This window comes from Hyaena hyaena, unplaced genomic scaffold (assembly GCF_003009895.1).
Source record: "Hyaena hyaena isolate Hyena2069 unplaced genomic scaffold, ASM300989v1 scaffold_358, whole genome shotgun sequence".
Classification (NCBI taxonomy): domain Eukaryota; kingdom Metazoa; phylum Chordata; class Mammalia; order Carnivora; family Hyaenidae; genus Hyaena; species Hyaena hyaena.
This window is the reverse complement of record NW_024080992.1, coordinates 660,283-732,371: the sequence shown is the minus strand read 5'-3', so window position 1 is coordinate 732,371 and position 72,089 is coordinate 660,283. Positions and strand designations below refer to the sequence as shown.

At 41.9% G+C, this 72,089-nt stretch overlaps 2 long non-coding RNA genes across 5 annotated transcripts; one reads left to right on the top strand and one right to left on the bottom strand.

The window, feature by feature from the left end:
• Window positions 1-23,113: 23,113 nt before the first annotated feature.
• On the bottom strand, window positions 23,114-42,429 carry LOC120243858. 2 transcript variants are annotated; one of them, XR_005531407.1, is made up of 3 exons: window positions 42,211-42,429; window positions 34,924-34,978; window positions 23,114-23,539 (listed from the first exon to the last, which is right to left on the bottom strand). It is a non-coding gene; the product is annotated as an uncharacterized LOC120243858 (long non-coding RNA). The 2 variants fall into 2 exon arrangements; XR_005531408.1 differs by having other exon boundaries at window positions 23,114-23,416.
• Window positions 42,430-43,291: 862 nt separating this feature from the next.
• On the top strand, window positions 43,292-61,103 carry LOC120243861. Of its 3 annotated transcripts, XR_005531412.1 has the most exons (4): window positions 43,292-43,352; window positions 43,436-43,525; window positions 44,497-44,597; window positions 56,783-56,929. It is a non-coding gene; the product is annotated as an uncharacterized LOC120243861 (long non-coding RNA). The 3 variants fall into 3 exon arrangements; XR_005531411.1 differs by lacking the exons at window positions 43,292-43,352; window positions 56,783-56,929 and adding an exon at window positions 60,331-61,103 and having other exon boundaries at window positions 43,359-43,525; XR_005531410.1 differs by lacking the exon at window positions 43,292-43,352 and having other exon boundaries at window positions 43,359-43,525.
• The last annotated feature ends 10,986 nt before the right edge of the window (window positions 61,104-72,089 follow it).

Genomic DNA, 72,089 nt, shown 5'->3' with positions numbered 1-72,089 from the left:
CACTAGAAATAGACTTCTTTGGACATGTCTGACATCAGGGATAGAGCATCAAAGCAATTGCTATATCCGTGGGAATCTGTGGCCAGGGAAGGTTTGAAAGTGTTTAATATTGATTCATAAAAGCTGCAGAGGGCAAGAATCAAGTCCCAGAGAGAACAGAAGAGCCGAGAGCACAAAGCTCTGATAAAGACTTGGATGATTCAAACCAGGTAGAAAGCCCAAGGAGAAGGGGAAGACTGTCATCATAGAGGCTTGGGGATAGGAAGTTGACAGTAATCTAGTCAAACCACTCTAGTTTCCCTGTGAGGTTCAAGGTGAGGAGACAGCAGGTAGTCAAGGAGGAGAAGAGAGTGGAGAAGGTTTGGACTATGTTTCGAAGAGCTTTTTATTAAAGTAAGCATGGTTTGGGTCTGAGAAGCTTGTAATCTTGATTTTTCCTACACTTCACAACTAAGAACTAAGTACCTATTCAGGAGCCTTGACATGGTTTACATTATACTCTGGAGACCAATTAAGAGAATTATGTTAGTCTCAGAAAATTAATGATTGCAATGGAATATATAAGCCATTCATTACTGTTAACATATCTTTTGATTTGTTACATGTAATTACATTTTAATGCTTGAAGTTCTGTTTTTAAAACTTCACATAAACTTGCCACAATTTTATGTTGTGCCTGTACTTAGTTTTCATCAAAGTGAATTTGAGTGGATTTTGCCTCTGTCTTTTTGCAGTATTTTATTCATTTTCTGCCATTTTCTAACCCATGTAATAGTGAACTATTGTATATCCATTCTTTGAATGCTTTCTACCCTCTCCTGTCCTTCTAAATAAACTGCCCACTATTAAAACAATACCATTTTCTTCTCCCAATATCCTAATCTCCCCTTTATTTAATAGCAATAACTAATATATGTTGGGTGATACATTTCCAAACTGTTATCATATATATTACCTTAGTTATCACCATTACAACACTGTGAATTATGTATTCTGATGAATTATATACTTTGATTATCATTCTCTAGATAAAGAAACAGATAACTTGCTCAAAATTACATGACTAGTAAAGAGCAAAGCTAAGATTTGAATTCAAATCTTTTGATCCTTCAGCTCAATGCCCTTCATTATACCAGTGTTTCCCTACGTGGTGTATGAATAGACTTAAATTAAAATTTGGTAGCTTTGAATAAAAACACTAAGTAAATAATAGTAACAGAGGTGGTATGCAGATTTGGCAAAATTCATAAAGATATGTGTGCCTGAGTGAAATTTTCCTAATCCTCATTATCACCGAAAGATGAGCAAAAACCAGGGTAATTCTCCCATTTTAGGATAAAGGATAGGTCAGTGAGGGGATGTGACCTCAGCTAGGGTAATATAGAGGTATGCCTGCCTTCAGCGAAACCTGATATTTAAACCCAACTCCCTCTTCTCTAAAAAAAATTAACAGAAGGGGAAATTATTTTACAAAATGACCTTTCATTATGAGGATCTTTGATAATTATAGATAACATTTGGTCTTGGCTCTTACAGGCATTACCTCATGAGATCCTTCTACCATCTTGTAAGGTAAGTACCTTTATTAATCTAATTTTTCAGATGAAGAAGTGCAGTAAGAGTCAAACTTGTTGTCAAATCAATAACTTAAAGATACATAGTTTTGTGGAACATCAAATTCCACATTAAGCAGCAGTAATTAATGACAGCATCTAATGAACACTCTGTAAAGGTTCTGTTTCCTTTACTCTGTAAAGGCTTTGAGACAGGAGGCCCAGATTCTAACCCTGCTTCAGCCTACCACCAGCTCAGGCACAATCCTTAGACAAATCACATAAATCATAGGCCTTGTTTTTCCACATCTATAAAATAAAAAGGTTGAATGTTGTCTTTCCTAATGTTCTCTTTATTTCTAAAACTCTATACTTTTACCGTTCAAATTACTAATGATATTTCTATACGTCATGTCAGGAATGCGTAGATTGCATTGTTAGATGTATCGTCGAGGACCTAAGGCTAAAATCAAGAATTGTTCCCAACTGTTCTGATAGAGGACCAACATTGTAATTCCTATCACTTGTCCTAAAAGAAAGAAACTGGGTTAACTGACCTATTTCAAGCAGTAGGATTGGAGCACTTATTAATGCATCGCACTTGAAGCAATAACCCAGAAAACCAACAGACATTTTTGGAGCAACCATTCTAGCAGGACATTCTAGGGGAGACAAACAAATGGTCCTTAACAAGCTCAGGGACAATTGAGGAAATGAGATCAAACCCATAAAAATTTAAATTGCTGATCAAAGTGTAAAGTTGGAAAGGCCCTTTGACCTCGTCTAGTCACAGATTCACAGAATGTGAGAGCTGGAAAAGATCTTAGTAATAGACCCACCTCTTTCCTTCCCTGTACCAACCCTCATTCATGGATGAGAAGACCAAGGGCCAGAAGGGTGAGATCACCTGTCTGTAGGCGGCCAGTGAGTTAACGGAAGAGCAGGGATTAGAACACCATTCAAGAGCCACAGTAGGGGAGTTTGATTCAAGTGGAGAACTCAGGCTAAAGAATGGTTGTCGATTGGGATGTATTGTAACATACCTGAACACTGAGAAGCCACAGAAGGTCTTTATGGTAGAGAAGGGTTCAGTGGACAGTCAAGAAATGATTGCGTGAAACACAGTTGTTAACAATTAAATTAAGCATTTCTCTGTGCGCCGATGTGAAGCAATCAGCACATACTATTTTTTTTAAAAAAAAAAGGAAAAAAAGCAAAGTGTACAATTGTGTGTGTATACACACGTGTGTGCAAATGCATAAAAATTCTCTGCACAGGTCAAGTAAAAACATGCTTATTCTGTTTGCCTGCAGGGAAGGGAATTGGATAGCTGAAGTACAGGTGTGGGAGCTGGATAGATTTTTCATTGTATGTTCTTTTGAACATTTTTATTTTGGGAACTTTTACATATATTACTTACAATAAAATCATCATTTTTTAAGAAGACATTTTTTTGTCTGGTCTGGAAAACTCTTGTTTTTTAATTTTAAATACAACATTTTTGTGGTAGATAATACCTTTCGCTTTGTAAAGGAGTTGTCTGACTACAGAGTGATAAGATCAAGGTTAATTATACAGTTAACTGCCTCATTCATATTCAAAAAATCTTAGATAGGGTGTGATATCCTGACATTAAAAGTTGATTTATTTCCCCCTGTGCTTACTCTCCAAGTAATGACTGCAGTTGTTGAAAGAGTGCCAAATACTGTCACACACAACTCAGATGGGAATCTAAACGTAGCCATATCCTCCCACAGCTGGCTGAGGACTTAGTGTGTGCTATAAATAGCAAGGACAAATAAAATCAATCTTCCTTTCAAAATGCAATTCATGAGATATCTACAGAAAAGTGAACTTGATAACACATTGGAATCTTTCTGTAATGGGATTGGAAGAGAGGAGCAATACCCGGGTTGATCAGCCTTTGCCTTTCGTGGTTGTCTATTTTCTAGAACTTGATTGGACCCATAAGTCATCCAAATCCACTTAGCAAGCCCTGTTTTAGCAGGAGTAAACAGAATCTACAAACATGCAGTTCTGTTCCTCCAGAGAAAGACCTTCCCAGCTGAGCTTTGGTTACGTATAAACATCTGCTCCATCTCAGATAATGTTTCAGAGCTTTTGTAGAATGTGTGCTCAGCCTCATAATTTCATATTTTAGCTAGGTGTAGATTTTCTAGAAAGTAAAAAAGCATTTACCCAGTGGATTTATTTTTTTTAGTTTATTTATTTTGAGAGAGAGAACGTGTGTGTGTGTATATATGTGTGTGTATGTGTACAGAGAGACAGACAGACAGACAGAATTCCAAGTAGGCTCTGCCCTGTCAGTGCAGAGCCCAATTCGGGGCTCAAACCCATGAACCATGAAATCATGTCCTAATTCAAGATCAAGAGTCGATGCTTAACTGACTGAGCCATGCAGGCACCACCTACCCAATGGATTTAAATCCTTTTTGAGTAGCATGAGTATCAATAGTAACCTGCTTTCCTAGAAATTCTGCCCAGTGACTTGCCACTTAGGGAATTTTCTTGGCTTTTGTAAACCAGAGTCAGACCCTGATGCTCACAAATTTAAACTGATCTTAAGGAGTAAGTTTCAGATTGGCTCTACCTTCATTCTAGTTGCTTTCAACCATAGTGGTGGTTCAGAACCACTGAAGGAATTTTAGGGAAAATTCAGGTACCTGGGTCTTCCCTGTCTCTAAATCTCCTGAGTTGTAGGGAGCCCTAACTAGAGCAGGACAGCGGAGACAATGGAGGAATAGAGGTGTGAGTAATAGGAATGCCCTAGAGAGTTGAACAGGGGCCAGCTCATTCATGGCCTCTAGTCCATGGTGTGGATTTTGACCTTCAGTCTGAGAGCAGAAGGGAAAATCGTTGAAGTTTGAAGGAGAATTGCTCGGTATATACTTGGTTTTTTAATCCACCTGGCCATAGTACAGGGACCCAGTGGAGGAGACAAAAGTGGATGGATGTAGCCCATTTGGAAAACCAGCCATTTCCATCAACAGTGTACCAGTGTTCCTTTTTCTCCACATCTTCACTCATACTCTTGTTTCTTGTGTTGTTGATTTCAGCCATTCTGATGGGTGTGAGCTGATACCTCTTTGTAGTTTAGATTTGCATCTTCCTGATGGTAAGTGATGATGAACATCTCTTCACTTGCCTGTTGTCCATCTGGATGTCTTTGAAGAAATGTCTGTTAATGACTTCTGCCCATTTTTAATTGGATTGTTTGGTTTTGGGGTGTTGAGTTTTATAAGTTCTTTACAGATTTTGGATACTAGCCCTTTAACGGATGTGTCATTTACAAGTGTGTTCTCTCATTCCATAGGTTGCCTTTTAGTTTTGTTGATTGTTTCCTTCACTGTGCAGAAGCTTTTTATTTTGATGTAGTCCCAATAGTTTATTTTTGCTTTTGTTTCCCTTACCTCAGGAGACATCCAGAAAAAGGTTGCTATAGTCAACATCGAAGAAATTACTGCCTATGTTCTCTTCTAGCATTTTTATGGTTTTAGGTCTTAAATCCATTGTGAATTTATTTTTGTGTATGGTGTAAGAAAGTTGTCTAGTTTCTTTCTTTCACAAGTTGCTGTCTAGTTTTCCCAACACCATTTGTTGAGAGACATTTTTCCCCCCATTGGATATTCATTTCTGTTTTATTGAAGATTACTTAACCATATAGCTGTGGGTGTATTCTGGGTTTTCTATTCCGTTCCATTGATATCTATGTGTCTGTTTTTGTTCCAGTACCATACTGTTTTGATTACTACAAAAGGAGGGTGGTGGGGGTTGGGTTAAATAGGTGATGGATATTAAGGAGTGCACTTGCTGTGATGAGCACCAGATGATGTACGGAATTGCTAAATCACTATATTGTACACCTTAAATTAATATCACATTGCTAACTAACTGGAATTAAAATAATAATTTTAAAAAAATCCAGCTAGTGTGGCCTAGGAAAGAAGAAATAGAGCTAAAGAGGAGTGGATTGTTGGAGAGGTATTTAGGAGTTACCACAAGTTGAGAGAGATGGGTAATTGATTGGATATAAAGAGGAGGAAAGGAGGAACTGAGAATAATTCCTAGATTCCTAGGTTTCTAACAAACACAGGAAGTTATACATTTGACTATTCCTTCCTGGCCTGGGTGTTGCGCTGGTACTGGCTGCACTTGCCCCGGGGTCTGGCCAAAGGCCACTCCTGGCAGTGTTTCATGAATCAATGGTTCACCAGCCCGTTGTGTCCTAACTGGCTGGTTGCCCACATAACCACAACCCTGGCTCCAAAGAATAATGCAATCACTGAATCTTTTGTGCCTCGTCTTAGCTAGAGAATGCAGTTAATAAGTATTAACTTATTATTAAATAAGTTATTTAATTATATTTAATATAATTTATATTAAATATAATATAATTAAATATTATATTATTAAATCTAATATTTAGAGACTCAATCACCAAGTGATATTTGGAGAAGTTTGTACTCTGTAGAAATAAAATTGAAAGGGCAAATACTCATAGAATTTTTTTCTAATTGTTAAAAAAATAAAAGCTATTTAGGATTATATCTTAATTCAGCTATTTTACCTGTATATGTGCGTAGGTATGCCTGTGGGTGTGTATGTCAGGCGGTTTTGAAAATGTGTTTAATTGTTCATATTTTTTTCTGAATTTCTGAAAAGCAAGCAACATACTATCACCATGATGTATATGGTTTAGAAAATGATTCTATCTTGACAGGGTAAGTTTGATTTTTAATGTGCAAATCAACATTCAACATTTAGTTGAGTCTAGACAGATTGGTACTGGACCTCTACTCTCTTGATTCCGTGGCTGATAAGAAGATTCTAAGAGGTTGAGCAGCTCAGTGGTGATCTTTCGTAGCAGGAGTGAGGAGACCAAATTCCAGAGACTCCCCCTTTGAACTGCTACCTACTCTCACCCAGTGTTGGATAAAGGCACATGTGACCTCTCAGCTAAGCCATGACTACTTACTGAAAAGAGCATTGCCTTTGCAGAGGAGACTATTTTAAAGAACTTGACAGTAGGCACTATGGGTCCTCCATCTTACCTCTTTGTTGAAATGGATTATACCAGTAAGCTGCAGCTAATGAGGTGGTTTATCTGGTTTTATTGGCCTTAATTTTATTACCTGCCCAATATAATCTTGGCCCAAGCTTCCCCTGCTTAGAGGCATGGTAAAACCTTTATGTCTAGGGAAGCCCCACCCAAGAGGAGATTCTGCTTTCTTGAGTGTGGGCTCTGAGCCAGGCCTGTAGGCTGAGGTGCTGGTTTCTGTAACAGACTAATTTAGAAGCTCTAAACCATTCTGTAATCTTATTTTCTGGCCCAGGTGGATGCAGAAACAATCAGAGAACTGAGATTAAGTGAATAAGCCAAAAGAAAAAAGCTAAGACCTATTTCTTCCTCCCCTAAGATGATCAGAATCTCTGTTTTAGATTTTACTTGCTTTTAGCATCCAACCACTGAGAAGGGTTTGCGGTCAGAAATAGACATCAGTTATCTAGAGTCATGGCTGGGGGCTGAGCTCCAGCAAAGCTCTTCACAGAAGTCAAAGCAACTGGGCTAAGAGCAGCGAGGTGGGAAAAGACCCAAACAGGTAGAAAATAGAGGAAGTGAAGTCTAATTTTCAGTGAGGAAGGGCAGAGTGTTCCCTCCCCTTCATCTGGCAGTAGGCCCATCCTTGATGGCCTGCTCTTTCCCTTCTCTGAGGGCGTCTCTCTTCTCACCCCCACCACCCACCCCCTGGCACTTCAGGGGGCAGGTTTGTCCACAGGGACCCCAAGTCCCTTCTCACTGCCCACCTCCACAGGCTGTGCATTTATATACAGGGTGACTGTAGCTGCCGCTTTAAAGAGACTGGTATTCCTATATCCATTGCCTTTTAAATGCTTATAGAACATTCTTCCTGATACCTTTTATTTAAATACATGTAATAAAACACTTTCAAGTGCTAGTGTCTTATGTCAATTTGATTTTACTCTTGTTGCTCTTTCCCAACGACTCATAGAAAACTTGTTTTCTCTTCCTTCTTTGCTACCCCCAGCCACACCCCTATGCTCTGCTGCTGGTTTGACCACAGCCGGCCACAGGCCACGAAAATGTAGGTGGGCAGGTGCCAGTCTCTGATGCTAGAAGCTGTTGGGGCTGAGACTGGGGACTTCCGGGGATGGAGAGGGAAGGAGGGTCAGCTCACAAGCTTTCTCAAAAAGCTTAAGAGAGGTGTTTTTTTTTTTTAAACTGCATTGAGAATATTACAAAATACTCATTCTGAATAAGAACAATATATGCTGCTCTTAGAAAACTCTCCAGGATATATACTATTAAGTGAAAATGCTAATGATAACCAATTAGTAATATCTAATTCCATTGCTGTTGGTTTTCTTAGGGATGTACATATATATACTTTTACAAGCACAAGATTTTCGAGGGGAGGGGAAAAATTGTTTACAGTGATTACTTCTGAGGAAAGGATTGGGATGCAACTTTTTATTGTATAGCCTCTGTACTCTTTGAATCTGTTTTTGACACTAGTGCATATATGCCATTATAATAAAAAGTTTAAATACTTTTAAAAGAAATGTTAATTTTCTGTCTCTTAGTGATTTGCTAAAAACCATTAATAAGATAGTAAACAGAAGTTGAAGCTGAATAGGCTGCAAAATGTAGAATACCATTTTGAGCACTAACTATATGGCATAGCTGTTATCATTACTTTATGTAAGTATTTAATACTTATCAAAATCAAGTGAAGGAGTACATTATAATCCTCAGTTTAGGAACGAGGAAAACAGGCTTAAAGAGGTTATATAATATTCACAAGGTCCCACAGCTAGTTAGTAAGTTCTTGGACCTGACCACTTCATACGGGCAGGCTAAACATCTGCCTTGTCTACCAGAATGCCCACATCCTAGCAAACTTCCTAGTACCTGGCAAGAGACATAAATAGATTTATTAAGTAAATGAATATCTAATGTAAAGCTTATGCCATTAACTAATACACTAAATTCCCCTCCAAAGCTATACTTGAGGTAGGCGAAAGGTTCTTTCTCAGCATATTCACAGCTGCAGGTCCAGGTCTTGAATCAGAGTGGCATGAGTGAAGACCCAAAACCTAAGGTAAGCCCTTACCGCCTAGCACTATACTCAAGTCTGTTCTCAAGGACTGTTGCTCTATATCCCACCACCCTTTCAGGCAATAAAAGACATTTTAGTTTATCCAGACTGATTTACTACCCTAGTCTTTCATTCATTCATTCCCTCATCAAAATATTGAGTACCTACCACCTGCAATGTATTGAGAGTATAGCAGTGAAAAACACATATAAGGCCACTTTTTACCTCTAGTATTTTGTCCCAAAGGAGGATATAAAAAGGAACAAAAAACTAACAAATGAGAAAATATCATGTAGTTTAAGTACTTTAAGAAACACGGTGTCCTAAATCTCCAATTATTATTACTAAAAAATTTAATATTTTTCTAAATTTTTTAAAGTTACTAGATGCAAAAAGATGAATTTAGGTCCTCATCTCATACCATAACCAGAAAATCAACACAAAATGGATCAGAGCCCTAAAAGTAAGCATAAAAATTACAAAATTTTGAGAGGAAAACAAAGAAAAATATCTTTGTGAACTTGGCTTAGGCAAAGACTTCTTAGATAAAATACAAAAAACACAATACATTAAAGAAAAAGTGATACATTGCATTTTATCAAAATTAAAAGCTTTTGTTCTTTAAAAGACACCGTAATAAAATGAAAAGACAAAAAAAGAAAATGAAAAGATGCAGATTGTGAGAAAATATTGCAAATCATGTATCTGATAGCTTGTGTTAGATATAAACAACTCTTACAGTTCAACAATAAGAAGACAAGCAATCCAATTTAAAAATGGGCATAAGATTTGAATATATATTTTACTAAAGAAGGTAGAAGAATTGCTAATAAGCTTATAAAAAGGTGCTTAACATTATTAGTCATTAGGGAAACTCAGATTAAAGCCACACAAAATACCACTTCACATCCACAGGAAGGGCTATAAGTTAAAAGACAGGGATGCCTTGGTGGCTCAGACAATTAAGCATCCAACTCTTGATTTTGGCTCAGGTCATGATCTCATAGTCATGAGATCAGGCCCCACATTGGTTTCCATGTGAGCGTGGAAACTGCTTGGGATTCTCTCTCCCTGTCTCTTAGCCCATTTCCCCCACTCACATTCTTTCTGTCTCAAAAGAAACTAATTAACATTAAAAAAATAAAAATAAAAGATACATACACTGAGACACATTATAATTAAACTGTCAAAGTTTAAGACAAGGAGAGAATCATAAAAGCAACAAGAGAAAAGTAACATGTTACATAGAAAGGATCCCCATAAGATTATCAGCAGATTTTCAGCAGACCATACAGAAGTGGCACGATATAGTCAAAGTGCTGAAAGAAAAATACTACCAACCAAGAATACTCTATCCAGCAAAGTTGTTTTTCAGAACTGAAGGAGAGAGAACATTTTCCAGAACGTTTTCCAGACAAGCAAAAGCTGAAGGAGTTCAGTACCAGTAGGTTGGCCTTACAAGAAATGTTAAAGGGATTTCTCCCAGCTAAAATGAAAGGATGCTAAGTAGTAAAAGGAAAATGTATAAAAATATAAATCTCACTGGTAAAAGGAAAATATGGTAAAATCCAGAATGCTCTAGTGTTGCAGTGGTGGATAAATAACTTATAAATCTAATATGAAGATTAAATAACAAAACGTTAAAAAAAGCTACAATTGTATAGCTATAATTATAATAATTTGTTAATGGACACAAAAGGTAAAAAGAGATGAATTGTGATGTCAAAAACATAAAGGGGGGAGTAGATAATTAATGCTTTAGTATGTGTTCAAAGTTAAGTTGTTATTAGCTTAAAACAGTCTATTATACATGTGTTTCATGTAAGCCTGATGGTATCCACAAAGCAAAAATCTAAAGTAGATATACAAAAGATAAAAGGAAAGGAATTTAAGCAGACCACAACAGAAATTATCAAATCACAAAGAGAGCAAGAGAGGAAGACAGGAACAAAGGAATTACAAAACAGGAAACAATGAAAAAAATGGCAATAATAAGTCCATACCTATCAATTATTACTTTAAGTGAAATGGACTAAATTCTCCAATCAAAAGACATAGAGTGGGGGCACCTGGGTGGCTCAGTCGGTTAAGCTTCCGACTTCAGCTCAGGTCATGATCTCACTGTTTGTGAGTTCGAGCCCCGTGTTGGGCTCTGTGCTCACAGCTAGCTCAGAGCCTGGAGCCTGCTTCAGATTCTGTGTCTCCCTCTCCCTCTAACCCTCCCCTGCTCACGCTGTCTCTCTCTTTCTCTCCTAGAAATAAATAAAACATTAAAAAATTAAAAAAAAAAAGACATAGAGTGGCTGAATGGATTAAAAAGCAAACCAAACCAAAACAAACAAACAAACAAACCAAACAAACAAACAAAAAAACCAAGATCCAACTATCTGCTGCTTACAAGAGACTCACTTCAGCTTTAAGGACACACACAGACTGAAAGTAAGAGGATGGAAAAAACAGTCCATGCAAATGGAAGCCTAAAGAAAGCAGAAATAACTGACTTATATCAGACAAAATAGATTTTTTAAAAAAATAGTTTATTGTCAAGTTGGTTTCCATATAACACCCAGTGCTCATCCTCACAAGTGCCCTCCTTCATGCCCATCACCTCCTTTCTCCTCCCCACCCCCCCATCTGCCCTCAGTTTGTTCTCGGCATTCAAGAGTCTCTCATGGTTTGCCTCCCTCCCTCTCCCCCACTGTATTTCCCCTTCTTCTCCCCCATTGTCCTCTGTTAAGTTCCTTCTAATCTTCCTATACTTGCAAACATATGTTATTTGTCCTTCTCTGCCTGACTTATTTCGCTCAGCATAACACCCTCAAGGTCCATCCATGTTGCTACACATGGCCAGATTTCATTCTTTCTCATTGCCAGGTAGTATTCCATTGTACAGATGAACCACATCTTCTTGATCCATTCATCAGTTGATGGGCACTTAGGCTCTTTCCATGACTTGGCTATTGTTGGGAGTGCTGCTATGAACATTGGGGTACATGTGCCCCTATGCATCAGCACTCCTATATCCCTTGGGTAAATTCCTAGCAGTGCTATTGCTGGGTCATAGGGGAGTTCTATTGTTAGTTTCCTTAGGAACCTCCACACTGTTTTCCAGAGGGGCTGCACCAGTTTACATTCCCACCAACTGTGTAGGAGGGTGCCCGTTTCTCCACATCCTCGCCAGCATCTAGAGTTCTCTGATTTGCTCATTTTAGCCACTCTGACTGGTGTGAGGTGGTATCTCAGTGTGGTTTTGATTTGTATTTCCCTGATGAGCAGGGATGCTGAGCATCGTTTCATGTGTCTGTTGGCCATCTGGATGTCCTCTTTGGAGAAGTGTCTGTTCATATCTTCTGCCCAAGACAAAATAGACTGTAAGCCAAAGATTGTAATAAGACACCAAAAAGGTCATTACATAATAATAAAGGGGTCCGTCTGACAAGAGGACAGACCCAAAGGGAGGGAGAGACAACAAAATAATAGCAGGGGACTTCAGTGCCCCAGTTTCAACAAATGATAGATCATCCAGACAGAAAATTAATAAGAAAAATATTGGACTTAAGCTACATCTTAGACTATTTGGACTTGACAGATATTTACAGAACATTCTATCCAATAGCAGCAGAATACATATTCTTAAGCACACATGGAACATTCTGCAGGAGAGATCAAATGTTCTGCAACAAAACAAGTGTTGATACATTTAGGAGGACTGAAATCACATCAAGCATCTTTTCTGACCACAATGGTATGAAACTAGAACTCAGTTCCAAGAAGAAAACTGGGAAATTTACAAATATGTGGAAATTAAACAGTATGCTACTGAACAACCAATCGGTCAACAAAAAAATCAAAAGAGAAAGCAAGGGGCACCTGGCTAGCTCAGTCAGAAGAGCATGTGACTCTTGATCTCGGGGTCATGAGTTTGACAGTGGGGGTAGAGATTACTTAACCAAATAAATATTTTTTAAAAAGAGAAATAAAAAAACTACTTTTGAGGGAAAAAATGGAAATACAACGTACAAAAATTATGGGATCTAACAAAAGCAGTTCTAAGAGGAATGTTCATAGCAACAAAAGCATAGATTAATAAAAAATGATCTCAGGGCATCTAGATGGCTCAGTCGGATCACAGCACACAACTTGTGATCTTGGGATTGTAAGTTTGAGCCCTGTGTTGGATGTAGAGATTACTTTAAAAACAAAAAGATCCCAAATCAGCAACCTAACTTTTTTCTTCGAGGAACTAGAAAAAGAATAAACTAAGCCCCAAATTAGTAGAAGGAAAGAAATGAAAATACTCCGGGTTCTCTTTAGATCATATAAACCTTGAAAGATTTTACTAAAGAAAAAAGGAAAGAAAGAATAAAAAAGACAATAGATGGGCACGTGGATGGTTCAGTTGTGTGAGCATCTGACTCTTGATTTTGGCTCAGGTCATGATCCCCAGAGTCCTGGGATCCAGCCCCATATCAGTGTCCATCTTGAGCATCAAGCCTGTTTAGGATCTCTTCCGCCCCCTCCCCCACTCCTTCTGCCCCTCCCCACTTGTGCTCTCTCTTTCTTTCTAAAATGAAAAAAGGGCAATAGAGAAGATCAGTAAAACTAAGAGCTGTTTTTTTTTTTTGTTTTTTTTTTAACAGATAAAATAGACAAACCTTTGGCTAGACTTACTAAGAAAAAAAGAGTACTCAAAATCAGAAATGGAAAAGACATTACAACTCATAGCACACAGCAATGCATCATAAAGAGACTACTATGAACAGTAGACACCAACAAATTAGACAGCCTAGAAGAAATGGATAAATCCCTAGAAACACACGGCCTACCAAGGCAATAATGAAGAAATAGAAAATCTGAACAGACAATTACTAGTAAGGACATTGAATCAGTAATCAAAAATTTCCCAACAAACAAAAATCCAGGAACAGATGACTTCAATGGTGAATTGAATACTTAAAGAAACACTCTACGTGTTTCTAAACACTTACAGAAAAACTAATACTAATTCTTCTCTATAAAAAATTTAAGAGGGAGGGTGCCTGGCTGGCTCAGTTGGTGGAGAATACAACTCTTGATCTTGGGGTTGTGAGTTCGAGCCCCATGTTGGGTGTAGAGATTACTTAAGAAAAATAAAAATTTTTTTTTTGAGAGAGAGAGAGAGGGTTTGCAAGTGAGCAAATACGTGGAAATTAAATGATATGCTACTCTCTCTAGGAGGGAGAGAGAGGACAGAGAGATAAGTGGGTCTCACCCTAAGTAGGGTTCAGGCTCACCCAATGCAGGATTTAAACCCATGAACTGTGAGATCATCACCTGAGCCAAAATCAGATGCTTAACCAGGTACCCAAGAAAAATAAAATCTTAAAACAAAAAGTGAAAGAGGAAGAGGGAATGCTTCCAAACTAATTTTAAGAGGCCAACATTATCCAGATATGAAAACCAAATAAGGACATTCCAAGAAAAGAAAATTATAGGCCAATATCCTTGACGAATATAGATGCAAAAATCTTCAACAAATTATTAGCAAACTGAAATAAACAATACATTCAAAGGATCAGACACCATAATCAAGAGGGATTTATTCCAGGGATGCAAGCATGGTTCAACATCCACAAATTAATCAATGTGATTCATCACATTAACAAAATGAAGGATAAAAATCTATAATCATCTCAGTAGATGCAGAAAAAGCACGTGGTAAAATTCAATATCCATTAATGATGTAAAAAAAAAACTTTCAAACTAGGTAAGAGGGAATATACTTCAACATAATAATGCCTACATATGACCAGTTCACAGCCAACATCATACTCAGTGAGAAAAGCTAAAAGCCTTTCCTCTAAGATCAGTAACAAGATTCTTGCCACTTTTACTTAACATAATACTGGAAATTCTAGCCAGAGCAATCAGGCAAGAAAAAGAAATAAAATACATCCAAACCAAAAAGGAAGATGTAAAACTCTATTTACAGATGATGTAGTATATTGAGAAAATTCTAAAGACTCCACCTGTTAGAGTACTAATCAGCTAATTCAGTAAAATTATAGGATAAAAATCAGCTGTGTTTCTAGTCATTAGTAATGACTATCAGAAAGAGAAATTAAGAAAACAGTCCTATTTATAACTGCATCAAAAATAATAAAATACTAGGAATAAATTTAACCAAGGACATAAAGGGCCTGTACACTGAAAGCCATAAGACATTAATGAAAGAAATTGAAGAAGACACAAATGGAGAGGTTCCATGCTCATGGATTGGAAGAGATATCTGCACTCCCATGTTCATGACATCATTATTTACAATAGCCAAGATACAGAAACGACATAGATATCTGTCAACAGATGGATGGATAAAGAAAATGACACAGGATTGGGGTGCCTGGGTGGCTCAGTCAGTTAAGTGTCCGACTTCGGCTCAGGTCATGATCTCACTGTTCATGGGTTCGAGCCCCGCGTCAGGCTGTATGCTTATGGTGTGGAGCCTGCTTGGGAATCTCTCTCTCCCTCTCTCTCTGCCCCTTCAGAGCTCTCTCTCTCTCTTTCAAAATAAATAGGGCACCTGGGTGGCTCAGTGGGTTAATCCGACTTCAGCTCAGGTCATGATCTCGCAGTTCGTGGGTTTGAGCCCCACATCAGGCTCCGTGGTGACAGCCAGCTCAGAGCCTGGAGCCTGTTTTAGATTCTGTATCTCCCTCTCTCTCTGACCCTCCCCTGTTCATGCTGTCTCTCTCTCTCAGAAATAAATAAAAAAATTTAAAAAACTTTAAAAAAGAAAATGACACAGGATTATTATTCATTCATGAGAAAGAAGGAAACCCTGCCATTTGTAACAAATGGATGGACCTTGAGGGCATTATGCTAAGTGAAATAAATCAGAGAAAGACAAATAGTACATTTCATCCTTCACATGTAGAATTTAAAAAAAAAGAAAGAAAGGAAAAAAAGTGTCAAAATCATGGAAAAAGTAGTTTACTTCCTAAAGTAGGAAAGTAGTTGCCAGGATCTGAAGAGTGGCAGAAATGGGAAGAATTAGGTGAAAAGGTACAAATCTATAAGATGAATAAAGTATGCGGATCTGTAGTTGATATTACCATATTGTATAATTGAAATTTGCCAAGACAATAGAACTTAAATATTCTCATCAAAAAAAAAAAGTGAGGTGGGGTGCCTGGCTGACTCAGTCAGAAGAACATGCAACTCTTGATTTCAGGGTTATGAGTTCAAGCCCCGTGTTGGGTGTAGAGATTATTTAAATAATTACTTTTTTAAAAAGTGAGGTGATGTGTTAACTAGATGGAAAAATCTATATATAGATTCGATCTATATATATCGAATCACCATAATGTATATCTCAAATATCTTACAATTTTATGTCAATTATATCTCAATGAAGCTGAAAATTTAAAAATAAAAGTATAAAACTGAAAAAGATAATAACATAAGTTGACAAGAATATGAAGACAAGCACATACATTGTTCTGCCTACTGATCTTGTTGTTGAGAATATAAAATGGTGTGGCCACTTTGAAAAATCATGGCAGTTTTTTTTTAAATGGTACACATAACTTTACCATATAATCCAGCAGTTCTATCCCTGGGCATCTAACCAAGAGAAATGAAAGCATTGATCACACAAAGACTTGCACAGGAATGTTCTCAGCAGCATTATTCATCATAACCAAAAAGTGGAAACAATCCAAATGTCCACCAGCCTGTAAAGAGGTGAATGAAATGTGGTATAGCCACACGATGAATACTGTTCAGCAGTAAAAGAATGCAAAACTGATACTTGCTGCAACATAGACGAACTTCAAAAACATTGCAAAGTGAGAGAAGCCAGTCACAAAAGACCATGTTTTATAGAATTCCATTTAGATCAAATGTCCAGAATGATCAAATGTACAGAAATAGAAAAGTAGATCAGTGGTTGCCTGGGGCTTAGGGTAGGAAGGGAAATTAACTGCCAGATGGGCAAGTGAGATCTTACCAGGGTGATGACCAAGTTCCAAAATCAGATCATGGTGATAGTTGTACAATCAGGTGCATTAATAAAAGATAATTGACTGACTATTTACAACTGGTGAGTGTTACGGTATGTTATAATACCTCAATTAAATTATTAAGAAAAAATAATAGTCTGGGGACTTTGGGCCAAGATGTCACAGTGAGTTCCCTCTCTTGAAACCAGCCCCATCACTCAAGAGCATATTAAAAAATTTTTTAATGTTTTATTCATTTCTGAGAGAGAGAGAGAGAGAGAGAGAGAGCATGAACAGGGGAGGGTCAGAGAGAGAGGGAGACACAGAATCCAAAACAGGTCCCAGGCTCTGAGCTAGCTGTCAGCCCAGAGCCCAATGCAGCGCTCGAACCCACAAACCATGAGATCATGACCTGAGCCGAAGTCGGATGCTTAACTGACTGAGCCACCCAGGCGCCCCTCAAGAGCATATTAAAACAAAAAGTTTAAAGCAAAACGTGATTAGGAAAAAGATTTTTTAATTCATTATAGAACCCTGTCTTGAAGAGTTACTAAGTAGATCCCTGTAAGAATTTAAAGATTTGGTTTTTAAGTGTCCAATTCAGTCCTTCACTAGCCACATAAATTAGGTCTTCCAGCTGGATTTCCACTATGTTTTCTTGTTAGAGAGGAAGGGGGAAGGGCTGGTTCCCTGGGAATGAACACTGTTTACCTTCTGAAATGTGTTCCTTCTTTCTGCATGTGATGCTTTTGTCCTTACTGACAGATCTCTGATCTGCTTTTCTATCATCCTCCCTGACTTATTTTAACTGGCCTCACCCTTGGTTTGATTTTCCCTTTCCTGTTTGCCCCATCCTTCTACACATAGTCCAGTTCTCCTCCCTAGTTAATTTGCCCTTGTTTTCCAGCCCCGTTTCCTTTTTCGCTGTGCCTCCCTGCGTCTTCTGGCCCTTCTTCCTGGTCCTCCTTGCTAAGTGGAGAACTCGAGATAAAGATTCCCCTCCGTTCCCTTTGGAGTCCTGTGTCGTTCTGCCTGGTGGTCGGTGCTGGAATGTGACTTCAGCACATTCCAGTCAACGCGAACCAGGTTAGGGAAGAATGAGCCCTTGCACAATTAGGGGGAGTGTTTTATGGCCTATTATTGTTACTCTTACATTGTCAGACTTTTCAAAGAAACAGAGGATTAATTATTGACAAAGTTGAGATGAAACTTTCACTAAAATACTTTCACACTTAGGGGGAAAGGAGACCTACAAACTAAGCATTTCGAGGAATTAAAAAAGTGTTTCCCTTTTTCTTAAACACTAAAATTAAAGGAAAGAAAGGGTCTGTTGGAGAGGGAACTGTCAGAACTTTTAAAAGTATACTTAGTTTTTATCGTTTTTTCTAGCTACAGAGATATACGTGAATAATAAATTTGTTTTAAAAGTCTGATAAATTTTTTACAGCCTATAGACAGACCTTCATGAATAATCATAAATTTCCCTCAGTTCCAGTGTGCCTGTGTGAAAAGAACATTCCATAAGAGAGAGATTATAATCGTTGGTGGTAATTACACAAAGTTCTGAGTCATTAGACGCTATTAATTGTCTGAAATATAACTAGAAGAAAAATAAACATCGAGAGGAAATCTAGCATGACTACAATTAAGTTTAATTCTGATCCCTCCAGTCTATAGGAAAAAATCTCAAAGTCAGTGTTTCAAAATTGATTTAATTAACGTTTAAGTAACTTTTTAGTAATGTTTAAATAGCTTTTTAGTTGTTTAACCAGCTAGCAATCTTTGTTCTTTATTTAGCTGCATATGACTTCAAAACTCCTTTTACCCTGTGTTTTCTGACACCATTTTTTTTTTTAAATCGGTGGTGTTCATGCAGTTAACATTTGATAGGAATCCAGTCAAGTAGAACACTTCTACTGGAGCCAGCGGCTCCCAGGCAAATGGCTGCTGCATCCGAACCGAAGGCCAGGACCTCAGTCCTTTGACTTGTCTTCTGCCTCATGAGCCATCTCCTCCTATCACCCTGAGCACCACATACCCAAACCCCAGATCCTCACTTACTGCCCTAAATAAATACACCCATCCCCCGGTTTGGGGTCCTTCCCAAGTTTGAAACAATCTGCATGATCCCACCCTTCCTGCCGGCCACAGCACCTAAACATCAACTCAAGCCCTGTGTGCCTCACCTCTGAAATGTCTCTCGTCCGCCCCCCTGCCCGTCCTTCCTTTTCATATCCTCCCTCTGCACGACCTCATATGTGCTCCTCAGCTGTTCCCTCCCAGTCACCTGACATGCAGTCTCTGTCCACCTCAGTCTGCCACCAGCCACTCTGAGACCACAACACTCTCTTGCAAGCTCATGCACCATCTCACTGCTGGCGTTTAAATCTCCAGGAGGCTCTTTTGCCTGGTGAACAACTTAACCTCCTGTGAATGGCGTCAAAGGACTTCTGGGCCCCAGATACACTGTTGTTCCAAGGTTACATCACACGAATCCACTACAGCACTCTCTGCTTCAATCCGAGTAGACTACACACCATGCACCAAAAAAGTCTATGTGTGTCCCCACACCTTGTTTTTTTTTTTTTTTTTTTGCCTTGTCCACTGGGCATAAGCCTTTGTCAAGCATCTCTATCTGCTGGCTTTGATGTGCTTTGAATGCCCTTTCCCAGGAACCATCTCCTAAGAGTTTGTCTTCAGCAGGGAATGATTTCTAACCTTGCCTTCATTATTCTAGCATTGAGCTTAAATTTCTCTTAGCATGATCTTTTATTTTAGAGCCATACCTTTCCTCCCTAAACAGACTGAAATCTCCAAGAGGGTAGGCAAAATGCTTTCTTCCTATTTTGACATAACAGACAACAAAATACAGTGGAAAGAATATGGGTTTTAGAGCCACCAAGTGCGAATTTGAATCTTGACTCTGTTACTTACTAGTTGTTACCTTGACCTTACCTTACTTTAACCACTCTGAGCCTGTTTTCTCGTCTGTAAAATGGGGATGATGCTAAGTAATATGAGCATTAGCCTTTACTGAGAATAAAATGATATATAGATTCAAGATACATCCTTCAAAGAGCATTTGTTTTACCACTTTTCTTTATATGTTAGTGTCTATACTGTGCCTTATACATAGTAAATGCTCAACTATGATAAAGACAGAAGGATGTTGATATCTGTCTAACTGGGGTTGGTACCCTTAACAGCTCCATCCTGCCCACAAATAAGGCAGTAGGCACCCCATCTACATGGCTACACCTGTGTTCTGGTGGGTCCACATTCCAGCCAGCCTTAGTGGTTTTCAGACTCTGGTCCCAGAGTTTCTGATTTATGTGGTACAGAGTGAGGCCAATTAAAAGCTCCCCCAGCAATCTGACTGTGTAGTTAGAGTGGCGCATTACTGGCAACCCCTCAGCTTGGTGATTTGATGGAAAATCTTCCTGGTTTTGGTTTCAGTTTCATTTTAGTTCCTTTTTCTCTGTTGCCCTCACGATAGCCCAGCCCACCTCAAGGTACTTCCCAGGCCCACCCTGAGCCTAGGGTAGAATCTGTGCACTGGGAAATTAGATAATCAATGAGAAACATAGATCAAAAACACAGAGGATATCTATCAATGAAGAAGCAATGTATTCGTATTATTGATTACATATTAGTTTTAATATAGGCTTTGTAGCTATTGTCTTGCAGCCACTGAAGTGATACTTGCCACTAAATTGACTGCAATGGATGATATGTATTGGAATGTGTGTCCATCTCTGCACTCACTCAATGTTCCTGTTGTATCAGCCAACTTTTAGAAGGAAAGAAAGGGGGAGGGGGTGCTAAAAAAATATAAAGCTATATTTGAACTTCAGAGTACAGAAGAATCACCTGGAGCCATTGCTGATCATGCAGAGGACTCAGTGGTGAATACTGGAAATACTTGAGTTCAGAAGAATAGTTGGACCAATAGTTACAGTGATAGTTGAAATTACGGGGGGAGGGGAAAGTCTCCAAAGTGATTAAGAAAAAAGCAGACAATAAGAGAGAATAGAAGGGATCTATAACTAAAGTACTAGACGAGAAAGAGGGGAAAAAAGAGTAGTGTCCTTGAAGCCATGGATAATTTCCAGATAAGTGCTGAAATGCAGATTCCTGGGCCCCACTCCCAGAGATTCAGATTTACTCAATTTGAGATGGGACCCAGAAAGCTACACTTCTCACAGTATACCTGCATTTGACATGGATCCATTTTGAGAAGCACTGGTACATCTTGTTTTATAAGTAAGTGAAACCTCCCCCAAAACAAAATGCTTTATATGAGTTCATTTGATATCCAGTTTCTCTTGTATATTTCTTTTTTTATTTTTTTAAGTGTTTTATTTATTTATTTTTTTGAGAGAGAGACAGACACCGTGAGCAGGAGAAGGTCAGAGAGAGAGGGAGACACAGAATCAGAAGCTCTGAGCTAGCTGTCAGCACAGAGCCCGACGCGGGGCTCAAACCCACAAACTGTGAGATCATGACTTGAGCTGAAGTCAGACGCTTAACAGACTGAGCCACCCAGGCGCCCCAAGTTTCTCTTGCATGTTTCTAACATTGACCATAACACATGGGAGATGACAAATTATCTTTTATTGCCCCAAAACTTGGCTAACATTAGAAGAAACTTACATTAATTAAATAAATTCAAGTTAACATCAGGATAACTTTAACTTACCCTTTCTCTCATTACACCTACAAAATCCACAAATCCCCCCATCTGTCCAAGAGGAATTCTATTCCAGTGGAGGTGGGGAAGGGTAGTTTTCTTTGGTGGTATACAAGATTCAGAAGTTTAGCAAACCAAAGCACAGATGTGACACATGTTGTAGTACCAGCTACCTTTACATCACTAAAAATAGTCTTAGGGGCTCCTGCGTGGCTCAGTCTATTAAGCAACTGACTGTTGATTTCAGCTCCGGTTATAATCTCATGGTTGTGAGACTGAGCCCTACACCAGGCTCTGTGCTGGGTTTGGAGCCTGCTTAAGATTCTCCTCTCTCTGCGTCTACCCTGCTTGCTCACGCTCATGCACTCTGTCTCTCTCTAAAAAATTAAAATAAAATAAAGATAAAATCTGATATGGTAGCTACCATAGCAAAGGAGGGATCTTTCATTTTTGCTTCTGTTCAAAAATATTTATTCAATACCTATTCTGTGTCAGGAACTACTGACGAGATATGAATATGAATGAAATAAAGTTCCTACTACTGCAATGGCACTACAGTGACAGTCACATAACAATATTTAAATGTATCAGATAAATTTATATAATGTAATATGTCAAATACATTTCAGTTTTAAAAATAAGCTAGTAATGTTCCTACTCTCAGGAGGTTTGTGTTCCAAATAAGTCAGCAATTCCCACAAACATTTATGGGGTACATTCTGTGTAGAGGGCACAGAGCTAGATATTGGATGAGGAGGGTTAGGTGAGATGCTGTCTTTGGAAGTTACTCAGTTACTCTAGAGGCACTCATTTCTTAGGTACTCTGCTAGGTTCTTCAGATGCAGAGATTACATGGGCTAGTCCTGACCCCTTGGAGTTGGGAGTACAAGAGATAGTTAACAACTGATTGTAATACAACATGGAAATATACATGGAGTGTTTTGGGAGCATGGGTCCGCTAAAGATGAAGCTGGGAAAATATATTGGGTCCAGACTGTGAAGACATTGAATGCCCTGGTCAGGGGCTCGGACTTCACTTCATAGGCTGTGCAACCTCGGAAGGTCTTGGCGCGAAAAGGTGACGTGATCAGACTTGTGTTCTGGAAAGTTACCTGGAGACAGGCCAGTTAAGAAGCTATGATAAGAGCCTAGGCAACGGATAATGAAAGCTAGAGCTAGAGTTGTGACAGTGAAGATGAAATGAGAAGTCAAATTCAAGACTTCCAGAATCAGAAATGGCAAGATACGTAAGAGGAAGGATGTGGAGGGGAGAGGGCAGAGGAAGTGAAACTCCTAAGACCTAGCTTGGATGATTGTGTGCGCAGGGAGCCTATTAGCCAAGCTAGGAAATAAGGGAGGAGAGCTCAGTCTGAGGCATGGGAATGAGGGTAGAAATAATGACCTGTTCCAGTTGGCTAACTGTGAAAGGGTGCAGTTGGAGGATTTATGAGCAGTTGGAAATACAAGTCAGGAGTTCAGGAGCAAGGTTGAAACTGGACATGGAGATAACAAGAAGAGATAGTTGAAATTATGGCAAAAAACTAGATGTCCAAAGGGTGAGTGAGGTAAAAGGAACTGATGAAAGAGACCATAGAGTATCTATTGCCAATATAGCAAAAGTAGAATAGGATGGAAGCCATGGAGAACGGTTTCCAGAAAAACATAAGTGGTCAGAATGTGAGAGCCCAAGAATAAAGAAGTCTCCCCTTTAATTATCTCATCTCTCTCATGATTCAAGCGTCATCAATGTGCTGATGATTCCTTTTTTTTTTTTTAATGTTTTATTTTTAAGTAATCTCTACATCAAACATGGGGCTCAAATTCATGAGTCACACCCTCTTCTGACTGAGCTCTGTCTCTCATACAGAGCTCTCCTCCCACTCCTTCAACTTCCAACTCATTCGTTCATCCATCGAAACAAAATGCATACATTATCCTTCGATGGGCCACACGCTGTGATTGGAAGACAGTGTTCCAGTTTCCACAAGGGCACAGGATAGTCGTGTTCTTGCTCTCCAGCAGCTCCCAACACAGGGATCATCCAGCTCAGGGTTCCTGGAGGGAGTGACATCTTAGCTGAGACACGAAGGAGAACAAGTTAAATAGAACAAAAGGGGGGGTGGAAAGTTCTCACTTCTGGAGATGAGAGAAGGCCGGTGTTTTCTGTAAACTGGGGACCTGTAAGGCAGCAAGAGGAATGAAATAGGTGGGTCTGGGACACGACGAGGGGACAGACAACGCAGAGCTTTGAAAGTTGTGTGAGTTATAGACTCATAATAGTAAACACAATAGTTTCATTGTGTTTACTATATATAACACCATGTACACTTAATATGCTTTGAGTATTTGATTTGCATTTACAAATATTTAAAAAAAATTTTTTTAAACATTTATTTATTTTTTGAGAGACGGAGACAGAGCATGAGCAGGGGAGGGGCAGAGAGAGGGAGACACAGAATGTGAAGCAGGCTCCAGGCTCTGAGCTGTCAGCACAGAGCCCGACGTGGGGCTCGAACTCATGAACTGTGAGATCATGACCTGAGCTGAAGTTGGATGCTTAACTGACTGAGCCACCCAGGTGCCCCTCCATTAAAAAATCTTTACAATAATCCTACAAAAATCTTTACTTACAAGGTAAGTACTACTAGAATCCCCATTTCTCTAATGGCAGTAGCAGTTCATTGACAGATTTTGAACAAGGAAATGGTGTAAGCAGGACGTCCCTACCTGAAATATGGAAGTCATCATTATTGCTTTCCCAAGCCAGCCTCTCCGTCTCCATTCTTTGTCTCAGCCCTGGCACCACTACTCTCCCAGGCGGTAAGCTGGAAACTGGGGAATCCACCTTTACTACCCACTTCTAACCACTTACTAAACCTTGCCAACTTTCTGCTCCCTTTCATCTCTTGGATTCAGAACCTCCTGTCTGTCATGGAGACCCTGTCACAGCCTCTGTGTTGGTTCCTGGCCTCCTCAAGGCCTGTCTCCCTTCTTGAAATCTGCCTCTCTCTAAAATGCAAACATGGCCACATAAGGCCTCTACTTTAAACACAGCACACCTTCCCAGGGCCCATGAGTGCAGCGGGAGCCAGGACACTCCCATTGTTAGGTAAAGTGGCTCACTTCCAAGACAATGACACACCGTCCAGGTGACATGTTAACACCTGGCGTGTAACCAGTGCTTACTCCCTGCCAGGCTCTGCCCTCAGCCCTTGAGTTAACTCAGTTCTCACAATAACCCTACCCGTGACAGTTAGGGGAAACTGAGGCATGGGATGGTGAAATAACTTGTCAAAAGGACATTGAGCTGATAGGACTGCAGTGTGCACCTGACTCCTGGGTCGTACTCCTAACCTCAACTGTTCCCTGGGGAGAGCAGAGAAAAGCAGGCCCCGTGAGGTGTGGGAGGAAATGAAATGAAGTCTAATAGAGCTTTGGGATGATTCTGCTATGACAGCTGCCTTCTGTCACCTCGCACACCTGAAGAACCACATGTGTACAAAGTCTAGTTTTTCACGTGGCCCTCGACTAGTAGCTTTTCGAGTCCTCTCTGCACTCAACTGGCTGCGTGGCCCTTCTGTTTCACTGCCCGCGTCTGGCGCCCAGCCCTCAGCCGGAGGGCACCTGGTGGTGTGGCCCTCCCTCCTTCCACCTCTCCCCCACGCTGTCAGCCCACTGCCCAGCCCTGTGTGTAGGACAAGACAATCCCCCCAGAATAATGTTGCATACAGACCACTGGGTCCGGCCTGCTCTACCCAACCCACCTTGGACTTTTCCCCGCTCTATTCAGTTTTACAGCGTTCTACCAATATTGTAACTCAGCTTTGTTCTTTGATTGAAACTGACAGTGACAAAGGTGTAAATGCGTTCCATTCATTCAGCGAGTCTTTTTTTTTTTTTTCCCAAGTCCTTCTATCTGGCAGGTCCTGTGCTAGACGCCGGGACAAATAGTGTACACCACCTTAACAGATGCCCCCTTTTCATTTGCCACACTGTGATCAGACCACGAGGGGACACAGCTGGTGCTCCCTAGCACATGGTGCACACTTGGTTCAGTACACAGCACACGGGATTGTAATCACCTGTCTACATGTCTGTCCTCCCTCTAGACCGGACTCCCTAAAGTCTGCAACGTGTTCTTTTCCCTTTACATCCCAGAGCCTAAAGCGATTATCTGTGGGATGGAAATGAACTTGAGCCCTTTTCAGTAATACAGCACTTGACCCCTGTTAGATACGCAAGTTTAATGTGTGCTCGCAGTGGGCCAAGCACTCCCTCAAATGCTTTCCACACATTAGTTCATTTAATGGTCATGAGAGAACAAGGGAGGCACCAGTTTTCCAAATGAGGAAAACAGGGCCAAGAGAGGGTAAGTGACCTGACCCAGGACACCCTCCCATGCGGAACACCACATACTCCTTAGGTTCAACCGTTGGCCTAATTTTAGTCTTAATTTAGCTATAACCTGTGACTCCCTAGTCCTACCACTCTGCCCAGATTTCTGGGTATCTCTCTGGCATGTAGTGTGTTCACTTGATAAAATGTTTCCAAGCATGTTGCCATTAGAATTGCTATTCCCAGGAAAAGCAGGAATAGAAGAGTCTAATTCTATTTTATGCTCACACACAGGGTTTAACAGGAGACCTGTACACATACATACTATGGACGGGTGTGTGTGTTTGACACGTACATACTATGAACATGTGGAGGGGGGTGGGGGGAAGATACATTTTTCAAGCAAAGGCAAATTTCTCTTTTTTGAAGCATTTCAATTCTAGCCACACACACACACACACACACACACACACACACACACACAAGCTTTTGTTATTTGAGCTGTTTCCTTAATGCTCCCACTTGAAAAGAAGAAACCCTTCCCCACACAACCCCCCCCCCCCAAACTGGATTTAGATAAGCCTAAAGCCACAACCACCCTGTAGATTGCAGAAGAATTGGCCTTCAGGTGGGGCTTTAATGAAAGACTTGAATTCTTAGGGGTCACCTGAGTGCCTTTTGCAGAACCTTCCTCTGTTCTCCCTGGGGGGTGGGGGGGCCTCTCCCTCCCTCTCCCTCTCTCTCTCTCTCTCCCCCTGTCCCACCCTCATTTATCTATGTAAAGGTACTTCAGAGACTACTTGCTGACTCCCCGCAGATAGCCTGCCCCGCAGACCCCGCCCCCCCCCCCCACACCCTCAGCGCCCAGGATGAGTCCCTGCTGAGCCTGTTACCAGACACTGAAGACCCAGGTGGGGCAGGGCTGGGCAGGGCCGCCAGGCCACCTCATCCGGGAAATCCCAGGTTCCTCACCTGCCTCTCTCTCCAGTCCTTCCACAGTAAGCTGCAAGCAAACTTTCTGCAGCTTTGGACTTTGCTCCCAGGTGTCCGGCCCCCCAGACCCTCCCTGCCCTCCAACTGCTTTCCACTCCGGGCCACCAAGTCCCACAGCATACCTTACATTCCACTTCCTTACCCTTCTTTAAGGATACTCCAAAACATAGAAAGGCGAAACAAACTTTGTCATATACTAAAAACCCATTATTTTCCAAAGACAAGCATCAGGAACTTTATTAGCACTAATCTGAGACGTAATGGCATATATAGGTTTGTACATATTCATTCGCCTAGTATTTTTAATGAGCCTCTATTATATGCCTGTCTGGTGTGGTGTTGTGCACCGATAATACAAGTTGTATAAGAACAGGCTTTCTGTCCTCAAGGAACAGGAAGCCCCTGGGGAGACAGACAGGTGCCAACCTAAACCCCTCCCCCCAGTTCAATGTTAGGAGCAGATTGGCACAGGGGTGAAGGCAGCCTAGGAAGGACGGCCAGGGTGCCCTCTGCCAGGTTTTCTTCTTCTCCCTCCTCCCCTCTGCCTTTACCTAAAACAATGGCAGGGCAGCAAACCCTGGATTTCCCTGGGGCTTCAGCTTCAAGGGTTTCTTCCAGGGACATTTCTTATTCCTTTGGGTCACTCTCGCATTCTTTCATTCCACAGATGTTCTTTGAGCCCCACCTGTGTGAGCCCTGTCCTAGGCTCTGGGGAACCGGCAGTAAGGAGACTCTGACCTCTTGAGTCTAATGATCTCAGGGTGGGGGAAGCAAAAATGTAAACGAGCAAACCCAAAATGAATTCACTAATGATAAGCGTTAAGAAAATGCAAAGGGGCGGTAGCCATTAGTAATGCTGGACTATTTCTTCGGAAAGGAGGACCTTTGGGATAGGATGTGGGTCTGAGACCAAGGTGACACGGGAGTCTCATGTGCAGAAGCAGACAGAAAAGACCGGGTGGGACAAGGCCAGAAGCTGGGACTGAACCTGGCATGCTAGAGGGGCAGAAGGAAGCCCAGTGCGGCTAGAGCCTGGGGTCCCAGGTAAGAGAGGAATGGGAAGGGCTGAGGTCACACATAGCACAGGTCAGGTCACTTTGGGCCAGGCAGGGGCCTGAGGTGGGGATTTGATCCTAAGGGCAACAACTCTGGAGGGAGTATGCAAAGCTGGACAGTTTCAGTTCATTGTTTTGTAAACAAACAGAATATAAAGCTTACTCTGTACTAAGCCCCTGTCTACTTTGTAGACGTCCATGAATATAATCCTTACAACAACCCTGTGAGGTTGATATTCTTATGCATTTTGCGGGGGGAGAAACTGAGGCCTAAACTGATTAAGCCGCTTGCCCAAGGTGACTCAGCTGACAGCGTCAGGACTTGAAATGCACATTTGACTAGTATTCTAGGCCTCACAGTAGGCTGAAGAACCATTATTAAATGCTGTCTTTAAAAATAGAAGAGTTGGGGTACCTGGGTAACCCAGTCTGTTGAGCATCCAACTTTGGCTCAGATCTTGTGGTTCATGGGTTCGAGTCCAGTGTCAGGCTCTGTGCTGACCGCTTACTGAGAGCCTGGAGCCTGCTTCAGATTCTGTGTGTTCCTCTCTCTCTGCACCTCCCCTGTTTGTGCTCTGTCTCCCTTTCTCAAAAATAAACTAAAAAAAAAAATTTTTGTTTTAATGGAAGAGGGACGCTTGGATGGCTCAATTAGTTAAGCCACTGACTCTGCCCAAGTCATGAGGTCACGGTTACTAAGTTTGACAGCAAGGAGCCTGCTTGGGATTTTCTCTTTCTCTGCCACTCACCCGCTTGCACCTTCTCTCTCTCAAACTAAATAAACTTAAATATATATATATATATACATATATATATTAATTAAAATACTTAAAAAATAAAAATAGAAGAAAAAAATCCCTCCGACTTTTGTCTCTAACAGGAGTTTTTCAAATTCTCAGGAAGCACTTTTTTGTCCAAGAGTCAGGGAAACTCTTAAAATCTTACACACATTCTTTCAATAGGTTTACCCGAGGGGCAAAGAAGGTTTGAGGCCCACTTGCCCCAGGCCCGGCACGTGCTCCTCCGGTAATGTTTTGCTTTGTTTTACATGCCGTCAATTAAGTGCTCCTAGGACTATAAACCCTTCTTTGTCCTACCTTGGACTTTTTAGAAATGTAACCCGTGGCTCGCTATCTCTCCCCTTTGAAATTCTGATGCACCCTGCAGCACCTCATCAGTATTCATGTTCCTCCTGCAGAACGGCCGACCTCCCAGTCGGGAAATGATTCTGGAAACCTGCCTGCGGAGGGCTAGCCCTGGGCTTCTCCAGCTCGGTCAGGCACGCAAATCACCTGGGGGGGCTGACTGGAGGTCTGGGTGGGGTGTGGGTGGGGCCGACTGTCTGTCTTTCTAACCGGCTGGGGGGGGGGTTACCGAGGCTGCCTGCGGAGGTCCGCACAAGGAATAGCAAACCCAAAGCTTATCACCTGGCTGGGCGGCTCTTCTGGGTGAGGCAGAAATAAAGCAAAGGAAAGGAGGAAGGTATGCCGAAGTTCAGAGGGCCTCACTTCAGCGCTTTACAGCTGGGAGCCTGAACCAAACTTTAAACAGTTTCACCATAAACTCTCTGAACACGCTGCTAAAGTGGATAAGATCACCGCGCACTGGGGCTTGACGCAGTCCTAGCTAACACGTGGTTGGGAGACTGTCTCAGAATCTTTAAACCCTCGGGGCAAGAACAGGGCTGGGCAAATGGTGCTTAAATTCCTCCCAGGGCTGCAGGAACTTGTGAGATAGCCACACATTCTGTGACTGAGGACTCCAAGGAGCCCCCTTGTGGGTGGACAGGCACAGGGGTGTGAGGCAGGAGAAATGGGGTGGGGATGGTCAAGCCTTCTCTCCTCCCCCCCCCCCCCACCATGACGCCTAGTTTTTTACCCCAGAGAGCTGCCGTCCAATAATCTCTCAAAATCATCATGGCAACTGCTTTGGAAAGACAGCTATTTGGGGACATCACCAAGGGAGCAAGCCCAAAGCTGAATATAAAATAAAGACTAGGGTCTCCTGGCTGGCTCAGTCTGTAGATGGAGCAACTCTTGATCTCTCTCAGTAGTGAATTTGAGTCCGAAGTTGGGGATGGAGCCTACTTTGAAAACGAAAAGGGAAAGAAAAAAAGAAAATAAAGACTGAATTGAAAATAAAGACTGGCATTTATAAGATGCAGGGATTAGTTACTCCTTTTTTTAAAAATTTTGAAAGAGAGTGCAAGCATCAGTGGGGGAGGGGCAGAGAGAGAGAGGGAGACACAGAATCTAAAGCAGGATCCAGGCTTTGTGTTGTCAGCACAGAGATCGATATGGGGCTCGAACTCATGAACTGCAAGATCATGCCCTGAGCCAAAGTTGGACACTCAACTGACTGAGCCACGCAGGCACCCCAAGGATTAGTTATTCCTTACATAATCAATTGAATTAATTATGTCTCAAAACAAGTAAAAAAGTCATCAGTCTTACAGGTTAACTGGCCTATGCTTTTATCCATATTTGACTTGAATTCTGTCTTCGGTAGAATATTAAATATTTTTATTTTATTAGCTACAGAATTTAGCAGCATAAATTAAGCTGTTGGATGCATGTTCCTTTGTTACATTATGGTGTGCATTGGAGTTTTTAAGAATAAATTATGATTATTTTATCCCAACTCCCTCCCCCACCAAGTTGGTTGTCAAGGCTGCAATCTAGGAAGCCTCCTTGGAGGCGACTCTCTCACTCAGGGGCAGTGTTTCTCACTGCTGTCGAAGCCAGCCCTGCTGCTGGCTCCTTGACTCTACCGGTCTTTCCTTCCCCACCTCAAACCCACCTAAGCATACCTGCCTTCAAGCCTTATGCCTGCTCAGAAGCCTCCAGCAACTCCTTAGCACCAGCCAAACACAGCCCAATTCCACAGCTTGCCCCTTTCCTGGCCTTTCCTACTCCTTAGATAAGTTACCCTCTCTGAGCCTCCATTACTCATTTAAAAACTGTGGCCCATATTACAGACCATTCAGATGGGTTTTAAGGTTTGCATGTGGTCAAAGGAAAGACCCTCTTTCCTGGCACCTGGTGAGCTCTCAGAAAGTGTGATTTCTATTTCTGCCTTACGTACATTGCCCCCAGGTTAGATTACTTATTCTTAAACTTACCGAGCACTTTCCCAACTTTGGCTTTCTTTGTTGTGTGATTGCCTAATGACTGTCTGCACATTCGACTGAGAATTCTGAGGGCAGTGGGCACAGTTGACCTTGTGGGCTGCGTTGTGACCCTGGCCTGCAGCGCTGGGCCTAAAGCTCACAGTGGGCAGTTGGGAACCCACATTTCAGGGGATAGAAGCCCAGTTGACATGATACTATTTCCTAATGTTTTCCATTTTTCCCACCTTACGTTAGCTGCCGTTCTGTTTTAACTCAACTCACATGGTCCTGTTCAATGGTTATTTGTGAATAAATATCACCCGCTTAAAATGGCACCACATATTCTCATTGTGAACTTCTGTGGCTCCTAAGGACTAAAGAAGAAGGAGAGAAAGGATGGAAAGAAAATAACAAGATAATGAGCAGTGATGTTCCTAAGCAACGAAGCAAGCGAGTCACCACACAGACTGATGGCAGTGATAAGGAGTGGCTTTAAGGTTCCCAGAGCCAGGAAATCAGGCAGTAGTTGTGTCTCCAAGAAACTAAAGAATTAAACTGGGGGCCCCAGAAAAGCAATATTGAGTTAGTAGAATCTTTACTCCATCATAAATGCAACCATATATTATTTTTAGAAGCTGATTTAAGTATTTTCAGGGGTTGTTGAGACTTGGCATAATTTCTACCTTCAAAACCTAACCACTACCACCCCCATAAAATTAAACTCCACTAAATTATAAGCACTTGGAGGCAAAATCAGAGTCTTTTACATCTTGGTGTCGTCATAAGTCATAAAGATAGAACAACTTAGAAATCACTGTATCTTCCGGTGATAATCAGCCAACACATTCTTTTAGGGAATTCTCTTTGGCTATATATCAAAACGTATTGAGTTAACATACATTTGTCAAAAATCGGTACTATTTAGTCTCATCAATGAATTTGAAATTTCAAACACGGACTTGTAAAGACTCCATTGTGCTGTAAGTCTGGTAGATTTTGCCAAGTGCTGATAACATTTTTGGCATAGTTTCAGTTCTTAGTGGAATTATATATTTATTACCTAAGTTATATAAGCTATCCATGCTTACTTTAAAAAAAAAGTATATACTTAAGCAAAAAGAAGAAAAAATCAAATAAGAGTCAACTACCCAAAGATAGTGATTATTAAAGTTTGGTTTGTAATTACCATATTTTAAAAATCTCTCTGTGTGTATATGTATGTGTGTGTGTGTGTGTGTGTGTTCTCTTAATGAGTACTTGAAAATTACATTGACGGTTATAAAAACGAATCCTAGAATGTTAGCAATGAGCAATTGTAGCCTAAGCCCTTCATCTGAAACTGCAAGATTCTTTCCTAAGGGTAGAACATGGCTGGACTATAATTATAGCAGCTTTGAAAATATGAGGCCTTTGGGTCCCAGAATATAATTCATGTTTCTACTTGTTCAAATCACAGTGGCATAGGACTTCACAAACCCTTACTAGGTTCTAGAACAAACAAACAAAATACACAACAGGACAGAAAGAGGGAAATTAGATCAATGAAGATTCAGAATAGTCAGATAATGCCCTAATTAGATTGACAATAAACTTACTTATTGGTACTAAAGAAGTACATTGTAATTCCCACCAGATGATTGACACGGCTTGTGACTTTGGTAACCACTCTGTGCCTGTTTCCTCATCTGCAAAATGGGAAGTATCCCATTTTCCATTCCTATTTTCTATAAACCAAATGAAACACAGAATGTGAAAGTATTTTTTTAAGTTTATTTATGTATTTTGAGAGAGTGCAAGTGGGGGAGGAGCACAGAGAGGGGGAGAGAGAATCTTTTTTTTTAATGTTTGTTTATTTATTTTGAGAGAGAGAGAAGGGATAGAGAGAGAGAGAGAGTAGAGAGAGAATCCCCAGCAGGCTTCGCACTGCCAGTGTAGAGCCCAGTGCAGGGCTTGAACTCACAAACCGTGAGACGGTGACCTGAGCCAAGATCAAGAATCTGAGGCTTAACCGACTGAATCACCCAGGTGCCCCTGAAAGTATTGTTAAATGTAAAGGGCCATGCAAAGTAAGGTATTGTTGAAAGCAAGCTGAGGAGAACTAAATGCATAGACTAAAGGTCTAAGAAATCATAGATTTGTGCCTTCCCTGAGGCTGCAGACCTCTTCCCTGCTTGGTATCCCTGCCAGTTTGAATTCATGCTAAGGGCGAGGGAGGGAGGGTGTAGGGGAGGAGGGATGTTATATCATTATATTCATATTTCCTTCACACAACTAACACATTGCATCGTCATTCTTGATTTCTGTTTGTCTTCCCCACTAGTTAGTAAACTCTTCTTTAGCCCCGCTCCCCATCTCCATTATCCCTCCTCAAGACAAGTTTCCTCCATTCCTTCTCTCAGATTTTGCCAACCAGATAATTTCCCCTGAGCCCTTCTCCTCGCCCTCCTTCTCCTCACCGCCTTGAAAAGTTTCAGAAGCACCATTAACCCATCTTGATTTTTATATTCCCAGCATCTAAAAGAATGCCCAGCAGCTAACACTGTAGACAGTCAGTGAAAGTTGGTTGAGGGATGAATGAAAGAGAGGACTCAATTATTGTATCAGCCTTTGAGAACGCTCTCTTCCTGTCAGTCAAGGCCCCCTTCTATTTAAATCTTTGAAATTTGATCATGGACAGTTTGGGTTTGATTGTTGACGAAGGGCTATGACTTGTAATAACTTGTGATTTGCTGAAGAAAGAATGAAAATCAGGGACGGGACCAGGCCAGGGTTAACCTCCTGGGTTAGCCTTCCCAACCACCCACCTCCTCAACATGGCTTTGTTATCCAATTCTGCCATGTGTTCAGTGAGGCTCAAAATCTACCTCTTTTGACTCTGAAGCCCAAGTTCTTTCTTCTGTAGGCTTCAAAAAGATGAGAATTTTCAAAGCGTTTTGTTATCTCAGTTGACTGCAACAACAACCAGTGAAAGTGGGTACTATTATCATCTCCTTACAGATTAGGAAAGAGACTCAGAGGGGTTCAATGATGTGTGGAAATTCACCCAGCTAATAAGTGACAGAGAGGACCCTAGAAATCAAGGTCACTGCCTCCAAATAAATGTTCATTTCTCTATACCATAATATAATAATGTTGGACCAAGAAACCACCAATGCATTTATTAACTGTGTGAAGAAACAACAAGCATTAGTAGAAGGATGGGGTGAAAGGGACTCTGGGGTTAGCATTGAGGAGGGCACTTGTTGGAATGAGCACTGGGTGTTGTATGTAAGTGATGAATCATGGGAATCTACTCCCAAAGCCAAGAACACACTGCATACACTGTATGTTAGCTAACTTGGCAATAAATTATATTTTTAAAAAATTTAATACTGGAAAAAAAAATAAAAATAAAAGGCAAAGCAACACCAAAACAAACAAACAAATAAAATAAACATTTAAAAATTTTTTTAATGTTTTAGAGATTTAATAAATATTACTTGCTGGTAGTATTTATAAGCCTTTGGAGGGCATGCTATTATATGTTATTTTAATAGAGTTTAATACAATGTTTTCTGTAATAGGACTCAGTAAATGTCCATTTGATATGCCTGGAGATGACAGGATGAATGTATTGGGGGTAACTTTCCTGCCGTGGCAGGTTGTTGAGAGTAGGCTTTGTTGGGAGAGGACTGCTTGACCTGGTGAGTGGGGCAGAGAGGCTAATAGTCCCTGAAGCACAGAGTGCTACATCCTGGGGACCCCATCACCAGAAGGGACCACAGAGTGGTGGAATCCAAACGGAGGAGCTCCCGAAGTCCAGGAAGTCAGTGTGAGCAAAGAAAAAGCCCTCGGGCCTGGCTCTGCTTCCAGCTTAGTTCTCTTTGGATTTCAGTTTCCTCATCTGAAAAATGCTTTCTAAGACCCCTTACTGATCCACTAAATAGAAAAAATATTAACTTAAAAATAATACAAATGGTATGCAATCTACAACCAAAGTCATTTGGTGGGTGATTTCATAGTTTAGCATTTTGGTAAGGTTTACAGGTTCTGGAGACAGACTGGGTGTAATACGCAGCTCAGCTACTTACCGTGTGTAACATCTTGGACAAATTACATAGTCCCTGGGGGCCTCAGATTCCTTTTCTGTAAGAAAAATAATAATTTCCATTTCATAAGGTTGTTAGGACAATTAAATAATTTTTAATGTGCTCAGATCAGTGATGACATCTGATCTGATGTAGACATCACACATCACACATGTAGAAGTGTTAGCTAGTGTCACTAGCATCAGACCTATTGAAGTGTCATTATCTGTTAAAGATTAGAAAAATACAAAAGTAAGAAGCTTGAATAAGTCAACTTTTTAATTAAAGTCACAGATATTGACATACGTATCTGAAGTGTTGATCGAGGGCAGGAGAAAGACAGGAAGTGATAGAAAAGACCAAATGCCTGACCATTGCCATAGACAGTAACCAGAGTAAGGAAACACTTATCAGAAATGCAAGAATAAATATGAACAAATAGCTCTTTAAATAGTGTAATTTCAAAATACTGGCAAGGAAAGGAAAAAGAACAGAATACACTTTCCAAAGATAGACCCACACTTATATGGTCAATTAGTTTTCAACAAAGGTGCCAAATTAGATAATTCAATGGAGAAAAGAGCCTTTTCAATAATAGGTACTGGAACTACTAGATATTCTATATGGAAAAACATTATCCTTGACCCTCACTTCACACCATATAAATATTAACTCAAAATGGATCATAGACCTAAATGTAAAAGCTAAAACTAATTATACTTTTAGAAGAAAATGGTTGTGACATTAGATTAGGCAAAGACTACTTAAGCAGGACACAAAAGCATAATCTATAAAAGAAAAAATGATAAATGGACTTCATCAAGATTAAAAATTATTGCTCTTAAAGATAAACCACAAGTCTGGATGTATTTCTGCAAAACATGTATCTTACACAGTTTATGAGAGACACCACTCAATAATAAGACAGACAACACAATTTTCAAAGCTTGGCCAAAGATTGGAACAAAGAGTTCACAAGAGAAAATACACAAATACAAATGAATATATGAAAAGAAGTTCAACAGCTAGTCATCAGACAAAATAAATTAAAACCATAATGAGATATATATAGTATGTATATATATATATATATATTTTTTTTTTTTTAATATTTATATTTGAGACCTAGAGAAAGCATGAGCGGGACGGGGCAGAGTGGGAGACAGGAACTGAAGCAGGTTCCATGTTGACAGCAGAGAGCCTGACGTGGGGCTCAAACTCACGAGCAATGAGATCATGACCTGAGCTGAAGTCGGATGCCTAGCTGAGTGAGCCACCCAGGTGCCTCCATAATAAGATATTTTGAAGTGATGTTATTAGATACATAAAAGTTTAGAACTGTTATAAAGATATATAGTGGCATCATTCTACAAATTTGGTTTGTTGCGTACAATGTTGTGAATATATTCTTTGAATAATATTTATTAGATTTTCTTGAATACCTTTCCTCAAAAGATATACAAATAGATTTCAAATATATATGTTATATATAACCTTGCTGTGTTTTTAAAATTAGTTTTGCTTTGGTTTTTGTTTTGTTTTTAAGTAAACTTCACGCCCAGTGCAGAGCCCAACATGGGGCTTGCACTCACAAAACTGAGATGAATACCTGAGCTGAGATTAAGAGTTGGATGCCTAACCAACTGAGCCACTCAGGCACCCCTAAGATAGTTTTAGCTACTAATTTTTTAGTGAGAAAAAAAAATGCAGTGAAATACAAACCTACAAGAATAGCTAAAACTTAAAAGACTGACAATAACAAATGTTGGCAAGAATGTGGAGCCACTGGAACTCACGTGTTGCTAGTGGGAATGCAAAAGGGTACAGCCACTTTGGAAAATATTATGGCAGTGACTTATGAAGTTAAATATACATTTAGCATATGATCCAGCAATCCAACTAGGTAACTACCCAAAAGAAATGAAAACATATGTACACACACACACATACACACGTACATGAGTGTTCATAAAGCATATTCATAATAGCCAAAAACTAGGAGCGACCCAGGCGTCCATAAACAGGACAATGGATAAAGAAACTGGAATATCTATAAACAAAACATTATGCAGCAATAAGAAGGAAGTGAACCATGACCATGTGACCACTTGGATGCATCTCCAAAACATGCTGAATGAAAGAAGCATAACACAAAACACACACCATATGATTCTACTTTCATGAAGCTCTTGAACAGGCAAATGTAACCTATGGTAGAAACATTTGAATTATCGGTTGCTTCTGCAGGGATTGGGAAGAGGAAAAAAAACGTCCAAGAGACTGAGGTCATAAAGTGTATAACGCAGCTCACTACTCCCCTCTTTCTGCACCTTACACTTAAATGGCTTAGTTGCCATTCACCTACTTCCTTCAAGTAGCTCTTATCCTTGTCTCAGCAAATTTTACCTCCTATACTGGCATTTTGGTCTTAGGACATTGACAGTTTGATGAATAAGGTAAAGAATTCATCAGAGAGACCACACAATGTGAAATAATACATCGTGTTAACCTTCCAGACATGTCTCAGGGGTCAGAAACCCAACTGGTCACTGTTTTAGAAAGAGTACTGATAAAAATAGTTACAATCAGAGAGGGAGGGAGGCAAACCATAAGAGACTCTTAAATACAGAGAACAAACTGAGGGTTGATGGAGGGGTCAGGGGTGAGGGAAAATGTGTGATGGGCAGTGAGGAGGGATGAGCAGGGGGTGTTGTATGTAAGCGATGAATCACAGGAATCTACCCCCAAAACCAAGAGCATACTGTATATACTGTATGTTAGCCAAGTTGACAATAAATTATATTTTTAAAAAAAGAAAGAGTACTAATAAACTATTACTATAATAACATCTGTAATAACATCGACAGACCTCAAAGGAGATCCTGAAAGCTAGGATAAAAATATATGACATATAGTACCATTTATGCAAGTGTGAAAAGCATATGTACAATGCTGTATTTTTAGAGTCATATGTATGAATAAAAGTATAAATGTAGAGACAGGAAGTATATGCACTAACTTCAGTATGATGGCTGCTTCTGGAAGGAGAAAAGATTAGGACTGGGGAATAGTATGAAGGAGACATCAGTTACATCTAAATCTATTTACTGTCTATCTAAATAGATATCTGCAGCAAATAAGGCATGTTGTTGAAATATTGTTAAGTTTGGATTGGGGTAGATATTTTGGATATTTTGTAACAGTGGTCTCTGTACTTCTCTGTGTGTTTGGAACTTTTCATAGTCAAGCACAATAGGAAGAGTGGGACAGACACCAGCCTGGCAGGGCTGGCCCACCAGCTCTGCTTCAGGCCTCATGTCCCCCAGCTCTTCCCACCTTGATGTATTTAACAGAAAAAAATAAAGCCATGTCTCACCAAGAGCCTTCTTAGTAGCTAGCATCTTCTGTGAAGGAACATCTCCTTTCTCTCCTAGCAAGTGTTCTCAAGAATATCTATTGATAACTACATCTTCCCTTTTCTGACTATCAACTTCTATCAACCTATAATTCCCAGGAAATGGAGCTCCAGTCCAATACAGGTCCAGTCAAAGCAGTCATGTCTGAGCCACATTGTTCTTTGGAACTGGAGCATAACCTTAAAGGTCCTTTCCGACCTGGGGTTTCTAAGATGGCTTGTTTTTTTCAAGTTATAAGATGCTTTTCTCCTCTACCACCAGTAGAACAACGCCATCACTCACCTATAGCTTGGGATTTTTGTTTTCACTTTTTAATAACGCAGTTAGCAACTTAACCACTGGGTGCTACTCTTGTTGCAAACAAAACAACTATTGAAAATAAACCATTTATCTGGAAGCAGCATCTAGTGCATCTATGAGCACACATGGTAAACTGAGAGGGACCAGCTTTTAGGGAGAGATACCGCTTATAATTGTCGTATTTCATCAAACCCAATATGCCATCAATTTGAAGATGAATAACTACTTTGTATATCTCTAAGAAGGAAAAGATGTAGCCAAACTATGATATCCCATCCTGATTTCAGAGATGTTAAAATGGGGAAAATGTGCAATATATTCAATACTTAAAAAGCACTACTACTACGTCCATCTGAAAGTTAAGCAAGTGGTCATAAACAACGTTTTTAGACAGCTAGTGTTGATTTAACCCTTATCTAGTGTTACTGTGCGCCAAGTACTGTTCTTAGTATTTTATAAATAATGGTTAAAGTGAATTATTGAAATCCTTGAAAGTAACCGGTGACAGAAGTACTGTTATCACCCCCACTTTACAGATCAGGAGGCTGAGGCGTTGAGACATTAAGAAATTTTCCCAAAGTCAATAAGTAGCAGATCTGAGCTTCAAACTCTGGTCATTACCCTCAATGTGTTCTTCTCACCACTAAGGAATGCGATGGCCTACAGTAAATGTTGTGTGAATAAGTGCACGAGTGACTGAATGAATGCAACGAGTGACTGAATGAATGCAACGAGTGACTGAATGAATACAAAGAAGAATCAGCACCGATTTCAAGCACGGGACTTAGCATGAATGTCCCCCGTCTGCCCCTCGTCCTCAGGAAAAGGGCCAGCACGTCTTCCTTAAGTTCAAGGCCTTAGTACATTTTAAAGGAAGTGAAGAAACCAGAGCAGGGAGTGGGCCATTTATCTGGAAGCAGCATCTAGAATTTTCAAGGTCTCCTTAACTATCAGTGAGTGACGAGATTGCTTTATCTGGGACACTCGATGATTGGAGAAGGCACGATGTGCTATTACCAGAAAAGGTCAGACTCCAGATCAGCATTAGTTTCCAACCAAATTCACTACCACTGTCAGCATTCTTTGATGATGGTTCAGGTCAGGTGAGTGTCTACATTAAATGTGTGACTTGAATATTCACCTAAACCCCTGTTTATATTTTCTTTGGGACACATATCACATGTCAGCATATCATGCCATATACTTAGTGATTTTCCTTGTTGACGGACTCTGTTCCAGAACATAGCCCTAGAATCTCAGTCTGCACTATTCATTGATGGACAGCAAAGACCCAACCAACCGTGCGTGTGCCTGGGACACAGCTAGTGTTCAATGACTGATGGTTGAATGAATGGATGAATTTCTGCACCTTGTAAGCCATATCTGCCAAATTATGATCTTACTGACAAAACAAATACAGCTACTCTTTATTGAAAGTTTACTATACACCAGGCCTGGGGCTTAGTACTTTACATTTCTTTTGATGTTTCAGAGGCCTCCTGTGACCATGGTATTAGTCCTCCTTTGCAAATCAGAGGACACTGAGACGCAGGCTAAGTGAACTGCCTAAGCTCGCACAACTGGCAAGGTGCAGAGCGGGGTTGAATTCCAGTCTGCAGGACTGCAAAGCTGGTTCTCAAACACTGGCTTGAACACCCGCTATGTAGGAGGGCTGTGTGCACAGCGCCAGGAAAGCAGTGACTCTGTGGGTTCATTGTCTGAGTCTTGATTTCAGTTCTGGTCATGATCCAAGGGTCATGGGATTGAGCCCCATGTTGAACTCTGTGCTGAGCATGGAGCCTGCTTAAGAGTCTCTGTCTCTGTCCCTCTCCCCCTCTCCGCTGCCCCCCTCTCTTAAAAAAAAAAAAAAAAAGAACAGATTTTTCTGCACTCTAAATAGGACTGGTAAGTCCCAGAGTCCAGTGATCCCACTGACCTCGACCAGCTCCCCTTCCTTTGTTGCACGGGACATGCTCACAGGAGGAAAAATGGGGCTCCCCTCTCGAGTCCACCCTTGTCCCCTGGCACAGAGCCTTGTCACAGTGTCATGCTTGTTCACAGTGATGTTGACATGTCAGACACACTCACTTCCTGAAGTCCAGATGAAATCGTGGCGTTCTTTGAAGTGTGGTTTAGGGGGGAAAAGCTAGCCCTTTGGAATCACACAGTCCTGGGTTCAAACGCGATTTTTGTATTTTTACCTGTGGGACATTTGAACGTTATTTGATCCTTCTGGGCTTGGTTTTTTCACTGGTTAAGTGGGACTACTGATACTTACCTTGCAAATTTGGGGGGGAAGTTAAAAAAGATTCTTGCACTAAACATGCCCCTCCTCTTTCATAAGGAGACATAAGGCACAAACCAGCATTCCTTTTCCCTGTTAGAAAAAAAGGTAAAAGTATAAAGAATAATGGCATTTAAAATTCCCACAGCAATTTGTCTCATCTTGATGTTCTGCTTTGTGGACAGTGGGCTCAGGGCAAAGAAAAGAGAATGGGGGTAGTTTTTCTTCAAGGTCCCTGTACCCTGAGGTGTGTACCTCTGTTGTGAGTTGTACAGAGGGAGTAAATAGTGAGGGGAGGAAGAGGGAAGGAAAGTTTGGGGAGATTCGCCCAAATTTGCAGTTGCAACTTGAATGGGTTATCTTTTGTTGTTGTTGTTGTTGATTTGTAGAGCTATTTATATATTCTAGAATAATTATTCTTCTATCGGTTATAAGCATGCAAATACCTCTTTATGGTTTACAGCTTGTCTTTTGATTTATTTCTTGGTATTTTTTTGTTGTTTAGTTGTGTACTTATTTATTGCTTTAACAGTTCAAAAAGGCAGGGGGGACCTGGGTGGCTCAGTTGGTTAAGCTCCTGACCTTGGCTTAGGTCATGATCTCGTGGTTCATGAGTTTGAGTCCTGCATTGGGCTCTCGGCTTTTGGCTCAGAGCCTGGAGCCTGCTTGGGATTCTGTGTCTGTCTCTTTCTGCCCCTCCCCTGCTTGTGCTCTCTCTCTGTCTCTCAAAAAGAAATAAACATTAAAAAAAAAAAGTTCATAAAGGCAAATAAAGCCCAATGTTAGCTTAAGAAAAAAACTAGGTAAATGGATGTTTAACTGGTGAACGAGTTTGTGTCAGGCTGTTACAGTTATTCTTTTTGATATTTTATGTTATTCATGAAGTGAAACATCAAAAAATCCCTTTGGCCTTTGTTCCCCTCACCTCAAGGCCTAAAGGAACCAGCTACACAAACCCCTTTCTTTCCCTGATCTTAAACTTACTTTACTGAAGGCTATCGAACACAGGATAAGAAACCTGCATCTAGAGATGACTTGGAACTCTGGGGACATTCTTGGCAGAGACACCCAATCACAGGAACAGCCCCGGGCCAAGTTGTGAAAGAGGCTACGTGTCTCTGGGCGCCTCCATTCCTGAACCCCCACCCTGTCCTTTCAACATCTCTTCCCCCCAGGCACCCGGCAGTCTCCTTGGATTCCCAAAGTCACCTCTCCCAGCACGAGACACACATACTTAGTCACAGAAAAGGAAGACTTACTAAAAGTGAACTCAACCCCAGAGGTGTTTACCTTTTGAAAATCTTTACAGAGTGGTCAGAAAAAGATGCAGGAAACGGCCCAGATTCCTTAGTGAGGGGTCTCTCACAAGCCATCACAGAATGACCCAGGAGACCTCTCAAAAGGTCCCCACACGTCCACAGCCACGGTGCTCCTAGAGCGCAGAGACTCCCATTTTGTTCAACAGCCGCGCCCAATAGCAGGCTGGCCTGTGGTGCTCTGTAGGCAGAAAACAAGTCTGTGTCGAAAGAGTTAAATGACTTCCTGTCTGTGTTGTTCTGTGCCAGTCACGGTGGGAAACATGGGGCATGTGTCTGTGAAGAGAACACAAAGCTTCCTCTCCTCAGGGAACTTCCATTTCGTGCCTGTGGTGCTGAGGGCAAGGGGATGGGCATGTTGAGAAGGTCCATGCATAAAATAAGTAAATTTCTATTATCTGTGGCAATGAATACTTTGGAGATGGGGTGCCTGTGTGGCTCAGTCTGTTAAGGGTCTGACTCTTGATTTGGGCTTAGGTCATGATCTTGTGGTTGGTGAGATCGAGCCCTGCATAGGCTGGCGTGGAGCCTGTTTGGGGTTCTCTCTCCCCACCCCCTGCCCCTCCCCCACTCACATGCGTGTGTCTCTCTCTACCTCCTTCAAAGATAAATACATACATACATACATACATACATACTTTGGAGATAAGCAAAGCAGGAAAGGGGACCAAAGGGCAAGGGGAGGGGCCTTTGCACTTTGACGTAGGAAGGTCGGGGTGTCATTTGAGCACAGAAGGTGAACATGAGGCCTTGTAGGGAAAACGGAACAGCAAGTGGACGAAACCCCTCAGCCCTCCAATATTCCCTGTCTTTGAAGACTGAACCTCTCAAGTACTAAGATATTATGCAATGTCTTGCTTCAGTGCTTTGCATACACTGTTCCCTTTCCCTGATCCCTACCCACCTGTCTTTTCTGCCTAGCCAATTCCTTCTTGTCCGTCAAGACCCATATCAGATGCCACCTCCCCTATGAAACTTTCTCCAAAGCCTCCAGGCACTTGTCATTGCTACTTCCTTTGCACTCCCATAATGCCATGCTCACTGCTTACTAGAAGCTCTCATTTAGTACTTTTCCTGGGGCATCACACGTGTTTTGCAGAATTCTCACAACAAGGGGTAAGCTATTACTATCATCCTCGCTGTTAGACATATGAGGAAACAGGTCCTAACAGGTTGAGTAACTTGTCCCCGATCATCAGCTAGGTTTGGAAGACAGGACGTGAAAGTCAACAACCCACGCTCCAAAACAAGGCTCTCCCCGCAATTCCAGAAGCCTCACCTTGCACTGGGTAAATTATATTTGTGTCAGAGTTTTCTGCTATTTCTTGATTAACTTGAGGACAGACACCATTTCTGTTTGAATGGGGGAGGGGTTGTCTGGGGAGTAGCAGATAAATATTTGGTCAGTGAATAAAGGGATGAATCAGTCACCAACAGTTCAGGCATTCATGTGGAATTTATTTTTGAGCTCGGGCCTTCCTGTGCTGTCTAAATCATACCTTCGAAGTGACTCCTTACTCCACCTGACCCCACCAGAACCAAGTGGTGCTGGGGAAGGGATTCCTTCCACAGTTAGATATTGCTTCCTTTATTGTCTCCTTTGGGGGCTCTGAAGTAAAATGGTTTGCAACAGCTAGGGGAGCGCAGGTCAGCACTGGAGCGCAGAGTGTATGGAGGGCGGGGCAGCACTTGGGCCCAAAGGCCCCTGAGTAGCCTGGACCCAGATGGTAAGACATTCTCTCCTCTGCCTCCCAATTGTCTCAGAGTTTCTCCCCCAAACACATTGACAAACCTCAGATGCCAGGTCTCCAGGCAGGATATAAAGAGACTGGGTTCCCCGAGTCTTTCTGAAAAGGTAAAAAGTATAGTTTGCTGTTGGCTGGGCCCTAAAATAATAAATGAGATCTATGGCCATATTCTAATAAGGGAGAAAAGGGAAGGCAGGTCTGAGGGTGACCAAGAAGGTGACCACGAAGGGACAAGGTGGTCTTAGAGAAGGCAATTTACTCATGGAGAATTTTCCCTCTTCCTGGTAGACAGCTCTGAAATGTTTTCTGACTCAGTTACCTGGGTTGAGGGAAAGGAGCTGCTTTTGCTTCTGGTAGTTGGAGATGGTATTTTTCTTCTAAATCAGGGTAAGGAAATATTTATGTCATATTAGTTTACTTTCTAAAGGACTTTCTAACAGTCAGTATCTCAATATTAAACTCAAAGTTGCTAATAATTCCTACTCCACCTCCCTCATTCAATCATTCAACAGTATTAGGAATCAAGGATATGCCTGGTTTGTGCGATGAGCCTCGGAAACCAAGAAGCCACGGTCTGTCTTCAAAGGGGCTTCAGTCCAGAAGGGGACAGACAGTAAGTGCGGCAGCAGGCACAGGTACCGTGACTGTCAGGGCCACCCCTGCAGCTCAAAACAGGGGAGACAGGCTCCAAAGATGAATCATGTGTGAGCAAAGACTTGGAAATATTTTAGTTGTTTTTCTTTGCTGGGGGGATTGGATGGAAGAAGACTCAGAGCCTGTTTTAAATGGAATTATTTTATTGTTTAAACTTGAAAGCGATTCATTATGTTTTTAAGGGTGATGGAAGGACTGAGACAGAAGCCCCGAAGTATTCCGTTTTCACAAAGCCCCGACACCCCCTTCTAGGGTGGGTAAGATTTCAGGTCCATGGGGAGGTGGGGAGAAGTGGGGACACCCCACACCATACCGCACGACCCACACCCCAGTAGAGGTAGAGGTAAGGCATGACCCTCGGGTGCCTCTCTGTAAAACCGAAGTGTCGCATTAGATATTCTCTCCAAGGCTGAATCGAGTGCTCTCATTTTGCAACTCCACCCTATCAACCATTTTCATCTCAGTGTGCTTTTTATGGTATGTTATCTTGAAAGTTGAGGGTTTGCGATCAGAGAGCAGGGAGTCAGTAAGGGTAAGGTGGGGAAGAGTCTGAGGGAGGTTGAGAGTGAGGGAGCACTGTGCGGTGAGGTGCGGTGAGGTGGGGTGGGGTGGGGTGAGGTGGGGTGGGGCAGGAAAATCACTTGAAAGGGAGACTTCTTCTGATCCTTATCCTTTTGTCTTTGGCATTTTCTTTTCCCCACTAGTGACCAGTGTTTCTTCACTGGACATAATGATAGATAACCAGCATCACCAAGGCATTTGTTTAACGCTTTGGTCCCACTAGGAGTCCCAGTCTTCATTTGTTATACTTTAGTGTGGGCCAGGTACTGTGTGCCTTTGGACAATGCTTGGAGAGAGTTTTGAAGCAGATGCCTTCAAACTATGCCATGAAAGAATAAATAAGGAAAGTAAAAACAAGAAAGCTTTGTTTAGAATCTTGCTATTTACAAAGAAGTGTGTACCTCATTCCTCCGGGCACAGCCCAGTTGGGCTGTGCCACTCTACATCTTTCTGGAGAGGAAAGCAAGGGCACGTGGAGTTAGAAAGCTTACCCAAGGTTATACGTCTGGTTGTTACCAGATGTGGACCGCAGGGCACAAATATTAAGGGAAAAGATGAAGGGAGAGTGAAGAATCCCCTCCTTTTGGTGCAAGTGGGCCAGCAAGGCAAATGATACCCCCTTACTCCAGCCTGAAAAATGAGAAGGGGTCACCCACACATATGGTGCAGTGAGCACACATCATTTCCTGCTCTGCAGCTGCCTTCTCAGTATCTGAGAAGCCCCCCTTTATTCTGCTTAGAAACAGCTCCCTAAGAAACAAACCTCCTCTGGGGTGTTTAGGACTGAGTGTGTTTGCCAGTGTAACAGTTTTTCTTTCTTTCTTTCTTTCTTTCTTTCTTTCTTTCTTTCTTTCTTTCTTTCTTTCTTTCTTTCTTTCTTTCTTTCTTTCTTTCTTTCTTTCTTTCTTTCTTTCTTTCTTTCTTTCTTCCTTCCTTCCTTCCTTCCTTCCTTCCTTCCTTCCTTCCTTCCTTCCTTCCTTTCTTCTATCTATCTATCTATCTATCTATCTATCTATCTATCTATACTATATTTATTTTGAGAGACAGAGAAAGCACAAGTGGGGGAGGGTCAGAGACAGAGGAGAGAGTGAGAAACCCAAGCGGGTTCCACACAGACAGTGTGGAGATGGATGCTGGGCTCAAACCTACGAACCATGAGATCATGACCTGAGCCAAAGTTGGACAGCCCTTCCTGCCCAGCTCCCATGAAGAGAGAGGGTGTGACTCAGCAGACACCCGGGTTGGGGGTTGGGGTAAAGGTGGGAGGAAGGTGAGGAGAGCACCGAGCACCGCAGTGTGGCTCAGGGATTGTTTGGGGTCCCACCCTGGCCCCCCTACCCCCAAAGTAGCAGTGAACTGAGCCTTCCATCTGTGGCCTTGTGCCCTTTTACCCTTTCATGGGCCCAAATGGGCTTCCACCCAGACCACAAGCTTAGACAGAATCCTAAGTATGAAAATATAACATTAAAAGAAAAACAAATATAAATAACTATTGTCTTTCTTTTTATAAAAAACATGATTATATAGGATCTCTATTATAATTTCTTCCTCAAAGAATTTTGGGGGTTTTCCTCCTCCCAACTGTACTGCAAGGTGAGTTCAAGGTGAAATCCCAGAGCCTAATGTAGGGCTTGCTGCTTGGAAAGTTTTTATTGACCAAAGAACCCTCCCAATCCCCAACCGCACACCTAAGGCTGAGAAGAAGGTGAGGTGAAGGTGAAGGTGAAGGTGAGGTGAAGCAAGGAAGGCTAGGATCTTCTCCAGTAAGTGTAAGTGAGGATTTTAGAGTTTAACAAAGATGGCTGCAGTTTGGGGTGGACCAGGACTCCTTCCCCCCACTCCCTGCCTCCCTCCCTGTTCTCGCTCTCTCTTTCCCTCCCTCCTTCTCCCCTCCCTCTTCTCTCTCTCCCCCGCTCCCTCCCCCCTTGTCCCTTCTATCTCTCTCTTTCTTTTTTATTTTAATTGGGAAAATATGAGCACACATGGTAAACTGAGAGGGACCAGCTTTTAGGGAGAGATACCGCTTATAATTGTATTTCATCAAACCCAAAATGCCATCAGTTTGAAGATGAATAACTACTTTGTATATCTCTAAGAAGGAAAAGATGTAGCCAAACTATGATATCCCATCCTGATTTCAGAGATGTTAAAATGGGGAAAATGTGCAATATATTCAATACTTAAAAAGCACTACTACTACGTCCATCTGAAAGTTAAGCAAGTGGTCATAAACAACGTTTTTAGACAGCTAGTGTTGATTTAACCCTTATCTAGTGTTACTGTGCGCCAAGTACTGTTCTTAGTATTTTATAAATAATGGTTAAAGTGAATTATTGAAATCCTTGAAAGTAACCGGTGACAGAAGTACTGTTATCACCCCCACTTTACAGATCAGGAGGCTGAGGCGTTGAGACATTAAGAAATTTTCCCAAAGTCAATAAGTAGCAGATCTGAGCTTCAAACTCTGGTCATTACCCTCAATGTGTTCTTCTCACCACTAAGGAATGCGATGGCCTACAGTAAATGTTGTGTGAATAAGTGCACGAGTGACTGAATGAATGCAACGAGTGACTGAATGAATGCAACGAGTGACTGAATGAATACAAAGAAGAATCAGCACCGATTTCAAGCACGGGACTTAGCATGAATGTCCCCCATCTGCCCCTCGTCCTCAGGAAAAGGGCCAGCACGTCTTCCTTAAGTTCAAGGCCTTAGTACATTTTAAAGGAAGTGAAGAAACCAGAGCAGGGAGTGGGGCATGGCGTATGGAAGGGAAAGAAAAGTTGCAAAATAATCAGCATGACTGTTTTGTACTTGTAACTCCGCTATTCGTCCAACTGGAGTCTAATGATTTATCAATAAGCTCTTCCGGACCGTGAAAAAGGATGGTGTTCTGGGAGAGAGTGCCACCTATTGAATGACCATCACCACAGCTGGAGAATTTCATCAGGGATACCCAAGGCAATGGGACAAAACAGCTTCAGAAATGGACCTATGACAGGAAAGCCAACTTCCCAACAAATGGTCTTGTTCCTAAAGTTGAGTTCTTATCCAGGTCATTACCAGATGGTAATACTCAGAAAGCCTCCTTATAAGAGGTTAAAGAATCTGGAAAAGATCTCTTTGGCCCAACCAGTGAGGACTCTGCTGAATTCAATGGCCTGACTTGTGCAGTGTTGAGTCCAGGTTCTCTCTCTCTCTCTTTCTTGTTTTTTTAAGTGTTTTTGTTTTGTTTTGTTTTAATTTACGTCCAAGTTAGTTAGCACATAGTGCAACAATGATTTCAGTAGATTCCTTAAGGCCCCTTACCCATTTAGCCCATCCCCCCTCCTACAACCCCCTCCAGCAAACTTCTGTTTGTCCTCTAGATTAAGAGTCTCTTTGGGTTTGTCCCCTTCCCTGTTTTTGTATTATTTTTGCTTTCCTTCCCTTATATTAATCTGCTTTGTAGCTTAAATTCCTCATAGGAGTGAAGTTATATATTAGTCTTTCTCTGACTGACTAATTTCACTTAGCATAATACCCTCCAGTTCCATCCAGGTCCAGGTTATTTCTGAGCTACATACTGCTGCAGTGAACACAGAGGTAAACCTACACTCTTAGGAAGGAGGAAAACTACCAGATATTGAGTCGCTATTATATGCTTTATAAAAATATTAATTTCACCTTTATTCATACAGTAACTATTCAAGGCAGTTACTGTGTGCCAAGCACTGCCCCAGAAAATGGAAAAACAGTACTGAACAAAGGCAGTGGTCTGGATTCCTGCCCCTCAGCAGCTTACGTGGGGGCCGAAGGAGCAATTGACAGAATATAAGCAAGTACTATTGTATTTGAGACAGTGGTAAATGCTGCTGAGAAAATGAAACCGGAAAATGGGGTAAGAGCGGTCACAGTACTTAAAACTACCAACGATCTTGTGAGACGGTGTTATTATTCCCATTCCACAGGCTCTGAGAGGGAAAGTATTTAGTTCAAGTTCCTTTGAACTCAATTGAGAGCGAATGAGTGAGCAATGGAGCTAGCTAGGATTTAATTCTCGGCCTTTCTGAATCTAAAATGGTCTCACACCACTCCACAAGGCTGTCCAGGAAGAGTGAAGATGGGCAAGCAGTAGAAGATGGACTAGTTGGCATGCTAGGTCAATTATCAGTTCTATTTTGTTGTAAGAATTGTTTATAATACCCAAGCGTCTCACAGCACCTGGGTGGCTCAGTCGGTTAAGTGTCCAACTTCCACTCAGGTCATGATCTCACAGTTTGTGGGTTTGAGCCCTGAGTCGGGCTCTGTGCTGACAGCTCAGAGCCTGGAGTCCGCTTTGTATTCTGTGTCTCCCTCACTGTCTGCCCCTCCCCCACTCACGTTCTATCTCTCTATCTCTCATAAATAAATACATGGTAAAAAACAAAACAAAACAAAACAGTATCCACGCATCTCTAGCAGGGCACACAGGTGAAAATACTATGTGGCCATTTACACAGATTCTCCGAATCCGATGGTCCTTGCTCATCAAGAGGGCCCTTAAGAGGGAAAAAAAATGAGCAAACACCCTTCCATTCTTAACAATTTGCAAGAGCCAATTAGCCAGTGAGGCTTGTACTGATCTTGTAGCTTCAAGAAACAGGTATGACCTTTTTATAACACAAATCTCATCATGTCAGAGGATATGTGGACTTCCTTGTGCCTTCACAGTAAGCTGTCACTTCCAAGAAGCTGGGAAGAGGAGCGCTGGAGAGAGTTCCGTGGTGTGGTTCCTGCCGAGTCATATGTGGGGCAGAGAATATTGGGTCACCTCCCCAGAGGAAGAGGCTGCCCTTTGTGTTTGAGGTCGGAAGGATGTTGCCGTCCCCTCTGGATGTGCAAGGCAGGGTCTTCACATGGTCAGAGCCCCCGTCAGACAGCCTGTTGCTTCCTCGCTCCCCTCGGAAGCCGGAAAGGACATGTGTTTCCTCCCCTCCCAGGGCTTCTCTACTCCTACTCCGGGGGCGGGCGCAGGTCAGCAGGCCAAACCACTTCAGTTCAAATCAAGTCTTGAAGAATATACGGTCGTTCCTAACCACCAAAGATGACTCTGCGTCCTGCAACTGGACTGCTCGGAAAAGAATTGCTCGGTTTGACTGGCCCTGCTGCCAGCTGGCTTAAAAAGCTGACTCTCAGGCTCCCACATGACAAGTAGGAAATGCATCGTTAACACACAGGCCCTGGCTGCACCGCTGTCACTGTGGACGGCCGAGTGACGGCGCAGACCCGGCCACTGCCTCTGTCCACCCAGCCTCCCCTTCGTTACCCCTGTGGGCCGCTTTCCTTCCCAAAAGCGAGACGCTATTTCATGTGTTTTCATTGAATCTGAAAATGGCTACAAGCATTTTGAAGACCGAACTCATTAGAAAACAGAAGATAGCCAGAGCAGACTTCTAAAGTGCTTTTTTAAAATTATGGCACAGGCCGATGATGCCAACACTTCACTCTGTTGGCCTTCCCTAGATCATTCAGGATTATCTGTTTTGTGTCCTGCTGTTGTCCTTGAGGAAATAGGTCCATAAAACATTGCTAAGGCAAAACCAAGTTAAAGCCTCATGGAACAGGGGGTTCCCTTCATAAGATCTTCCCTGTGAAAACTGGGTGGATTGTACTTTTGCACAATTTCCCTCCTCTCTGATCCTATGAATCCTCAACCCCAGGACGGAGAGTCCCCTCCTGTTTTTATAATCTCTTTATCACTGGGTTTTGGCTTAGATGCAGTGAACAGTCTAGAATTCCGATGAACATAACCCTTAAGAAACGGCACTTTCCTCCTTCATGCATGGTCCTCTGACTGTCCTGATACTCAGAATGTTTGCAAATGACTCTAGCTTTTATTTTTTCTGTCATTTTGTTATCACGGATTTTTTAAATTATTTTTTTAATGTTTATTCATTTTTGAGAGACATAGAGAGACAGAACGCAAGCAGGGGAGGGGCAGAGAGAGAGGGAGACACAGAATCCAAAGCAGGCTCCAGGCTCTGACCTGTCAGCACAGAGGATCAAATTCATAGACTGCAAGATCATGACCTGAGCCGATGTCAGACACTTAACCAACGGAGCCACCCAGGCGCCCCTTGTTATCATGGATCTTTTAATGTAGATCCCTTGGTAGCTTGGCACCTTGTTATCTCAATGTCTTGATCTATAGAAATTTATTGATTGTGACAATGACAGTATGTTTCCACTGAGACATTTCATTTATTCAACCAGCATTTTATGGAGAACTGACAGTTCTAAGGCAATAGTGGTTCAAAACTCTATGGTAAATAGGCCAGGTGAACAAGACTGGGGAAAAGAACAGTTTGAGGAAGTCTTGGAGGTATGCCAAATTTGTAGTAATGCAAGCACTCTTTGGCGTTTTGAACAGAGGGCGCGATTTAAGGAAGGTCTTGGAGGCCTGTCAAATTTGGAGAAACTGAAGCACTGTGATTCAGTGAGGCAGGAATGGAAGGTACACCTGAGGAATGGCAAGAAGTGACGTGAAGGAACCTGAGACAGAGGTTAATTTGCTTTAGTACATCAGTAAGACAACAAAATGCTCCATCTCTTTGATTGCTAATTAAAAGTCTTATTGGACAGCTTCATTTACACACACACACACACACACACACACACACACACACACACCACCCCTACATCTCTTTACAATGAGGAGGGGGTAAAAATTTTAATTTTAAAAAACTTTACTTTTATTTTAATTTTTTGACATTACAAAAAAGGTGTATGTAATTAGCGTATACAACTTGAGCTTAGAGATAAATATACAAGCCATCACCACAATCTATGCTATTCATCCCTCCATCACATCCAAAAGTTTCCTTCTGCCCTCTTACTAATTTCACTTTATACTCCCTATTTTTTATTAAAAAATAATATAGCTTCTCATCATTATGACACATGGGAAGATTGATAGTATACTTGTACCTCTTCATATATTCATGTATTCAAAAACTATGTACATTTTTGGTTCTACACTTTGGCTTATATCTCCTTTTCAAAATTGCTTTCTGTTCTAAATAGTGGAATATATATGTATACATCTGAGTTGATGCTTAGGTTATGCGGTGTAAGTAGCTTTATGGATTTGGGGAAATTCTGAGAAATTTGAAAAACTAGATGTACAATAAGATAGACATTTAATTAGCTGTTAATTAGAGAAACCAACATACAATAGCCTGTAAAAATTGTTCATTGTTCAAATCCCCAGTGTGCCAAGCGGTAGTTCATGTGCCAGCCCCTTGCACAGCAGTGGTTCTGAGTAATTTTCCTCTAACTGATGCCTGTGGCTCTCCATCTGTCGATACATTACTCTCTGAATTTCTATAGGGAAGGCATATTTTTAAAATCTTTTTCTTCCCTTTTGCATTTCACTGTGATTCTCTACTGAAGTGATGTTAATTTCAGCCCCAGCAAATTGTCGTCCCAAGCCTGTTAGGGATGAGGGGACTTCTGCACGCCCTTTCCCTGATTGTCATGAATTATGACGGGCTATGGACAGGGTAAGTCAGATCAGTATGACGGAGAGAACCAGGGAGAGAACCAGATGGTTTTTAAATTGAATAAAAGGTAAGCTAGGCATCTTGATTTCCAGGCTGTAATAGTAAGGAACTCTGAAAAAAAAAAAATCCAGTGAAAATAATATAGATCACACACATTATTTTCTCATCAATGAGAGTGTCTCATAATGACCAACATTTGGGTGGAAATTCCGAGATGAGCAAAACTAATAAGGAGTTTGGGGTACTGATATGCAAATAAAGACGAGAGGTAGCACATCCAAATACCTATAGCATAACTAAGTGAAGGAGGAACTGAAAGAAATCAAAATATAATCTGAAGACTTCTGGGTTCCAAGAGAAAGGAGTATTTTTTAACAAGGAAGTAGAAAATTGCAGCAGGTGTAGGAAAATAGAAAATGAAAAAAAAAATCTGTAATTGAAAAAGGGAAGTTTTGGGGAAAACGTAATCATAAAAGTAAGAATAGAAATTTTTATATGCCCATATTTAAACTTAAAGTATACTTTTCAGAAATCAAATAACCCAGTCAAGCGTTTTAAGGTTTATTGGACAGGATGTACATACATAAAATGATCCTGTATTAAAAGAATTGGTGTTGAATCGATAACACAATCTCCCTGTTTCATTCCCTTCATCTGGTTCCCACGATGTCCTTTACCCTTCCTTATGACAGCCCTGATCCTCGGAAGGAAGCCTGTAATTCTGTGATGATTTGCTGTGTGATGTTGGGTTTTGATGCCAGGTTGGATCTCTCTCTCTCTCTCTTCTCCAGCATTTTGCTTTATTTCCTCCCCACCCATTTTACAGAACATACATGTGATCTCCCTGAGATCACACAGTAAATACATGTCAGACCAGGATTCAACCCCAAAACCTGTTGCTTGTTTTTTTTTTTAAATCACAGAATCTTCATAATATTGCCACAATATGCCCCACCTGTCACCATGGGGCTAATTTATATACTTTACGTATTTGGGATCAAGTACCTGGCTAGGTGCTGGTCCATCTGGTACAGGGCACAGTTTGGGGTCTCCAGTCACACTGCAGTTTTTCTGAATGTCTCCTCTTGCTCAAGCTGTGCTGAGTCAGTTTACTTGGTCACATGCAGTGGCCTGGATTAGGCCCACTTCCTCTGAGCACCAACAGAGTCCTGTACAGGGCTGTCATTGGACTCATTATTTTATGCTGTAGTATATTAATTAATGTATTGCATTTGATATTTATATATATGTCATTTGTCCTGCTTCCCCTACGTGGGGCAGAAATGAGGTCATTCCACATGGTGTCCCATCTTCCCTGATTACTAGGAACGCCGGGCTTCTCACCTTATCAGGCCCTTCCCCGGGAACCTGAGTGCCATAGATGCGCACGTGCGTATGGAGGGGCAGCCCCGGTGCCCTCACTGCTGAGGCTGGACGGCCCCTCACACTGATGCTGAAGGCTTGTTGGCTCCAGGGAGTGCCTCCACATTACTGCTGTGGCCGTCACCGCTGAAGCCAGAGACCTGATGTGGCTGGTGAAGTGTGACGGGTGGGGAGAGGATGCTGGGGCTGAGCTTCCTGCTGGGTCGCGGGAATCTCCGTTCCTGCGAAGCAAGGCAGCGTTTCCTTGCCATGGGCCGGTGGGAGGCTACTTCCCTTAGGGTCTCACTCAGCCAAGCTGGCTAGGGATCCTGGCATTCCAGCATTTTCAGTGCAGCTGTTGGGGGGGGGCACATGGGGAGGGGGACGTAGGGTCCCTGGACAGCCGCGGAACGAAACCCCCATCCGTTTTCTAATCTCAAATCTTGGGGTGCCGAGGCCACACACTATGCCTCTCAGGGGCTTCCTGCCGGGCCCATTTCTCCCATCAAATAGAATTTAAGAAATAAAAAGGAAAGGGGTCAAGCTCTTGGTCCCATTCTTCTTTTTTTTTTTAAACTTACTTATTTTTAATTGATATCGAAGTGGGTTGGCGTACAGTGCTATGATGATTTCAGGATCCCCGTGATTCATCCCCTGTGTATAACGCCCAGCGCTCATCCCAGCAAGTGTCTCCATTATGCCCCTTGCCCATTTAGCCCATCCCCCCACCCGCAGCCCCTCCACCAACCCTCAGTGTGTTCTCTCTATTTAAGAGCCATTCCTCCCCAGCTGTGCGGCTGTCTCCCCATCGGGTCTGCACCGTGAGATCACCGAAGACCCCCACAGAAGTCTCCTCGGTCCTGCCGCAGCGCGTGGATGACGCGGAGTAAACTCAGGACCGTTCACCAAATCAGCAGCATCGCCCTTCTTGTTTCACTACCTTTTTAAAATCTATTTTTTAAAGTCCATTATTTCCTTTTTGAGTCAACGTCTATTGGCCGTACTGGGGGAAAAGAAGAGAAACTATAGCATAAGGCTTCAGGTCACTGAAGACTCCGGGATTGAGGTGGCCGGCCTGTGGCCCGGGGGTGCCTAGGATCCCAAGAGCCTTCTGGGCAGGCGTTAGAATGAATAACCAGGAAACAAATTGCTGTTTAAAACTGTAGTAAAGCTGAAATTAAATGGAATATTATATGTTCCCGAAATGGCCTAAAATGACATGAAAATGGAGAAACATATGAGGATATTAATCCACCAGGAACAGAGAAGTGTAATTTATAATAGTGTCATAGAATGGAGGAGAGCACTTAGCTCAGTGGCTTGATGATTCCTTTTAACTTCTGTCTCCTCCTCCCCCTCCTCCCCCTCCCCCTCCCCCTCCTCCTCCTCCTGCTGCTGCTGCTCCTCCTCTTCCTCTTCCTGTCAGGCTCCTGCAGGGCAGGTCGAGGAGCCTGTTGGCTTGTATCTGTGTCTCTGTGTCAGGCCTTCAGTGGGTTAATATTGTTGCCTTGTATCTCTGTGCCTCCCAGAGTAGCGTCAAGTTATACCATTCCTTCCAGATCATGTTTTTGTTTTTGCCTAAACATTCTGAGAAAGCCCCGAAATACCTAAGCCCTGAAGTAATAGGTGTAAGATGGAAAGCAGACTCTAGAACAATGTGGACGGTTGCTATAAACAGCCCCTGGACAGGCTCTCCTTCATCCGCCCTTTTCTCCAGGGTTCCTGAGGGCGCCACATACACCCACATGGGAGCCCCTTATCTGCCCTGAAGGGGCTGCTTGAGGCTCCAGCTGGACAGACCACAATTACCAGTTGGTCGTGGTTTAATAACTCGGAGGTCAATGTACCCTCACAAATCAAGCATGTAGATTAGATTCTGAGCGACATGGGCACGCAGAGAAGAGCAAGCCCTGTGGGCTGGAGACGTCAGGGAATGTCTCAAAGGACAGGGACGTTAGTGGGGACCTGAAGGGATGGGGAAAGTTTGAATGGCTGGCACAAATTACGAATTACGTGAGAGAAGATGTGGGGGTGAGAATCAAACAGCCCAACAATAAATGTCTACCGTGGCCTCATTTTGGAGAAGGCGTATGCTCTAGGGAGTGCGCTGCATGTCCTGAAGGTAGCAAACAAGCCAGGTTGTTAGATCCTAAAGGCTCATAGGAGAAGTGGTTAGAAAGGTAGATTAAGGCCAGTTAATGAGGGCCTTGCATGCCAAGCAAAAAATAAAGTTTGGAATTTATCCCGTGGGCTAGAGTTTCCTACACGTATGCTGTCACACTGGGAGGTCCCACGATGGTGTATCAGTGAATGGACACGGTGACCCACTTCAGGGAGCCTGGGGGTACGTGGACATCCCAGTGTCCATCCATACACATTCATCCCTGTCTCTGTACAAATATCCTAGTCTACGTTTGCTATGACTTAGACACGTTCAGCTGTCACTGCCCTGCAAACAGCGCATCACTGAAGATATTTGGGTACTTGGCATGATATTTTGAGTTATAATTTTATTTTCCTCCCCAGCTGACCTATAAACTTCTCCAAAACAAGAACTCTCTCATCTTTCTTCTGCTGTCTCCGCTTTGCTGGACGGGGAGCAAATGCTCAAGAAACACTTGTGACTATTTGACTAATTGATATTATGGCTTTAAAAAATGAAACCTCTCAGATCACCTACTGGTGTGCTTGCTTCCAGGAAGGCTAGAAATCATACAGTTCCAAACAAGAGTAGCTCTAAGTGGTGGATCAGAAAAATATGCTTCAAAAGAATGTAAAAACATTTATGCTGGTGGTCATGTTCAGAAGAACTTTCAAGAAGGAAAAGACCAGACAGTCTCAAGAGGTGAATACTATAGAAGAATAATTCTCTGGGTTAAAACTTGGGCATTTGCTCTTCAAGAATTAAGAGGGGCTAATCTGTATGTTAGAAACCTCCTGATCATAATTCTATTATATTCTATTTAGCAGTCATGGGGGTAACAAAAATTTCCCCCTTTATTGTTTCTTTATTCTTAGGTGGGGGGTGGATTGTGATGTTCCATTTAAAGGCAAAGGGTTATGACCAGTCTGCAGTCCTTCAGAATGTTAACATACGACCCAGTAATTCCATTGCTAGGTATCTACCCAAACAAAACTAAAACACACATCCACACAAAAATATATGAATGTTAATAGTAGCATGATATATAATAGCCAAAAAATAGAAACAACCCAAATGTCCATAAACTGGCAGATGGATAAGTAAGGTATGGTACATTCATATAGTGGAATATTACTTAGCAGTCGGAAGGATCAGGGCATTATGGATATACGCTACAACCTGAAACCAAGGTAGTGAACCAGCTCATTCATAAGAGACCACGTATTGGATGATTCCATTTCTATGAAACGTGTAGGATAGTCAGATTAGAGACAGGAGGTTGCCTAGGGCTGAGGGGTGTGGAGGAAATGGGGAGTGAATGGTAATTGGTAAGGAATTTCTTTTTGAGATGAGGAAAATATTCTAAAATTAGATTATGGTCACAGGAGTGCCTGGGTGGCTCAGTGGGTTGAGTGTGTGACCCTTGATTTCAGCTCAGGTCCTGGGACCAGGGTGGTGAGATCAAGCCCCCCTTTCGGACTCTGTATGTGGAGCCTGCTAATGATTCTCCCTCCCTCTCTCTGTGCCCCTCTCCTCTGCTCGCACGCGCTAACATTAAAATAAAGTAAAATAGTAAAATAAAATATTTTGGTGACAGTTACACAGCTGTTTGTACTCAAAGCCCAGAAAAAAGCTAAGATGGAGCTATACAAATGAAAGGCTCCAGTCACCATGAAGGAAGAGCTCTTCCTGCTCAGCAGGCAGTGGGCTCTCACCCGAGCACTGGTTTGCTTCCCCGTATAGTTCTCCAAAGGAGAATCATAATTTGGCAGGCGGAAGAGGGGGCAGACAGTGCAGCTAACCTTAATGAAGAGGAGGATGAAGATCTGGTTAGTGTGGGGGGAAAGGGAGGGAAGGAAAGGAGCCTGGCAACAAACTGAATCCAGCTCTTCTCTCCTCTCCGTGGGTCCTGGCGATCTGCTCAGCAGCTGACCTGCTGACCAGCTCTTCACGGCGTGGACACTTGCTACACTGCCACCTTCTCTCCTTTAAAGGCAGATGCCAGCTACTTGCATGTGGCGAGTGGATCCAGGTTTCTTGATTGGATTTGGGAGCAAAGATTTGCTCCTGAGCAGTAGAGGGCGCTGTTAGCACGTAAAGTCTGGACTGAAGGGCACAGGAAGCCTGCAGTAGTGGAGCTAGTCTGCAGGGTATTAGAATCTAATGCTCGGAGACTAAAACAACATACTTTGGATTTTAGAACACAATTGCCACATTCTTGAAATAACGATTTGGCACACATGCCACTGTATTAAAACCAAACTGCAGCAGCACTGTTAATTCCTAGAGGGATGTTTATTGAGACAGTCTGGACATTTCTTTCATCCATTAAGTATTTATTGAATGCCTACTATGCAGAGTACTTTGATCAGCTTAAAACTATAAACCCAGAGAGACACCCGAGGGCTGCCCTTGTCAGACTGAAAAAATGAAACACATATCATCCATATCCACATTCGTCGTTTGAACTCGGAATCATTTTGTCAGGAAACATCTGATAGAAAAGGAGGGAAAATTGTTGGTTTTCATCGTTTCCCTGCCACCTCAATGGTGTGCAAGCATAATGGCCAAATTTGTTTAGTGCCTACTGTATGCCAGGCATTGTCCTCAATGCTTTACAACCTCAGTATAAAGCTGTGGTTTGTGGACCAGCGTCTCCAGCACCACCGGGAGCTTGTTAGACCCACAGAACTGCAGGGGGCACCCCGGAATCCGCATAAAGAGATCTGTATGCACAGTAAAGTTTCAGAGGCACATGTAGTGTCTTACTCAATATTCATAACCATCCCGCAACAGAGGTACTATTATTATCTCCATTTTAAAGTGGGAAACTGAGGCAAAGAGAAGTTAAGTAACTTGCCCAGTACAAAGTTGTGATTTTTAACTCAGGACAATAGCTTTCATGCTCATGCTCTTATTCAAATTGCTAACAATTTTTTTCTTCTTTATCTTCTCCCCTCAAATGCACAAAATGGACATAATAGACACGTCTACCTTATTATCCTATTTGTTAAGTAGTCACTGTTTATATATGTACTTGAGACCTTTAAGGCAAAAGTACTTTTTTTTTTTTTTTTAATTTTTTTTTTAATATTTTTATTTATTTCTAGGAGAGAGAGAGACAGCGTGAGCAGGGGAGGGTCAGAGAGAGAGGGAATCACAGACTGAAACAGGCTCCAGGCTCTGAGTGGGCAGTCAGCACAGAGCCCGACGCGGGGCCCGAACCCACCAACCGCGAGATCGTGACCTAAGCGAAAGTCGGACGCCCAACCGACGAAGCCACCCAGGCGCCCCAAGGCAAAAGTACTTTTTATGGGTTAGTTATACAAAGTAAAGTCTAAGCACTTTTTTCTGGGTGCTGTTTTTTGGTGTGTGTATGTGTGTGTGTGTGTGTGTGTGTGTGTGTGTGTACACAAGTACATTTTATCATAAATCTGTTTTTATGTCTGCCTTCTATATCTGTAACACCTGGCCACTCCTACCCCAGGGCCTTTGCACTTTCCCCACATATCTGCATGCCTATCTCTCTCACCTCCTTCAAATCTTTGTTTAAACAGTACATTCGCTAGAAGACTTCCTTGATTATACTATTTGAAATTACAACTGTCCCTTCTAAGAAAATAATTCAGGAAGGAAAGAAACTTTCCTAAAACTGAAACAAAAGAGAAGGCCTTTTTTTTTTTTTTTTTTTTTTTTTAAGAGAGAGGGTCTCAAGTGAGTGAGGGTGGAGAGAAAGAGGGAGAAAAAGAATCCCATAAAGGGCAGAGAGAGAGAGATGGAGAGAGAAGCAGGGCTCACCCAAAGCTCATGAACCGTGAGATCATGACCTTAGCCAAAGTCAGATGCTTAGCTGACTGAGCCATCCAGCCACCCCAAAAGAGAAGCCTTTTAAAGCCAAGAAAGCCATGGGGTGTCTGGGTGGCTTAGTCGGTTAAGCGTCCGACTTTCGCTTAGGTCATGATCTCACGGTTCATGGGCTCAAGCCCCACGTCGGGCTCTGTGCTGACTGCCAGCCCAGAGCCTGGAGCCTGTTTCAGAGTCTGTGCCTCCCTCTCTCTCTGACCCTCCCCTGCTCACGCTGTCTCTCTCTCTCTCTCTCCTAGAAATAAATAAAACATTAAAAAAAAATAAAAAAAAATAAAGCCAAGAAAGCCATGCAAAAAGAAGTCAACATCTAAAAGAAGAGAAAGATCCATACATCTTCTACCTTCCAGTGGCCCAGAACACTGTAACTCTCAAGGCAGGGCCGTGTGCCTTCAGAAGAGGGGTCCAGGAAGAATAAGCTTAACCACTGTGCCCCATCAGGTTGCCCCTCCTTTCTGAGTGGCTCGTGAAGAAATGGAGAGCAGTAACATAGGGCACCCACCATGGTTATCAAGGGCAGGCCTGGCCCGCTGGGAAGAAGCTCTCCTACTGTGATGTGGCCCAAGTCGATACCTCAACGAGGGAAGACATGCCTTAGACTAGACCTACCATGATGTTTTCAGTGCTGCCAACAAAACTAGATCATCGAAGTGGATTCTGGCTCATTGAGTTTAAATATATCATAGTTTTCTGTGACCTCAGAAAAAAATTACAATCATGCCGTGTCCCCCAACACACATGTACCCCCCCCCCACACACACACCTTATTCCTCTTCTCTGCTTTGTTCTTCTCACTGATACTTTTTACAACTTGATAAACGGGTTATTTTTTAATTTGTTTCGTGTTTCTTTTTTTTTCCATTAGAATATAAATTTTCCCAAGGACAGGGATTTTTGCTCATTTTGTTCACTGTGCATGCCTCCCTTCCCCTCTCTTAGAAAATGATTCGACTCCACGAAGTGCTTTGTATTTGTTGAATGAATGAATGAATGAATAAAAAAACGGTTCCTACCTGATGGCAAATTTCTTAAGATGTTGGGCCACATTCTACTCAGTTTTATATCTCAAAATCCTAGCTGTGTAATTGGCAAAATAAATGTTTATTGAAATGGAGTTATTGTATTGACAGCATATTTATAGAAGTTTAAATTACATGTTTATGTCAACAGTATCCTTTTTTTTTTCTGTTGTTCAGAAAATAATCAGGTAAAAAAATCAGGCTATTTATACCACAAGTCACAAGAGCAGCCCACTCAGCTATAATAAAGGATAATTTTTTGAAAAGGATAATTATATGTTATGTGTTTAACATCTGTAGCTTTGAGAATTTCATACTTGAGAGGCACTTTTTATTTGATATGTAAAAATTTTTGTAGCTTATGAGGATATCATTTTTTACTTAATGCTATTAAGTTACTTTAAAACTTTCTCTGTGTGTCAGAGTTGTAAAAACTGTTACTTGATGTAGTAGTTGCTAAGGTAGCCATCTTAATGAGCAATTAATCATGTGAAATCAATGGGACTTATCCGTGTGGAACATTTCAACTGCAATGGTTCAGAAAAAGACACTTCATTATTTTCATATTTCCAAATGAATTTCAAATTTTAGTCATATGGAGGGGTCAAAGATGCCAAGTCTTCTTTCTTAATAAAATGTCGGATTTGCATTTTAGATGTTACTAGGAGTTGCTAGGTGCTCTATAAAATACTCGTTATCTTACGAGTTTCAAACCACTAAAGAAAGACATCAAAGTCTGTCAGGTAAAGATAAAATTTCCCATCCTGTGATTGATAAAACTGAATGGAGGATGATAGCTTGAATCTTCGGTCACAATCCAGTCTGTTCTGAGCCTAGATCATGGGATGGCTTAACCTGGGAAGATTCTGAAAACTCACGCAGAATCACTCCTCTGAGTGCATATGCCTTGAGCTCCATGAATGGGTAGAGAAGAATGGGCCTTTTAGAAGGCAAGCAATGCCTGAAGTTACTATATTTACCAGATGGAAATGGGAAAATGGACCCAAACACAGCCATTCTTCAGCCCCCTGGAAGAATGGAGTCATGCTAAGTCAGGTCTTCATATTCACAAACAAACAAAGAAGTCTCTCATCATCATCTGGGGAGAATCAAGTGAAGGACCAAGAGACAGGCAGATGCTCTTTCCCCTTTACATTAAAAAAAATAAACTTATTATTATTTTTTAAATATTTATTTTTGAGAGAGACAGCACAAGCAGGAGAGGGGCAGAGAGAGATGAAGACACAGAATCTGGCGTGGACTCCAAGCTCTGAGCTGTCAGCCCAGAGCCCAATATGGGACTCAGATCCATGTACTGCGAGATCATGGTCTGAGCTGAAGTCAGATGCTCAACCAACTCAGCCCCCAGGTGCCCCTTAAGTAAACTTATTAAAGTAAACTTATTAAAGTAAAACTTATGTAGGGTGCCCGGGTGGCTCAGGTGGTTAAGCGGCAGACTTTGGCTCAGGTCATGATGTCATAGTTTAGTGGTTATTGAGTTATAAGAAGTTTTAAAATATATATATTCTAGATACAAGTTCCTTATCCTTATCAGATATATAAACTGCAAAAATCTCACATTTTGTGTATTATCTTTTCACTTTCTTCATCAGTGTCCTTTGAAGCATGAAAGTTTTTAATTTTGAAGAAGTCCTGTTTATTTTTTCTTTTGTTGCTTATGCTTCTTAGTGTCATATCTAATAACCCATTGCAAAATTCAAGGTCATGAAGATTTATTTGTATGATTTTTTCTAAGAAGGTTATAATTTCGGGGCGCCTGGGTGGCTCAGTTGTAAACGTCCGGCTTCAGCTCAGGTCATGATCTCACGGTTTGTCAGTTGCAGCCTTGCATCAGGCTCTGTGCTGACAGCTCAGAGCCTGGAGCCTGCTATGGATTTTGTCTCATTCTCTCTCTGTGCCTCCCCTGCTCATGCTCTGTCTTGCTCTCTCTCTCTCTCTCAAAAATAAATAAACATTAAAAAAATTTTAAAAAGAGGTTATAGTTTCAGCTCTTATATTTAGATCTTTGATCCATTTTAAGTTAAATTTCATATATGGTGTGAGGTAGATATTTAGCTTCATTCTTTTCATCTGGATATCTTCTTGTCTGAACCCCACTTGTTGAAAAGACTATCTTCTGGGGTGCCTGGGTGGCTCAGTCAGTTGACCATCTGACTTCGGCTCAGGTCATGATCTCACGGATCATGGGTTCGAGCCCTGTGTCAGGCTCTGTGATAACAGCAAGCTCAGAGCCTGGAGCCTGCTTCAGATTCTTTATCTCCCTCTCTCTCTGACCCTCCCCTGCTCATGCTCTCTCTCTCTCTCTCTCTCTCTCTCTCACAGAAATAAATAAAACATTAAAAAAATTACGAAAAGACTATCTTTTGCCCATTGAATAGTCCTAGCACACTTGTCAAAAAATCAATTAACCATAGATTCATGGGCTTATTTGTGGACTCTCAATTGCATTCCTTTGAATTATATGTCTATTCCTATGTGAGTATCACACCGTCTTGATTACTACTACTTTATTACGTTTTGCATTAGAAAGTGTGGGTCCTCCGACTTTGTTCTTCTTTTTCAGGATTGTTTTATAATCCTTTTTTTTTTTTTTATTAGTTGAAACACGCTTTTCTCTTCTGCATACTAAAAGATATGTGAAGGGGACAATATAGGATTGGTGAGCCTGGAGAGAGATACTCTGAGAGGAGAGTTAACAATGTACGGTGGAGATCATGATAGGACAGTTAAAGATACTTATGAAAACATACTAGGAAGACGTAGCCAAATCTGGGAGTTATGAAAGATGGACCAAAGAGACAAGTTCAGACAGAGAATTGGGCAGGAAGAGGAGAAAACCAAAAAAGGAGATAATATGCCACATACCAAGCCATTTCAAAGAATAGCTTTTGTGAATCCTGGGACCGAGGTACAAATGTAGGAAGAAAACAAGGTTTAGAAAACCTTTAGTAGAGAATGCAAGAGATGAGTGGTAAAAGTTGAGTCTAGAGAAGGAGGCAAGATGGCGCCCACCTTTATCTCCAGGTCAGTGAGCCATTGTGGACATTGAAGGAATGATGGGAGCCTTGTGGACAAAACCGGTTTACATGTGAAAGGTCCCCTGTCTGTATGCAGGAAAATGGATAGAAGAGAGCAACACAAAGAAAGGAAAGCCTGTTAGGGAGTTTTTGAAGTGAAAGATGCTGTGACCTAGGCTATGGGGTGGCTGCGGAGGTCGGGGGTTGAGGAGTGGGAAAGAAAGGAGAAAGGGCGTGACAGTCTACAGGGCTCAGTGATTCCTCAGATGCGAAGGATAAAGGAGAGACAGGAATCAAAAGTGGTTCCTGATCTGTCAACTTATGGAGTTTGTGTGTACCTTGAGTATGGTATAGACACTGAATAAAGGTGAACCCCAATCAAAAAAATAAAATGGGAAAGTGAAATGTTTCCTTTTCTCAAAAATCCCCCAGCAAACAAAAGTTAACTTGCCTGCAATTTGTGTGGTCTCCAAGTATTGGGTTTTTGGCTTTTTTAAGACTGCTGTGAGTGATCATTATTTTCAAAAACAAACAAAAAAACAAAACCCAGGTGCAACCAAGTGGGAGGTTGTGACTGCCAGGAGCCCTGGGGCCCCCAGATGATACGCCCCACAACACACAGAACAACTTCTCTACGACTACTCTCAGCTCCTCTCTGAATCACCAGGACAGCCCCCCAGTGGGGGCTTCCAGCTCCAGCCTTGTCTTTCCCAACGGTCCCCTCTATCATTGCAGTGCAACCAGAATGATTTTCCAGACAGGTAGATCTCAGCTTGTCACCTCCTTTGCACAAAACTTTTCAGCGGCTTCCCCTTGCTGTTAGGACAAAGTTCAGACCTTGGAGATAATTTTTATATTTCTTCACATCTGGCTCCTACCTGCCTAGGTGGCCTCTTGCCAATTCCTCCCTTATATTCTATGCCGTAGCCACACTGACTTGTCCTCAGTCCCTTCAACATTCTGTGCTCTCTGTCTCCCCTCTCAGCTCTCTTTTACACGGTCTTTCTTTGCCTGTTACTATGCCTACTTTCAGGTTTTGCCTTAAGCATCGCTTTCTCTGGAAAGCCTCCCTCCACCCCCATTTCAGATCAGGGCTAGGGATCTTTTGTGCAGAAGACTTCTATGCCTCATCTTAATCGACTTGATCGGACCCAGCTCTCTTTTGGTCTGCCTTGGTCCAGGAATAGATGGTAGACTTTCCTGAAGAGTGAATGGACTGTGTTTCCTTCAAGTGGCTCCACAACAAGATAGGTTTTCTCAACCACTGAGTGATAATGAGCTGGCACGTGCTGTCTAGCTAGCTACTGGTGAGTGTCTGGTCTGCAGTGACTTGATTTTGCCAAGAGACGATGAGCCTGAAGATGGGGTTTTGTGAAGGTTGAAGACATGAGTAGGTCTCACCAGAAGGCTCACCCATTTCCACTGGATGAAAGAACAGACAGCCAATCCTCAGAGCTCTACTTCATATTCATAGCCTAGGCAAGGTTTTTTTAAATTTTTAATGTTTTATTTATTTCTGAGAGAGAGAGAGAGAGAGAGAGAGAGACAGCGGGAGCAGGGGAGGGTCAGAGAGAGATGGAGACACAGAACCGACACAGGCTCCAGGCTCTGAGCTAGCTGTCAGCACAGAGCCCGACGCAGGGCTTGAACCCATGAACCGCGAGATCATGACCTGAGCCGAAGTCGGATGCTCAACCAACTGAGCCACCTAGGCACCCCTAAGCCTAGGCAATTTTTAAAACAGTTGTATCCAAACCTCCTTGTCAACAACAAGAAAATGTTTTTAGTAAACCATTCATACAGTGACCTGCACTGAGTAATGCTACTTCCTGGCATTTCTTTCCCCATAAACTCCCTGAAAAAATGGACTCCAAGGTAGATAAATGAGGAAAGCTATTACATGAAATTGTTACTTATAAACCAGTTAAAAGTGAAACAGCCATTTATGGCAAGCAATAAAAATTGAGAAAGCTGAAAGCAAACTGAGCTCTAATGTTCCCTTCTGGTAATAATTACCCAGCAGGCCAGTTATCTATTTAGGTTATTCGTACTTCAAGATAGTATTTGTAATGGAAGAACACCTGTCTTTCTCTCCTCTTTAGAAGACAGGCATGCACCCAGCTTCTGCAAAACTCGTCATCAGTCAATACACAGTCAATACACAATTGGCTTAAAAAATAAGGAAGTAGAATGGGGCACCTAAGTGGCTCAGTCAGTTGAGCCTCTGACTTTTAATTTGGGCTCAGGTCATGATCCCAGGGCTGTGGGGTGGAGCCCTGTGTCAGGCTCCATGTTGGATGTGGAGCCTGCTTGGGATTTTCTCTCTCTCATGCTCTCTCTCTCTCCCACTCTCCCTCTCTCTCTCTTCCTCTGTCCCTTTCCCCCACTCATACTTTCTCTTTTCATAAACTTTTAGGGGTGCTTGAGTGGCTCAGTTGGTTGAGTGTCTGACTTGGTTTTGGCTCAGGTCATGATCTCATGGTTTGTGAGTTCGAGCCCCCATTGGGCTCTGTGCTGACAGTGCAGAGCCTGCTTGGGATTCTCTCTCCCTCCCTCCCTCCCCCCCCCTTTCTTTCCCCCTCCCCCACCCCATGTCTCTCTCACTCTCAAAAGAAATAAACTTTAAAACAAAAATTTTAAAACAAAAGGAAGTAGGAGAAAGGGAAGGAGGGAGAAAACACCTCTCGGGGCACCTGGGTAGCTCAGTCAGTTAAGAGAAAACACATCTCTTCCATAACTCACTGGAGGGTCATAGGACATCCTCAAGAAGCTCTCCTCTTTAATCCCAAAATTCATGGTACTTGTGCAATTCCAGTTCTGTATAACCACCAACTAATGGTGCTCCAACTGGAGCACATGCTATTTAGCCTCAGCTGGATTCCCAAACCCAAAGTCAAAAGGCGAGGCCAAAAAAATTCAAACCTCAAATAATCCAATAATATCTGTTTCCCAGGTGATGGTAAATAGTATAGCAATATTCATGATAGAACATCCATATTTAAAAGATCTCGTTGCTCTCTTGTAGGTACACATACAAACCTGCGTGCGCGCACACACACTTTCTCTTTAGGGTCCAAGTCTGGACTGGGCTAGGCCGTGGGCTGGAAGGGATGAATTGATCCTAGAGAGAGAACTCACTATTCGGATAGGAGGAGAAAGGACTAGCGGGCGGGTGTCTGTACTACGGTGTAGAGGGAAAAGGGACCATTATTGGTCTGGGTTTGGAACAAACTGGTGGCAACCTGAGCCCTAAGGAAGAAAAGTATTGAAGTGCATCCGAAGGCTGATTTCAGTGTGGAGAATCTTTAACAGAGATTGTGATGGAAGGGAGGGACTGCAGTGTGTAAAACAATTAGCAGAAATAGTATCAGCAGTGACCTGAGTTGGACCAGAATCTGAGCCACAGGAGTCTGAGTCATATCCCTGAGGCTGGCTGGGTTTTAGTGGGCAGCTACTCCAACTGCAGCTTAAACAGTAGCAACAAAGGCACAATGATTTAAGGGCAATGAGCTTTGGGGACAGGCATTGCGATGTGGCCCCGTTCAAGAGTACTTGCCTGAGTTCCAAGGAGGCAGGCAGCTTTTAGGACACTTGTGGAACACGAGAGAGTGGATTTGCTGGGTATTTCTATGTGTACCATGAAGAGACACACTGGTAAAAGGCTGAAATAACTTGTTCACATCTTGGCACACATTAAATAACACATCTAGATAAACGGAGATGCTACTCATTGTCAGAGATGACCATCTTTGAGAGCTCAGGCTGATTCGGAGTCTGCTCTATTACCCTGAGGGCAGAGGAATTCAATATCGAGGTAACCATTTGAGTCACATTACTTAGAAAATTCTTGCTTAATGCACCCAGTAAATTATCTGTGGGGAGACAACTGTAAAATATGAGGGACATTTAGTGAGGCCTAGTTCCTAAAACTGGTTTACACCTGTATTCGGTGGCTCTTGGGTGGCTTAGTCAGTTGAGCGTTTGACTCGATTTTGGCTCCGGTCATGATCCCGTGGTCATGGGACTGAGCCCCACATGAGGCTGTGTGCTGAGTGTGGAGCCTGTTTAAGATTCTCCCTCTGCCCCTCTGCCCCTCCACCTCACTCACACAAATCCTCTCAATCTCTCTCAGGAAACAAGCACACGCACACACACACACACACACACACACACACCTGACTTCAGAAACTGTACTGACCCTGAAGATTATCATATTTTCTTAAATAATGGGCAAACATTTTTTTTATTTAAAAAAATTTTTAATGTTTATTTTTTGAGAGAGAGAGAGAGAAACCGTGAGTGAGGAAGGGGCAGAGAGAGAGGGAGACACAGAATCTGAAGCAGGCTCCAGGCTCTGAGCTGCCAGCACAGAGCCCAACAATGGAAGGGCTCAAACTCACGACATGAGATCATGACCTGAGCCGAAGTCGGACGCTCAACTGACTGAGACACCCAGGGGCCCCAATGGGCAAAAAGTTTTAACAGTGCAGCATTCATCCACGTCTCCATATCTCAAGAACTTTCTAAAGTGGAACCATGGCTAATGATTAGAAAGTGAGAGGATCTTTTCTCCTTAAAACTTGTCCTCTAGACCATTCTAAATATTTTTATTTACTTATTTATTTATTTATTTATTTATTTATTTATTTATTTAGAGAGCATAAGTGGTGGAGGGGCAGGGAGAGAAGGGGACAGAGAATCTGAAACAGATTCTGCACTGACAGCAGAGGGCCCATTGCGGGGCTCAAACTCATGAGCCTTGACCTGTGAGATCATAACCTGAGCTGAAGTCAGCTGTTCAGCCCACTGAGCCACCAGGTGCCTGTTCTTCAGACCATTCTAGATAGCTAGATACAGAATCTAACAGATGGAAAGAACACCCACCAGAAGAACAATAAGCCCGTTAAATACCTTTGAGTGTTAGCCTTAACTTTTACCAGCTTCTCTTTGGTCCCCTAGATAAGAAAACAGAGCTTCAGGGGCGCCTGGGTGGCTCAGTCGGTTAAGCATCCGACTTTGGCTCAGGTCATGATCTCACAGTTCGTGAGTTCGAGCCCCACGTCAGGCGCTGTGCTTACAGCTAGCTCAGAGCCTGGAGCCTGTTTTCGGTTCTGTATCTTCCTCTCTCTCTGACCCTCCCTTGCTCACGCTATCTCTCTCCTTCAGAGCATAAATAAAACATTTAAAAAAAGAAAGAAAGAAAAGAGAGTTTCAAACAAAGTTTGAAGGATAAGATAAAGTTTCTTATCCTTTAAGACAACCCGCCTGTGATTTTGCAGCTAAGGGAGGGGAGTCATTGTGGTAACAAAAGGGTGAAAGCAGTTGGTTTAGAAATGGTGCCAATAATTCGACCGCATACTTTTCTACTTCCTTCCCCTGTGCCGCCTTGTTTCAGAGTCTCCGAAAAGGTTCACCACCATTTGCTTCCTGAGCAAGTGCTTCCTGAGCAGGGTCAAAATCCAGGCCATTAGCCAAACATTCCCTCCCCCACGCCATCACCACCTTCTGTCTTGTGGATTAACATTGACAAGTTGCCTAAAATCCAACTGAAGTCTATGGGATTTCAGGGAAGCGATTTTTTAAATATAAATACCAGATCATGTAACATGTCAAAAACACTTTTTAAGCAAATCAAATATGTCCTCTTCACTGTGGAACTTACAGTTTTGGAGAGACTTTAACCCTTCAGCTTAGTCCCATTGGAGGAAATTCTTTGGAGAGAGTCTTATTAACTGCACCAGGGGACTTGTTTTCATAGGAGGCCAAGGGAGCAGGTGCCTGAGCAGCTGGAGGAAGGAGGGTTCTTATTCGTAATGTGAACCCTCCATGGCTCACACTCCTCCAGGCCTGGGCACTGGCCGACTGGTATAAAGATGAATCATCAAAAGGAATATAGGAAAAATAAAGGAGAAATGAAGCAATATAAAGGAGGGGAAAGAAATTAAATACATAAAACCAATAATATCTAAAGGAAAATTTTTTTAATGTTTTTATTTATTTCTAGGAGAGAGAGAGAGAGAGAGTGAGCAAGGGAGGGTCAGAGAGAGAGGGAGTCACAGACCGAAACAGGCTCCAGGCTCTGAGCTGGCAGTCAGCACAGAGCCCGACGCGGGGCTCGAACCCACGAACCATGAGATCATGACCTAAGTGAAAGTCAGACGCTTAACCGACTAAGCCACCCAGGCGCCCCAAAACCAATAATATCTAAAGTGGGACCTCTAAGTGACTAAAAAGACAATAGGTGGTTAGAGTTAACATTTCCAAATTCAGTTTTAAGAGTTAAAAAAATGAAATATTTTGGAGGCTCCTGGGTGGCTCAGTCGGTTAAGTGTCTGACTTCGGCTCAGGTCATGATCTTATGGTTTGTGAGTTCAAGCCCCACACAGGGCTCTGTGCTGACAGCTCAGAGGCTGGAGCCTGCTTCAGATTCTGTGTCTCCCTCTCTCTCTCTGCCTCACACTCTGTCTCTCTCTCTCTCAAAAATAAATAAACATTAAAAAATTAAAAATTAAATAAAATAATAAAAACATGAAATATTTTGGAAGGAAATTTTCTAATATCTAATAAAGTTTAAGCTCTTTGTATCTTTTGACCAAGAAATATGCTTATCCTTCAGTAAGTCTCATAAGTGTATAGAGATAAATGTATAAGGATATCCAAAGTGTTTCTTTTTTTTAAGGTTTTTTTGTTTTGTTTTAATTTTTTTAATGTTTATTTATTTTTGAGACTGAGAGAGACAGAGCATGAGTTGGGGAGGGGCAGAGAGAGAGGGAGACACAGAATCTGAAACAGGCTCCAGGCTCTGAGCTGTCAGCACAGAGCCCGACATGGGGCTCGAATCCACAAACCATGAGGTCATAACCTGAGCCAAAGTCGGACACTTAACTGACTGAAACACCCAGGCGCTCCTTAAAGGTTTTATTTCTAAGTAATCTTTATACCAACATGGGGCTTGAGCTTACAACCCCAAGCTCAAGTCTCATGCTCTACTGACCCAGACAGCCAGACCCTCTCAAATTATTACATTTGAAAATAAAAAATTAGACACAACCTAAATTCCTGTAAGATTTACTGAGCACCAGTGAAGTATCCTGGTAACGTCTTCATCTCTGACCAAGATCCCATCCCTTCTCACACTTTTAAGCACTTTACTCCTGCTGTTATCTGAGAAGATACATACATCACCAAGATTTTCCTTTCAATTGGACCATTCCCATTCTTATACAACATGACGTCATTGTCATTTAAACAACAAACAATGGGCACCTGGGTGGCTCAGTCTATTAAGCACCCGACTTTGGCTCAGGTCATGATCTTACGGTTCCTTGGCCCGAGCCCTACATTGGGATCTGTGCTGACAGTTCAGAGCCTGGAGCCTGCTTCAGATTCTGTCTTCCTCTCTCTCTATCTGCCCCTACTCCACTTGCACTGTCTCTGTCTCTGTCTCTCTCAAAAATAGATAAACATTAAAAAAATAAAAAATAAACAACAAACAAAAAAACCAAAACTCTTCCTCAACTTAGTCTTTTTCCAGTTGCTCCATCTTTCTGCTTAGCTTGAAAGTGTTCTCTCCCAGATACTTCCTTTTTCCCACCTTTCTTTTTCTCTTTAACATCCAACTTAAGTTTCTATATCCATCACTCTGAAGGTCAAGTTCTCCACTGACCTCCATCTTTCTACGTTATGTATTTCCACACAGTTTTAGTTTTTTACATTAACCATGAACCTGAATCTCAAAAAAATACATATTAAAAATAAAATCAAATGAGCTAGGAATATTTAGAGTGATAAAGATGCTGAAATTCAATTAGGTAAAAGATTAAAATATAGATGTTAAGAGATAGAAAATTATGATGAAATTAAAATGCGTGGCTAAAATGTTAAATTCACAGGTGGAGACAGTAAGAACAAAGAAGAGGAGAACTCGCCAGGTAGTAGCTG